A 72,089-nucleotide genomic window follows, 5' to 3' on the forward strand; every position below is an offset into this window, starting at 1 on the left:
TATCTACCCAGGTTACTTATACCTTCAGAAGCTAATAATTAATGTGCAACAAGAAAATGGTATTTACACACATATATTGTATCTAGGTTATATTGTAACACATGTCATCAGGGGGAGGGAATGGAGGGAGGGAGGGGATAATTTGGAAAAATGAATTAAAAAAAAAAAGAAATCAACCCATTCTCCAATTGATAAATGGTCAAATGATATGAACAGATGATTTTCAGATGATGAAATGAAACTATATCCACTCATATGAAAGAGTGTTCCAAATCACTACTGATCAGAGAAATGCAAATTAAGACAACTCTGAGATACCACTATACACCTGTCAGATTGGCTAAGATGACAGGAACAAATAATGATGAATGTTGGAGGGGATGTGAGAAAACTGGGACACTAATGCATTGTTGGTGGAGTTGTGAAAGAATCCAGCCATTCTGGAGAGCAATTTGGAACTATGCCCAAAAAGTTATCAAACTGTTTTGATCAAAACCTGTGATCCAGCAGTGCTACTACTGGGCTTATATCCCAAAGAAATACTAAAGTTGAGAAAGGGACCTGTATGTGCCAAAATGTTTGTGGCAGCCCTTTTTGTAGTGGCTAGAAACTGGAAAATGAATGGATGTCTATCAATTGGAGAATGGTTGGGTAAATTATGGTATATGAAGGTTATGGAATATTATTGCTCTGTAAGAAATGACCAGAAGGATGAATACAGAGAGGTTTGCAGAGACTTACATGAACTGATGCTGAGTGAAATGAATAGAACCAGAAGATCACTATACACTTCAACAACAATACTGTATGAAGATATATTCTGATGGAAGTGGATATCTTCAACATAAAGAAGATCCAACTCACTTCCAGTTGATCAATGATGGACAGAAATAACTACACTCAGAGAAGGAACACTGGGAATTGAATGTAAACTGTTAGCACTACTGTCTTTCTACCCAGGTTACAGTTTGATAACTTTTTGGGCATAGTTCCAAATTGCTCTCCAGAATGGTTGGATTCTTTCACAACTCCACCAACAATATATTAGTCTCCCAGTTTTCCCATATCCCCTCCAACATTCATCATTATTTGTTCCTGTCATCTTAGCCAATCTGATAGGTGTATAGTGGTATCTTAGAGTTGTCTTAATTTGCATTTCTCTGATCAGTAGTGATTTGGAACACTCTTTCATATGAGTGGATATAATTTCAATTTCATCATCTGAGAATTGTCTGTTCATATCCTTTGACCATTTATCAATTGGAGAATGGTTTGATTTCTTATAAATTAGGGTAAGTTCTCTATATATTTTGGAAATGAGACCTTTATCAGAACCTTTAACTAAAACTATTTTCCCAATTTGTTACTTCCCTTCTAATCTTGTTTGCATTAGTTTTGTTTGCACAGAAACATTTTGGTCTGATGTAATCAAAATCTTCTATTTTGTGATCGATAATGATCTCTAGTTCTCCTTTGGTCATAAATTCTTTCCTCCTCCACAGGTCTGAGAGGTAGACTATCCTCTGTTCCTCTAATCTATCTATGATCTCATTCTTTATGGCTAAATCATGGACCCATTTTGATCTTATCTTGGTATATGGTGTTAAGTGTGGATCCATATCTAATTTCTGCCATACTAATTTCCAGTTTTTCCAAGTTTTTTCAAATAATGAATTTTTATCCCAAATGTTGGTATCTTTGGTTATCAAACACTAGATTGCTATAGATGTACCCTTTTTTGTCCTTTGTACCTAATCTGTTCCACTGATCGACTGGTCTATTTCTTAGCCAAATACCAAATAGCAGTGACTGCTGCTATATAATATAGCTTTAAATCAGGTACACCTAGACCACCTTCATCTGACTTTTTTTTCATTAGTTCCCTTGAAATTCTCGACCTTTTATTCTTCCGTATGAATTTTGTTGTTATTTTTTCTAGGTCATTAAAATAGTTTCTTGGGAGTCTGATTGGTATAGCACTAAATAAATAGATTAGTTTAGAGAATATTGTCATCTTTATTATATTCACTTGGCCTATCCAAGAGCACTGAATGTCTTTCCAATTATTTAAATCTGACTTTATTTTTCTGGCAAGTGTTTCGGAATTTTGCTCATATAATTCCTGACTTTTCTTTGGTAGATGTGGGAATCTACATTTTTGTAGATATTCTTCCATTTCACTTAAATTATCAAATTTATTGACATATATTTGGGCAAAATAACTCCTAACAGTTGCTCTGATTTCCTCTTCATTGGTAGAAAGTTCTCCCTTTTCATTTTTGAAACTGACAATTTGATTTTCTTCTTTCCTTTTTCTAACCAAATTAACTAAAGATTTTTCTACTTTGTTGGTTTTTTCATAGAACCACCTCTTAATTTTATTTATTAATTTAATAGTTTTCATTAGTCTCCCATTTTATTTTCAGAATTTCAAATTTGGTATTTGATTGGGAGTTTTTAATTTGTCCTTTTTCTAGCTTTTTTAATTGTAAGCCTAATTCATTGATCTTCTTTTCTCTGTTTTATGCAAGTAATCATCTAGAGATATAAAATCTTTCCTAATAACTGATTTGGCTACTTACTCAATTTATATAAATCTTCCCATGCTTTTCTGAAATCAGCCTGCTCATAATTTCTTATAGAACAATAATATTCCATTATATTCATATTTTATGGGCATCCATTCAGTTTCCAGTTCCTTGCCACTGCAAAAAGGGCTGCTACAAACATTTTTGCAATGTGGGTTCTTTTCCATCTTTTATGATCTCTTTGGGATACAGACCTAGCAGAGACACTGCTGTATCAAAGTGTATGCTCAGCTTTATAGCCCTTTAGTCATAGCTCCAGACTCCTCTCCAAAAACTAAAACTTAAAAATAAACCAAACATTAAAAAAAGCTTGTTATTATTTTTTTAAAAAGTCTTTAATGTCATAGAAAGAGCACTGGGTATGGAGTAAAAAGAGAGGCTTAAAAGAGAGCTTTGTGACCTTGAACAGGTTTTTTCACCTGTAAAATGAGAAATTTTCAAGATTCCTTTTAGATCTTCACTCTGTTATCACTTTGATATAAAATCTTTGCCACCATGACAGATTCTCTGTACTACATATGAGAAGGAGCCACTGATTTCTTTTAGTGTTTTCTTTGTCCCTTCTTCATTCTAGTTTTGTATTTCTGCTTTATGTAGAGTCAACCTTCCCGGAATTATAGCATTTAGGCCCTCTCAGACTGCTTCAGGAGTTTTTTATTAGTTTTATCTGGTCAAGTAAGTTTAAGACCTAGCATTCTGCAGGAGGTTGGAACAACTGGGTGGTGTTTGTAACATATGGCAGTTCAGAAAATGGGTGACCTGTGACTCAGCTCTGATTTGTCACAATTACTGGCTGCCTTTGGTTGGATGTTTTTATCCTTTCATAGTGTTCATGATGTTTATTAAGGCCTAGCCCTTTTGGAGGAATTAAAGCTTATTAAAAATGCCTTATCTGTTCTTGAGAGGTTTTAGAGAAATCCTTAATAAGGGAAAAAAGAAAAAAAATTATAGCAACCTGTTTGCAACTCAAAATATCATCCACTTTTTCTACAAGACTCTAGATTTCTTATGCTTTCTTGGTGCTGACTATATTTAGGAGAATATCAGTATGGAGAACTAATCTATCTTTAAACCATACTCATATTTTAAGAAGAAAGATAGACTCAGGGCAATCTATAAGCAACATCAATTTTAACAAATACTCATAGTAAAACTAATTCCTTCATTGAATATGTGTGTGTGTGTGTGTGTTTTAAGTCTCATTCTGTAGCTTAAATCCAACACTTCTCTGTTAGAATGTGGACATCATGAATGGTCATTACATTGTTGATAATTCTTATAGCTTTCAAAGTTGTTTGTCTTTACAATACTTTTGTTATATAAATTTTATTACCCTACCCATTGCTAACTATAGCCAGCAATAGAAAAGGGTAGGTTCTAAAATAGCACCAGAAAGCAATCAGCTAATGAATCCATGTCAGAGAATAAAACCAAGTATTAAAATACAGAAATGTTGAACAAACCTAAGTATAGAACACTGGGCAAGGCACTAGAGAGCTGCAAAGTCCTAATGAAACATGGTTCATTCCTTCATGTAGATTATAATCTTAGGAATGAGAGACTAGCACCATTAAAGCACAATGTATAAAAGCAATCAAGATAAAATAAAACAACAAAAAAATTATCTGAAGTTTGAGAAGAAAGATAATTATTAACTAGGAGTTTCAGAAAAGGATTAAAGAGAGAAAGTTTAAAGGTAGATTGGGAATACAATAGGTATAATGAGGAAGGAAATTGCCCGAGAAAAAAGATGGGGGGGATGGGCAGTTAGATGGTGTAGTGGATAGAGCACTGGCCCTGAAGTCAGGAGGACCTGAGTTCAAATCCAGCCTCAGACACTTTACACTTTACATTTCCTAGCTGTGTGACCCTGGGCAAGTCACTTAACCCCAATTGCCTTAGGGGGAAAAAAAAGATGGAGGAATTGCATAGTCATTGTGAGGTTAGTGAAGTTATCAACATTAGCTGAAACATAAAGTATGTGGAGGGGAATGGTGTGAAATAAACCTGGAAAGGTGAGGTGGTACCAGCTTAGGGTAAGTTTTGAGCTCTAAACAAAGTTGTTTGAATTTTACTCAGACACCAAAATATAAACACCAAAGCTAATTTTTTAGTTTAATATTTTATTTTCCCTCAATTACATGTAAAATTATTTTTAAACATTTACAAAATTTTCTGAGTTCCAAATTCTCTTAATTCCTTTCTTCCTCCTTCCTACCCCACTTTGAGAAGTCAAAACAATTTGAAAAAAATTTATAGAAGTGCAATCATGCAAAATGTATTTCTATGTTATTCATGTTGTGAAAGAAAACACAGACAATTCCAGAAAAAATAAGGTAAAGAAAAAGTATGATTTGATCTATCATCAGACTCCATTAATTCTTTTTTTTTTTGCTGATGAATAGCATTTTTCATCATAAATCCTTGAGAATTGTCTAGATTATTGTATTATTGAGGATAACTAAATTATTCACAGCTGATCATCACTGGTTTTTACTGTATAAATATTCTCTTCCACTCATTTCATTCAGTATCAGTTCTTACCTTTTCAGGTTTTTCTGAGAGCAGGATCCTAGTTGTCTTTTCTTATAGCACAATAGTATTCCATAACAATCTTATAGAACAACTTACTTATTCAGCCATTCTCCAATTGAAAACCACCAAAATTTTTTGACCAAGAGTGCTGATCACATCTAAATGAGTGTTTTAATCGTGATTTAAGGATGATCATGAGCTAGAGAGGGATGACAAGAAGGAGGCTATTGCAAAAGCCCAATCAGGTAGTTCTGTTGGAAGTAGGAAAAGAAAAGAAGAGAATGGATATTAGGGTCAAATGGACTTCACAGCATGTGGTCAATTACTGGATCACAATTATAGGAAAATAAAGGAGGAGCTGACTTAGAAGATATAATGAGTTCAATTTTTGACATGTTGAGTTTGAGGTGATGTAGCACTTCCAGGAGGAATTATTCTGAAGCAGAATTATCCCAGAGATGCATGCCTGAAATTTTAAAAGGAGATTAGAGAAATAGATTTGGAAATCATCTGAGTAGGATTATCTTGGGATAATAGCAGTAGAGATCTCAGAATTCATCTAATTCAACTTCCCCCCACCCCCATAAGGTTAAGTGACTTGTCCAAGGTCACATAGATACTAAGGTTCAGAGATGGTATTTGAACTAGGTCCTTTGGCTTCAAAGCCTAATGAAAGTTTTTGAAAAGATAAAAGGAATGGGATAAAGAAGAGAAGAGGGAGAAGAGCAGATTCTTGGGGAGCATGAAAGGGTTCAGAAGAAGAGGAGGATCGAGAAAGAAGTGTTTAGAGAGATACGTGAAACATAACTATTTGATAATACTTATTATCAAAAATATTATTATTATTCATTATCGATATAAATTTATAAAATTTATAAAATAGGTCTTTTTATCAGCAGGGCTTCAGACAAGAAAATAAGGGACAAAATGATGACAGAAAGTATATTGTGATGTAGAGAATTCAGAGAGAGGTACAGTACAAGACAGAGAGGGATATTAAGACAGTCTGTCAAAGGCACACCATGGAGTCTATTTATTCTGCTCCTTTAGTGATGAATTAACTATGAAGAGAAACTTTCAAAGATTTTTTAACAAGGACATTTAGCAACCACAACTATCACCACCTTCACCACCACCACCACCACTACTGCTATTACTACTACCACTATTTATATAATTTTTAAGGTTTGCAAAGCACTCTAAATATATTGTGTGATTGGGTTCTCATAGTCTTATTAGATTTTTCTTTTATTATTCTTATTTTACAAATGAAGAAACTAAATCTGAGAGAAGTTGATTTGCTGAGATTCACATAGTTGCTCCTATGTTAAGAGTAACTTGTCATAGTAAAAAAATAAAGTAAATGTAAGGAGTTGAAGAAAATGTAGTTTCTGTAATATGAGAAAGGAGAGGATACATAATATAAGGAAGTTGTCAACAGTGTGAAGAGCTACAGAGAGGTTTAGAAGGATGGGAATTGAAAAAAATCATCATTTAATTTGGTGATTACGAAGTCAGAAAATTATAGACTTAGATGTAAAAGAGAATTTAGAGATCATCTAGTTCAAGGTGGCAAATAGCCTCAGCACTTCAGAATGCAGCAGAACCAGATTAAAATGTAATTGGGAAATTTTAAAGAAAAAAATAAAATAGAACACAGATAATAATGTATTACCATGTGTTTCTAAGTCAATATGCAGCCAATCTGCAGGGATCCTTTTGTATAGTTTATATTAGAGTTTTATGTCATTGATTTAACTCAATCTTCATTTTGAAGATAGGGAAACTAAGGCACTGAGAAGTGAACTGATCAACGTTACAAAAGTAGTAAGTGGCAGAATTAATTCAAACTCAGGTCTTCATTCTAAATCTAGCACTATTACAAATGTAGGTGAACGCAGTTATATAGAACTCTGAGAGGGAAATTTCAGAAGAAAAATGGGGTGAAAAACCAGATTACAAAGGGTTGGGGAGGCTAGGTAGTGATTATGTGGAGACATTAGGTATCAATGACTTTGAAGAAGTTCAGCAATAAAAGGGAGGGGAGAGGAAGTAAGTGTAGAAGAATAATGTGGAAGGATCAAATTTGTTTCTGAATTTTTTTCAGATTTTATTTATTTAGGATAAGAGAGAAACTAGAATATGTGGCTTAAAGAGAGATCAAGGACAACTGTGACTGAAGTGAATGGTTTGGGAAAGAATTGGATCGATTGTGAAAGATTAGCCTTATCTAGGAGTTAGGACATTTTTGTAATGAGAGAAAGAGACAATTCCTTGAGGAATCTTAAAGAATGGGGAAAAGGAGCTAAGGATATTTATGTTTCTTGTTTCTTTTATTTTACTTATGAGGAGGAACCAAGAGTTTTTATGATGTAAAGTTACATAAGGTAAATGGCAAAGCATGGATTCAGTTTCCCCATCTTGACCTAGTCCTGGGGCCATATTTTTACAGGAAAGCTGTAAAATATCATTTTATACTAATGCTACTTAGAATAGTAGAATGTTTGGTCTGGAAGGGACCTAAGAGATTAGCTACTATGCTTTTGCCTATGGGGAAATTGAATAGAGTCACCCTTCAGAGGTGGTTGTGCCAGGAGAAAGGGCTGTCCATCCTTCAGAAACTTTGTGGTTTTTTGAAAGACTAGGGATAGGATGGCAGCGGACTCTGAGTATGAAGAGGTTTGTCCCTTGTGGGAAGAAATATGTTGTTGGATGTTGGCAACCTGAAAAAAAACCTTGACTGGATAATTATAGACTAGATATTAGACTCTATGTGACCCATGTCAGAGAAAATAGATGAAATATTTCTGAAATAGAGATCCTCAGAATCCATCCACTTAGCTATGTAGGTGGTGCTGTGTAGAGAATATAGTGAAGCCTTGGAAGTCAGAAGACTGTTTAAATTCCATTTCTTGTATTTACTGCCTGTGTGAGCTATGATAAATCACAACCCCTTGGGTCTCCTCATCTATTTAATCTATAGATCCTCCATTTCTTATTCTCTTCATGAATTCATGTCTTCCTATTTAAAAGAAACTATTTTTGTCTTATTTTTATTGATATTTATGCTTCTATGCAACTTTAGTTCTGAATGTCATCTTGCTCCCTTAAATAATAAATTATGTCTTTTAACAAATATTTAAACAGAAAAAGAAATAAAATAAAACCATAAAATAAAGCAAAACAACATTTCATTGTCATGACTTGTTAACAATCCAGTAAAGGAGATAGTTATATAATTATATTTCTATATACTTGCCCTGAGCAAAATGTTTCTTTAAAAAAGTACAAAGCAAACTTGCCTTATTATCAGTTATTAATGTGATTTTTATTAAAATAAATTATCAATAAGGCAAGGGGCTACACCTATGATTTCATTGATATAGGGAATTTCTAGATGAAGATGCTCTCTACTAATATAGGGCGATTTCTTCTCTACAATTTAGAGTGTTAGAGATTACTCAGACCACTGACAATTTAAATGATTTCACCAGATCACTCAGCCAATACATATATATATATATATATATATATATATATATATATAATGTCAGAGAAAGTATTTGAAGTCAGGACTTTTCAGACAGTTCTCTTTATTCATTATAATATATGATAATATTTTTACAATAATAATAAGTCCTAAAATTTATTGAGTGTAAGATTTTTAAGGGTAGATAAATGGCATAGTGGATAGAATACCAGATGTGGAATCAGGAAGATTCCTATTCAAGAGTTCAAATCTGACCTCAGACAATCCCAAATAGGGTCACAAAGAGTGGAACACAAATAAAGAGCAAAAAAAAAAGCAATCTCCTAACAGGTAGCAGGAGCTGTTTTGTTTTTGTCTTTGTATGCACAGCACAGATTAGGCATTTAAAAATAAGTAATTGTGGTTGATGCAAGAACATGATCCTGATGTCAGCCAATCTGACTTCTAGTTCCAGTTCTAACATCAACAACCATGAACAAGTAACTAAACTAATGTGAGCCTTAGTTTCTTCATCTTTAAGATGAGAGAAGGAGACCAAGTAAACTTTAATATCCCTTTTGGCTAATGATGAATGATTATGAAAAAGACAGATATTCAAGCAGTATCTTCCTAGATGAAACACTGATTACAATAAGAGACAGGGAAATTGGTTGTAGAATTTTCCCATGGGTTTGACATAAAATAGAAATAATTTCTTTATGGTGATAAATAACTGGAAGTTTCAGGGATGCCCTTCAATTGAGGAATGGCTGAACAAGTTGTATATTTTATTGTGATGGACTACTACTGTGATATAAAAAATGATGAGTTCAATGATCTTTTAAAAAGTAATGAATAACAAAATTATCAGAATCAAGAGAATGCTGTATACAGTAGTAAAAATACTGTTTTAAGAACCATTTTGAGTGGCTAAATAATTTTGAATACTATAAATACCAAAATTAATTACAAAGGCATATGAAGGAAGGCACTAACTGCATCCAGAGAAAGAACTGATAAATAAAAGTATGTATAGAATGATTATATATATATATATAATATATATACATACATATATATTATATATATAATATATATACATACATATATATGCACATATATATATATGTGTGTGTATATGTATATATACATCTATGCATATTTGTGTCTAATGGTAACCTACTATGGATAGGGAGAGAGTGATATGTGTTCACTTTATTATATATTTAAAAGGAGTAGCAAATTGTACATAATAGATTTTCAGTTTCATGTATAATCATCTTTCTCACCATTTTACTGTGTTATAGAAATACTTATTTTATTTCATAAGCCTACCTGAGGATGTTTGAGATGGCAGATTAACCAAACCTCAAAGGCCTGGCTCTGTATTAATATGGTAAATATCCGATAAGAGCAAATATATGTTTTTTGAAATTAATAGTCAATTTTAGTTTGACTCTTATTCCCATAGCCCTTCCCTTCTATTTCCAATTCTATTTCCTCCTCTTGCATGAAGCCTTCCCTGGTTCCCCAGCTGGCAGTGAGATTATCTTGATCAAATTTCTCTAAACAAATACATTTTACTTTCTTCTCATTGATCATATATTATCTTGCATTAGAGCTATTTGGGAACATAACATGTCCTCTGCTATAAGGTAAGTTCATTGAGGGCAGTATCTTACTTCAGTTTTGCATTTCTACCATTTTACCCACTTTTTTGCATTTCAATCCAAAATTTATTATCTAAATACCTCTACTCTTTCTTAATAGAGTTGTTAGTCAGTTAGCTAAGATATTCATTATTAATTATGTTGTTAGGCAGAAATTGCCACTTAAAATATTTCAGCTATTAAATGCTTAAACTTACCTGGATAGCATGTATATTATGCAGTAAGAAAATACCATAAATGGACAATTATTAAATAGTTCTGAAAGACCATATTTGGCTTCATCTAAACATAATTCTTGGTCTTAAGGATTTTCTAATCTACTGGAAGAGGAAGACTAATATAGTTCTTCTCTCATAGACTTACTGTGAAGAAAGATTGAGTAAGCATTTTTATTTTTATGAAAAATCCAGAAAGTTCTCATAGTCCTTGTATGAAAGAAAGTGCTATACTTAAAGGGAGGAAAACTTGGATTTGGAGACTTACGAGCTCAGGGACCCCAACCACATAACTCTTGTTAATCTCTCAATCTTAGTTTCCTCATCTGTAAAATGGAGATACTTCCTAGGGCTGTAAAATGGGGAAACACATTCACAAAATTCTTATAGAGATCAAATGAGAAAATCATTCAAAGTGTTTTGCAAAGACTATATAAATGTCATATTTATATAGTCTTTATATATAAAAATATATAAATATATATATTTATATAAATGTTATATAAATATAACATATATAAATATGTTATATTTATATAACATTTATATAATATATAATATATAATATATTAAATAATATTTATATAAATGTTATCTATTTTAAATTCTCTTTTCTTAGTATTTTGCTATTTAATAGGCTTTGAAAGTCATCACATTTCCCATTTGATTATAAATTGCCCTCAGTTTTAATTTGCTCAATTAATTCACTGTAGATGACCATTCTGAAGGTGTAGCTTACAATGGGAGATCATTACTAATTAGCTTAATCCACTCCTGGACAGATCTATCACAGTCAACTTGACATTAATTATATCTAATATTTCTTGATCTTCAGGATGGTATAAAAGGAACTGAACTAAGTAGCAAATATTCCTGGGCCCAGGTTTGTTAAATTTATGCTCACAGAATGGAAGGAAAATACAGGACACATCCTGCAGATATTGAACGACCTGAAACCCACTCAGTGAGTAGAAGCAGCAATGATTCTATGTCTTACAATACTGATAATTGAGTTTTCAACTTTGATGCAAGATCTAAAATTCTAAATGGGAAATCTATCTTTATTGCAATTATTTATATAGTGTAATGAGAAGAGTATTGAACTGGGCATCAGAAAACCTGGAATCTAGTCCTAGTTTTACCACCAAACAGCTATCATGTATGGGATCAAGTTATTTAACTTCACATGGTCTCTAAAAATGAGTGAGTTAGGGCTAAAGAAACTCCTGTACAACTTTAACACTTTATGGGTCATAAAGGAAAAATTGCAAAAGGCATATTATTTCTGAGTTTAGCAACCAAATGACTTATCAAGTCTCTGTGTATCACTGATTGGCAAGATGCAGGTAGGTTTTTATAGGTCCAAGAAGGAAGCAATCTTTTAAACAATCAGATTATTTAGAGAAAATTCATTTAAGTTATTTATTGTTTAAGACTCTGCTAAAAGATATTTCTATATACATGGTATTTCCTACATGGACATTCTACCAGAATGGTAGAATAGATAGCCAGGAAGACCTCAGTTCTGGTCTTATTTCTGACCTACAGTGATTATGTAATCCTGGTTCCATAACTTTACCTTGTCAATGCTCTAGCAACTCCGTAAGATTCTAAATTGCAGAAAAGATGATGTCCTGCATTAGTAGAAACAATTTCCTTATCTGGTAGTTTCCCATCACATGGAAATCACAGATGCAATTCTCATTGCTATCATGGCTACATAACCAAGAATATCTGAACAAATGATGCTTGATTACAGTAATAGAGATGTATTCAACCATGCAGCAAGAACTACTAGTTAAATGACAAATTAAATAAATGTCTTTGGAAAATGTTTCCTACTTTGGTAGCAACAGTTTAGATCCATCACTGAAAATTCAACATTTGTCACAGAGGAGAAATGACAAAGAGACAAAGTCACCTTGGGGAACAGGCTGAATTCCAAAAAGACTCTAAGAGAGTTAATATAAAAAGAAAATAGACTTTATTGTAGGGTTTCCCCAGCGAGTTGCTGAATTTCTTCCAGTTCTCTTTCTGGCTCTGGGACTCTATGATTTGATCCCCCCTTAAAATGACCCAGTATCCAAAAGAGCAGAGAGGCTTTAGAAAACCAGTCTGACAAGTAATTGGGTTTGAATTTTTATAGCTGTGTAGCTGTTTTTCTAAAGTTTCTTCATCCTCAGGCAGGTTGAAAGAATTGAAGATTAGTAAGGAAATCAACACCTTAGGGAGGCCAGCCAAGAGCATCTGTTGAGGATAATGAATGGATTGAGAGTTTGGGCTGTTTAGTAACAGAACAAGGATAGTAACTGGCTCTAAATCCTCATCATGCTACTTAATTACTTGTGCAACCATAGTTGACAAATGCAACTTCTAAACCTGAGTTTCCACTTTTATGAAATGAGGGATCTGGACCAGGATGAAAAGTTTTTTTCTGGGCACCACAGATTTAAAAGGGAATAATAAAAACATGAATGTTATTATGTTTCTATTTTTCTGAGCATGTTTTGATTCTTTTCCATTGTTTATAATACTTCCTTTTTTTGTGAGGGAGAGGGGCAGAGATAAATCTTACAGTAACTGAAGCTTGTTGTTATTCAGTCCTTTCAGATGTGTATAATTCTTTGTGACCACATTTGGGGTTTTCTTAGCGAAGATAATTGAGTGTTTTGTCATTTTCTTCTCCAGCTCAAGGAAATTTGACTTTGTCCTTCAGAGAAGGAATTCGAGACAAATAGGGTTAAGTGACTTGCACAGTCACTCAGCTAGTAAGTGTCTAAAGACACGTTTGAATTCACATCTTTCAGACTTTAAGCCTGGCACTCTTTCCATTGCACCTCTTAATTACCTTCAGCTCTATCCATTACACCATGTCAAATGTATCCAGGATTACTGGATTTCTGTAAACCTGATATTGTTGTATTGTCTCTTTGCAGTCCTTCCCAAATCCCAGAGGTGCTACAGTTTGCCACCCAGTTGGTGGGTTTCACTTACATCATGGCCACAGTGATGTGCACCCAACTCTGTCAGTTATCTGCACCAACCCAGGAGTTCTTGGGCATTCATCATCCTCAGCTACAGAATTGCTCTGCCATCAGGTAAACTTGGACACCACTGTTTTATCAGGTAGTTGGGATGTTTCCCTAACTGTCCAAATATTCTTGATTAAAATACCTTGAGGCTACATCTATCTCAGCTTGATACAAGAAGTGAAAGTATTCATGAATTTATTTGCACTAAGATTTAATAGCTGGTGAGTGATCTACCTTCTTCTTAATGCAAATAGGATTCTTAAGCTTGATTCCTACTTTCAGGGGTGTACTGGAAATGGCTTGAACATCCATTGTTAAATTTTGATTGTGAGTCTTTATTCCTCAGAATTTAGCAAATGCTACAAAGCCGTCCTTGATTATTGACTTATTGACTGCCTACACTTTGAACTTAAGAAAGTGATGAAGGAAATGTTAATAATAAAGATTAGATTTTAAAATGGTTTTGGTATACTTCCCCCCCCCCAAACCCCAGCCAGCTGTTAAGCATTTAACTGTATATTCCTGCCTCCTTTCCCCAAGTTCCTCTCAGCAATAAGCTTTTGAGAAGTTTAACTTCTCAAAAACTTCCCTGCTTCATCCTGGTCTCAGTGTTTCATGATTCTTTTATGTATTTTCAAGCACCAAATCTAACCTTCATCAGAGCATTTCAATTTTTCCTTATCCTAGCTCTCAAACATCCTTTCCAAATCATTATTCTTAATCATTCCTCATCAGTCACATCTCTTGCCTTTGCATCTCTGTATAATATCCTTTGTCAGGAATGACTTTGAGTCTTTTCCAGCATAAACATCTTGAGGGTTTCTGTAGCTTCTTTTGTGGCATGGTGTAAATCTCCTCATTGTCTTAGACACCCTCCACTAGAAATGTTCTATACTTCTAGCATCTTCCCCATTTTCAGTCACAAATCTTCAGTGTAGGTACCACTACAATCAACAGATAGATATAGAAATTCTTCTATGGATTAATAGACAATCCTTGTAAATTGTCTTTGGAGAATAAAACATGCTCTGGTCATTCTGGTAATATGAATTTCTGAACTTTGCTATGATCATCCTCAGATCCAGCCTGGTAAATAAACTTTATTGCTGTTCAGTCATTTCAGTCATGTCTAACACTTTGTAACCTCATTTGGAGTTTTCTCGACAAAAATACTGGAATGGTTTTTGCCATTTCCTTCTCCAGTTCATTTTACAGATGAGGAAACTGTGGCAAATAGGTAAGTGACTTCCCCTGGGGATCACATAGCTTTTGGGTGTCTGAGGCCAACAGTTTCTGACTACAGACCTTGCCTTCTATCCACTGCACTACCAAGTTGCCCACTACCTTAGATGATGTTATGATTTTTTTAAAGCTGCCTTAGCACACTGTTGTTTCTTATTGTATTTGTAGTCCACTAAAAAATTCTAGACCTTTTTTCAAAGAACTTGTCTAGGCCTATCATTCCTAAGTTGTATAGTTGATTTTTTGAACTTAACAGATTTTTTTATTTCTCAGTCACATTTATTTTTCTTTTATTTATCCCTGACAGCCAAAAATTATTAAGGGGCTATTCTGTACAAACCATAAGCTAGGAGCTTGAGATAAAAAGTTGAAAAGTGATGCAACATCTGCCCTCAAAGAGCTTACACTATATCAGCAAGCAAAGATTTATACAAAATTACAATATAATTTTTTTAAAGTAGAATGAGATGAGAGTATCTTGCCTTGAATTATGAGCTGAGTGACCATGCACAAGACATTTGACTTTTTTCAACCTCAATCTTCTCATCTGTAAAATGGAAATAATAATAGAAGTTAAATCACATGGTTTTTGTAAGGAACAAATGGCCCAATATATAGAGAGGCCTTTGAAAACCTTAAAAAACTATATAAATACTACTATTACTGTTGATGTTACCATTATTACCATCACTACAACTGTCATCATCATCATCATCATCAATAACAGTAGCAGCACTAGTAGTAGTTAAAGTGAGTCCAGAAAAAGTGTCCAAGGAAAATTTGGAGTTCATGAGAAGAATTTTAGCAGGGTATTGAGTGGAGGTAAGGGATTAGAGTTCATCGAGGATGTAAAACTTGAAAAAAAACAATAAAAACTCATGGAGATTGAAGGTAATATGTTGATTTTGAAGGATGTGGGAGGTTATTTTGACAGAAATGAAGGGTATGATTAGGGGATCATTATGAAATATGACTGCATGGAATAACATTGTAGAAGGTACTAAATAAATAGCTGGAGAATTAATATTAAACCTTAGAGGTATGAATGGTTATAGGGTTGTTAATTGATTAGATTTCCCTTTCAAGTTGTGTTTTTCCAAATGCTTAATATAAATCAATGATATAAAAATCATTTCATAGAGCAGGACCTTGGTAATCTTCTTCAAGAGAATATAATGATCATAGGTTAATTAGGTTATTTTTATTTTTTTCAGGGCAAGGAAAATTGCTGGACATTACTGAAAATATTTTTGGCATGTCTTTTAGCCTGCATAATTACCACAACAATAGGTGTGCTGATACTGAGTTTGATGAACAGTATAAATGATAGAAAACCAGATAATAACATTCAGTTCCCAGAAAGCACGACAACTATCTCAACAACACTCAGAACTGCTAATACCATTGAACACACAAAAGATACAACAGTTACGGCTGAAAGCAAAACAACTACTCATGAAAATAGTCCACAGACAAAAACTTCATCCCCAGCTAAAACTGAGTCCACTACAGTTACCACAGCTACAACTGAATCCACCACGGCTACCACAGCCACAACAGAAGGCAGTGCAGCTACCCCTACAAGTGGTCCAGAGTCCACAGCCAGTTCCTCCACAGCTATATCTGAGTCCACCACAGCTACCACAGTTACAACAGAAGGCACTGCAGCCACCCCTACAACCAGTCCTGAGTCCACTGCCAGTTCCTCCACAGCCTCAACAGCAGGCAGCACAACGACCCCTACAACTAGTTGTGAGTCCACTGACAGTTCCTCCATAGCTACGACTGGGCCCACCACCACTACCACAGCCACAACAGAAGGCAGTGCAGCTACCCCTACAACTAGTCCTGAGTCCACGGCCAGTTCCTCCACAGCTACGACTGGGCCCACCACAGGTACCACGGCCACAACAGCAGGCAGCACAGCCACCCCTACAACTAGTCCTGAGTCCACGGCCAGTCCCTCCACAGCTACGACTGGGCCCACCACAGGTACCACGGCCACAACAGCAGGCAGCACAGCCACCCCTACAACTAGTCCTGAGTCCACGGCCAGTTCCTCCACAGCTACGACTGGGCCCACCACAGGTACCACGGCCACAACAGCAGGCAGCACAGCCACCCCTACAACTAGTCCTGAGTCCACGGCCAGTCCCTCCACAGCTACGACTGGGCCCACCACAGGTACCATGGCCACAACAGCAGGCAGCACAGCCACCCCTACAACTAGTCCTGAGTCCACGGCCAGTTCCTCCACAGCTACGACTGGGCCCACCACAGGTACCATGGCCACAACAGAAGGCAGTGCAGCAACCCCTACAACTAGTCCTGAGTCCACTGCCAGTCCCTCCACAGCTACGACTGGGCCCACCACAGGTACCACAGCCACAACAGAAGGCAGTGCAGCAACCCCTACAACTAGTCCTGAGTCCACGGCCAGTCCCTCCACAGCTACAACTGGGCTCACCACAGGTACGATGGCCACAACAGCAGGCAGCACAGCTACCCCTACAACTAGTCGTGAGTCCACTGACAGTTCCTCCATAGCTACGACTGGGCCCACCACCACTACCACAGCCACAACAGAAGGCAGTGCAGCTACCCCTACAACTAGTCCTGAGTCCACGGCCAGTCCCTCCACAGCTACGACTGGGCCCACCACAGGTACCATGGCCACAACAGCAGGCAGCACAGCCACCCCTACAACTAGTCCTGAGTCCACGGCCAGTTCCTCCACAGCTACGACTGGGCCCACCACAGGTACCACGGCCACAACAGCAGGCAGCACAGCCACCCCTACAACTAGTCCTGAGTCCACGACCAGTCCCTCCACAGCTACGACTGGGCCCACCACAGGTACCATGGCCACAACAGCAGGCAGCACAGCCACCCCTACAACTAGTCCTGAGTCCACGGCCAGTTCCTCCACAGCTACGACTGGGCCCACCACAGGTACCATGGCCACAACAGAAGGCAGTGCAGCAACCCCTACAACTAGTCCTGAGTCCACTGCCAATCCCTCCACAGCTACAACTGGGCCCACCACAGGTACCACAGCCACAACAGAAGGCAGCACAGCTACCCCTACAACTAGTCGTGAGTCCACTGACAGTTCCTCCATAGCTACGACTGGGTCCACCACCACTACCACAGCCACAACAGAAGGCAGTGCAGCAACCCCTACAACTAGTCCTGAGTCCACGGCCAGTTCCTCCACAGCTACGACTGGGCCCACCACAGGTACCACGGCCACAACAGCAGGCAGCACAGCCACCCCTACAACTAGTCCTGAGTCCACGGCCAGTCCCTCCACAGCTACGACTGGGCCCACCACAGGTACCATGGTCACAACAGCAGGCAGCACAGCCACCCCTACAACTAGTCCTGAGTCCACGGCCAGTTCCTCCACAGCTACGACTGGGCCCACCACAGGTACCATGGCCACAACAGAAGGCAGTGCAGCAACCCCTACAACTAGTCCTGAGTCCACTGCCAGTCCCTCCACAGCTACAACTGGGCCCACCACAGGTACCACAGCCACAACAGAAGGCAGTGCAGCAACCCCTACAACTAGTCCTGAGTCCACGGCCAGTCCCTCCACAGCTACAACTGGGCTCACCACAGGTACCATGGCCACAACAGCAGGCAGCACAGCTACCCCTACAACTAGTCGTGAGTCCACTGACAGTTCCTCCATAGCTACGACTGGGCCCACCACCACTACCACAGCCACAACAGAAGGCAGTGCAGCTACCCCTACAACTAGTCCTGAGTCCACGGCCAGTCCCTCCACAGCTACGACTGGGCCCACCACAGGTACCACGGCCACAACAGCAGGAAGCACAGCTACCCCTACAACTAGTCCTGAGTCCACGGCCAGTTCCTCCACAGCCTCAACAGCAGGCAGCACAGCGACCCCTACAACTAGTTCTGAGTCCACTGCCAGTCCCTCCACACCTACAACTGGGCCCACCACAAGTACCACGGCCACAACAGCAGGCAGCACAGCTACCCCTACAACTAGTCCTGAGTCCACTGCCAGTCCCTCCACAGCTACAACTGGGCCAACCACAAGTACCATGGCCACAACAGCAGGCAGCACAGCTACCCCTACAACTAGTCCTGAGTCCACAGCCAGTTCCTCCACAGCCTCAACAGCAGGCAGCACAACGACCCCTACAACTAGTCCTGAGTCCACTGACAGTTCCTCCACAGCTACGCCTGGGCCCACCACAGGTACCACGGCCACAACAGCAGGCAGCACAGCTACCCCTACAACTATTCCTGAGTCCACAGCCAGTTCCTCCACAGCCACAACAGCAGGCAGCACAGCTACCCCTACAACTAGTCCTGAGTCCACAGCCAGTTCCTCCACAGCCACAACAGCAGGCAGCACAACGACCCCTACAACTATTCCTGAGTCCACAGCCAGTTCCTCCACAGCCACAACAGCAGGCAGCACAACGACCCCTACAACTATTCCTGAGTCCACAGCCAGTTCCTCCACAGCCACAACAGCAGGCAGCACAGCTACCCCTACAACTAGTCCTGAGTCCACAGCCAGTTCCTCCACAGCCTCAACAGCAGGCAGCACAACGACCCCTACAACTAGTCCTGAGTCCACAGCCAGTTCCTCCACAGCCTCAACAGCAGGCAGCACAACGACCCCTACAACTAGTCCTGAGTCCACAGCCAGTTCCTCCACAGCCTCCATAGCAGGCAGCACAGCTACCCCTACAACTAGTCCTGAGTCCACGGCCAGTTCCTCCACAGCCTCAACAGCAGGCAGCACAACGACCCCTACAACTAGTCCTGAGTCCACGGCCAGTCCCTCCACAGCTACGCCTGGGCCCACCACAGGTACCACGGCCACAACAGCAGGCAGCACAGCTACCCCTACAACTAGTCCTGAGTCCACAGCCAGTTCCTCCACAGCCTCAACAGCAGGCAGCACAGCGACCCCTACAACTAGTCCTGAGTCCACGGCCAGTTCCTCCACAGCCTCAACAGCAGGCAGCACAGCTACCCCTACAACTAGTCCTGAGTCCACGGCCAGTCCTTCCACAGCTACAACAGAAAGCAGCACAGCGATTCCTACAACTAGTCCTGAGTCCACGGCCAGTTCCTCCACAGCTACGCCTGGGCCCACCACAGGTACCACGGCCACAACAGCAGGCAGCACAGCTACCCCTACAACTAGTCCTGAGTCCACAGCCAGTTCCTCCACAGCCTCAACAGCAGGCACTGCAGGGACCCCTACAACTAGTCCTGAGTCCACAGCCAGTTCCTCCACAGCCTCAACAGCAGGCAGCACAACGACCCCTACAACTATTCCTGAGTCCACAGCCAGTTCCTCCACAGCCACAACAGCAGGCAGCACAGCTACCCCTACAACTAGTCCTGAGTCCACAGCCAGTTCCTCCACAGCCACAACAGCAGGCAGCACAACGACCCCTACAACTATTCCTGAGTCCACAGCCAGTTCCTCCACAGCCACAACAGCAGGCAGCACAACGACCCCTACAACTATTCCTGAGTCCACAGCCAGTTCCTCCACAGCCACAACAGCAGGCAGCACAGCTACCCCTACAACTAGTCCTGAGTCCACAGCCAGTTCCTCCACAGCCTCAACAGCAGGCAGCACAACGACCCCTACAACTATTCCTGAGTCCACGGCCAGTTCCTCCACAGCTACGCCTGGGCCCACCACAGGTACCACGGCCACAACAGCAGGCAGCACAGCTACCCCTACAACTATTCCTGAGTCCACAGCCAGTTCCTCCACAGCCACAACAGCAGGCAGCACAGCTACCCCTACAACTAGTCCTGAGTCCACAGCCAGTTCCTCCACAGCCACAACAGCAGGCAGCACAACGACCCCTACAACTATTCCTGAGTCCACAGCCAGTTCCTCCACAGCCACAACAGCAGGCAGCACAACGACCCCTACAACTATTCCTGAGTCCACAGCCAGTTCCTCCACAGCCACAACAGCAGGCAGCACAGCTACCCCTACAACTAGTCCTGAGTCCACAGCCAGTTCCTCCACAGCCTCAACAGCAGGCAGCACAACGACCCCTACAACTAGTCCTGAGTCCACAGCCAGTTCCTCCACAGCCTCAACAGCAGGCAGCACAACGACCCCTACAACTAGTCCTGAGTCCACAGCCAGTTCCTCCACAGCCTCCATAGCAGGCAGCACAGCTACCCCTACAACTAGTCCTGAGTCCACGGCCAGTTCCTCCACAGCCTCAACAGCAGGCAGCACAACGACCCCTACAACTAGTCCTGAGTCCACGGCCAGTCCCTCCACAGCTACGCCTGGGCCCACCACAGGTACCACGGCCACAACAGCAGGCAGCACAGCTACCCCTACAACTAGTCCTGAGTCCACAGCCAGTTCCTCCACAGCCTCAACAGCAGGCAGCACAGCGACCCCTACAACTAGTCCTGAGTCCACGGCCAGTTCCTCCACAGCCTCAACAGCAGGCAGCACAGCTACCCCTACAACTAGTCCTGAGTCCACGGCCAGTCCTTCCACAGCTACAACAGAAAGCAGCACAGCGATTCCTACAACTAGTCCTGAGTCCACGGCCAGTTCCTCCACAGCTACGCCTGGGCCCACCACAGGTACCACGGCCACAACAGCAGGCAGCACAGCTACCCCTACAACTAGTCCTGAGTCCACAGCCAGTTCCTCCACAGCCTCAACAGCAGGCAGCACAACGACCCCTACAACTAGTCCTGAGTCCACGGCCAGTTCCTCCACAGCCTCAACAGCAGGCACTGCAGGGACCCCTACAACTAGTCCTGAGTCCACAGCCAGTTCCTCCACAGCCTCAACAGCAGGCAGCACAACGACCCCTACAACTATTCCTGAGTCCACAGCCAGTTCCTCCACAGCCACAACAGCAGGCAGCACAGCTACCCCTACAACTATTCCTGAGTCCACAGCCAGTTCCTCCACAGCCACAACAGCAGGCAGCACAACGACCCCTACAACTATTCCTGAGTCCACAGCCAGTTCCTCCACAGCCACAACAGCAGGCAGCACAGCTACCCCTACAACTAGTCCTGAGTCCACAGCCAGTTCCTCCACAGCCTCAACAGCAGGCAGCACAACGACCCCTACAACTAGTCCTGAGTCCACAGCCAGTTCCTCCACAGCCTCCATAGCAGGCAGCACAGCTACCCCTACAACTAGTCCTGAGTCCACAGCCAGTTCCTCCACAGCCTCAACAGCAGGCAGCACAACGACCCCTACAACTATTCCTGAGTCCACAGCCAGTTCCTCCACAGCCACAACAGCAGGCAGCACAGCTACCCCTACAACTAGTCCTGAGTCCACAGCCAGTTCCTCCACAGCCTCAACAGCAGGCAGCACAACGACCCCTACAACTAGTCCTGAGTCCACAGCCAGTTCCTCCACAGCCTCCATAGCAGGCAGCACAGCTACCCCTACAACTAGTCCTGAGTCCACAGCCAGTTCCTCCACAGCCTCAACAGCAGGCAGCACAACGACCCCTACAACTAGTCCTGAGTCCACGGCCAGTCCTTCCACAGCTACAACAGAAAGCAGCACAGCGATTCCTACAACTAGTCCTGAATCCACTGCCAGTTCCTCCACAGCCACAACAGAAGGCAGGGCAGCGATTCCTACAACTAGTCAGTCCTGAGTCCCTGACCAGTCCCTCCACAGCTACGACTAGGTCCACCACCATTGAATAACAGAAGTACTCGTTTAGCTATAATTGGCATCACCATAAGCACTGCAACATCTTAATAAATAACACCAAATGCTCATTGACTTAGAGCTGGAAAGATCCTGGAGGAAATTGACTTCAAACCCTTCATTTTATTGATGAAGAAGACATTCATTGAGGTGAAATGAGTTTCCCAGACCTTTAGCTTGTAAGTTTTGAGAGAGAGACAGAGATAGAGACAGAGAGAGAAAGATAGATAGAGAGAGAGAGAGAGACAGAGAGAGAGAGAGAGAGAGAGAGAGAGAGAGAGAGAGAGAGAGAGAGAGAGAGAGACAGAGAGAAAGAGAGAGACAGAGACAGACAGAGACAGAGACAGAGACAGAGACAGAGACAGAGAGAGAGAGAGAGAGAGAGAGAGAGAGAGAGAGAGAGAGAGAGAGAGAGAGAGAGAGAGGGAGAGAGAGAAAGAGAGAGAGAGAGAGATCAGAAAAGAGAAGGGACAGGGGTAGACCAAGCTCCAATTAGCATAGCACTAAACTAGGGAATGTTTGAGTTGGTTTGTGAATATTTTTAACTAAGTGAGAATCAGTGCAGGAATGTGGAACCATAGGACCAGAGTTCAAATATCAGTTTTGCCTCTTAGAAATTCATTTGACCTCGTATAGGTCTTTTTTTTTTTTTTAATCTCTCCAGGCTTCAGTTTTATTTTTTTTATTATTAAAATGAAGCAGTTATATAATATCTCAGATGCCCTAAAACTCTAATTCTATGATTCTATGATATAAAACAATAATTGGCCAGAAGGTTCATTTGGTTGAATGCCTGGAATGATGTAGGAGGCATGAGCCAGAAATATTTCCAAGAATTCCTTTCTGGAGAAATTGAAACCCGTAAGAGCTCTTAGCGATTCTTAATTTAAGCTGGAAGCTTAGATTAGGACAGTGTCCTAGTGTTAGTTGTCAGAGACTTTTAAGAGAAAAATGAAATTTAATTTCAAATGGCCTCATTTCTTGAAAAGTTTTTCATTTTGGGTGGAAGCAGGGCTAGCAATAAGGGCAGTGCCAGATTATCCTAACTCAATAATTACTATATGTGATCTACAGGGATGAGTGCTGGAAAGCCCTCTTCATTTTTTTTTCTCAATAATATTTTATTTTTTTTCAAATACATATAAGGATAGTTTTCACCATTCATTTGTGTAGCAATTTGTATTTCAAATTTTTTCTCCCTCTGTCTCTCCAAGATATTAAGCAATCTGATATAGGTTAAACATGTGCAGACCTTTTAAACATATTTCCATATTTGTCATATTGTGTAAGAAAAGTCAGACTAAAAGGTGAAAAAAATCACAAAAAAGAAAAAAAGCAATATCAAGCAAACAAACAAACAAAAAAGAGGTGAAAATATTATGCTCAGATTCACATTCAGTATAGCTCTCTCCAGGATACACATAACATTTTACATCCCAAGTCTACTGGAAATGTCCTAGATCGGGAGGATATCTTTAGTAAGAAGTGTCGCAGAGTACAACTGCAGGAAGGAGCTGTAGTAGAGAAGCTAGTGAGAAAACAGAAACCCTGACATGAAAGAAGAGCAACAGCAAGAAGATTGGTGCCAGTAATACATAATGGTATTTCCCTATAAGATATGGACTGGATGTCTACAGAATGCTGCAGTTTAAGTGGATGCTTGACTGTTACTGAATTTTCTAATGGTCTCTTCTTCCTCAAATTATTGTATTTACTTATCTTTTTACATACTATTTTTTTTTTTTTTGTTTTCATATAAGCCTGAAGTCAGGAAGATTCCTCTTCATGAGTTCAAATGTAGCCTCACACATTTTCTATCTTGGTAACCCTAGGCAAGTCACTTATTCCTGTTCATTCTGAGTTTCCTCATCTGTAAAATGAGTTGGAGAAGAAAATGACAAACCACTTCAGCACATTTGCCAAGAAAACTTCATGAAGAGTCAGACATGATTGAAATGACAACAACGTTTAGTGTAAACTTGAGCATTGAAGAGAGAATTTTTTGTAGCCTGAGCAACTAGTGCTTTGCATAATATAGGTGGTTAATAAATTCACATTTAATTGAAAAAATATTTAAAATAAAACCAGTGATATGCTGAATGGAAAACTTGATATACTCGATGGGAAACTGTCTTCTTACCATGTTCCCTTACACACCCCATGCTTATAAATTATTTCAAAATTACATTTGGGCTTGTCTGATCATTTTCAAGGTGACTTCAAGTTCACAAGATCATAGGATTCAGAGGTAGAAGGGACTTACTCATCATCTGATCCATCCCATTCCTTTGTTTAACAGATGAGGAAATGGAGGTCCAAAGGGACTGAAGGATTTATTGGAGGTCACAAATGCTCATATTTGCTGCCTCTGTGACTTAAGGAAAATATTTTGAGTTTCTTTTGGTTAATCTGTAAAATGAAGTTTTTTTAAATTCTAGTTTATTTGAAATTCTAAGGTGATTTCTAAGGTCCCTGCTAACTCTAAAATATTACAATCTCAGTTTGACTTCTCAATAAGAGAAAAAGGTGAATCAATCAGTTATATAGGATTTCTGGTTCAAACAAAATTCACTGTATCCATATACACAAAGTGACACTACTATATACAGGATGTGGAATTAGCTTCAATATAGAGAAATAGATGTTATATTATTATTTACTAAAATGGGAGCCTGCCTATATCTATCACTCCTGTCTTACATGAAGAAGTGGCCCTACTCTTTGCCAAGGCAAATCCATCTACCTACTCTACACAAGGAACACTATTCTACCTTCTCTTGTCCAGCAAATTTTTCCTTTTATCTTCCCTATCTCTTAAATATTTTCAATCTCTCCATACCTACTCTGTACTTCCCTACTGCCTATAAACATGTCCATGTTTCTTCCATTCTAAAATAAGCCTTCAATTGATTCTTCCATTTATACTATTGTCCTAGATCTCTTCTGTTTTTTTTTTTTATGTTTGTTTTTGTAGTTAACATCCTTAAGAAGACCATTTACAATAAATACTTCTAAATTCTCTACAACCTGGCTTCTGACCTCACTATGCAAATGATTCCAAACTCTCTCCAAAGTTATTAATAATTTCCTAACTGCCAAGTTTAATGACCTTTTCTCAATCTTCATTCTTCTCAACTTCTCTGCAGTCTTTGAAACTATCAATTAATTACCCTCTTCTCCTTGATCATCTCTTTCCTTTAGGTTTTTAGGACATCACTCTCCAGGTTCTCCAGTTTATATAACTATAACTATATAAGTTATATCACTTTCTATAATTCCTCAGTCTTCTTTGATGGATTTTTTATCCAGATCACACTCACTAACCATGGGTGTCTCAAAGGGCTCTGTCCTGAGACTTCTTCTCCCTCCATACTATTTCACTTAGTAATCTCATCAGATCTCATAAATTTAATTATCATTTTTGTGCTGATGATTTTCAAATCTATGTATCCTAATCTGCTAATCTCTAGTCTATCATCTCCAATAGTCTTTCAAGCATCTCAACTTGGGTATCCAGCAGACATTTTAACTCATTATTAAACTAAACTCATCTTTCCTCTTAAATCTTCCCCTTTTCCAAACTTCTCTTTTTTGTTAAGAGTATCACCTTCCTCCCAGTCTTTCCAGCTCAAAACTTATGTGACATTCTTGATTTTTCACTATCTCTCTTCTCCATAACCAAATCAATTGCAAGACCTCTTCATTTCATCTTTATAATATTTCTCAAATATACCCTTTTTTCTTCTCTGATTCTGCCTTCCAGGTGTAGGCCCCATATAACCTCATCCCTTTACCAATACAGCAGCCTTCTGATTGTTTTTTTTTCTACCATGTCTCTTTTCCATTCAGACATCAATGTAACTTTCATAAAGTGCCAGCATGACCGTATCACACCCATACCCAATAAACTCCAGTGGTTCCCTATTATTTCTACAATCAAATACAAAAATCCTCTAGTGTTTAAAATACTTCATAACCTAGCCTTGCCTCAATATTTCTGGATTTTTTAACTAACCCCCTTATCTCCCATGTATTCTTCAATCCAATGACATGGGTTTCCTGTCTATTCCATAAATAAGATGCTCTATCTCTTGGCTCTGACCTTTTTTCTGGCTTACCTCCTATCTAGAATATTCCCCCTTCTCATCTCTACTTCCTAGCTCCCCTGACTCCTACAAGTCTCAATTAAAATACAACCTTCTTCAGGAAGATTTTCCCAATCCCTTTTAATTCTACGCACCTTCTCTTTGTTAATTTTTTTTTCTAATTCTTCCACATACAGCTTGTTTATACATGGCTATTTGCATATTACTTCTCCATTAGACTATGAACTCCTTGAGGAGAGGGATTATATTTTGCCTTTCTTTGTATTTTCTGCACTTTGTATACTGTCTGGAATATAGTAGGTGCTTAATAAATGCTTATTGTTTGACTTACTACAGTGGGTAGAGGAGACATCCATATGAGCCTGTCTTTCACACAGTATGGTAACATCAACTTTTTTGTTTTGTTTTATTCTTTGACCCTTAATCATCCTTATTTTGCCTTGTTATTCTGAACATGGCTCTTTTTCCATAAATTAATGGAATTTGGGTCCTCCCAGGCTACTTTAAGAGTTCTTCAATAGAATAGTTGGATCAAATCTAGCACATAAATATTTGAAGAGTTTCAAACAAGTAGATGATGATTGTTCAGAAAATGGATGGTGTAAGACTCAGTTTTGATTTGCCACAATTACTGTTATTGATTTTATGGTTTTACTTTTACTCATCTTATTGATACTTGTTGGATCTAACCTTTTTAGGGAGCTAAAACTTATTAATGAACTCCTTCCTCATTCTTGGAGTTAGGTCTTAGAAAACTTGAGGTAGAGAAACCTGTGAATATTTGTTTGTAACACAAAATTCTGGTGGGCCCCTTGTTTAGTTTCTTTCACAAACTCTACACTTTTCAGTGGTCATTCATTTCTGCTGATTAGGTAAATCAGGTAGAAGTACAGTACTGGATACTAACCTATACTAGCTCATCTTCCTGAGGTGGTTTACAGCAGTCCCAATAGTAACTATAGCTAATAAATATGGGGGAAAGGGTGGGAGTGGGGTCTAAAGCAGCATCAACAACCCAAAGCATACTGAACCCATGTCAAAGTGTATAGGAAAAACTTTAAATGATAAATCCAGGACCCTACTATCACTACCATCGATATAAAACACCTACTGTATATATAGAATACTATGCACCAGGGGATACTAAAATAAATAATCTTATATACAAATGATCTTGTACAACTTACAGTCTAGAAGAATAATAAGGTAGAGTTCAATATAATAGACCATTACAGAATGACAAGAGAAAGCAAGAAAAAAAAAAGCTGGCAAGGTCTGCGGGGGAAGAATATCACCAACTGGGAGCATCCAAAAAGTCTTCATAGAGAGGTAGACTTTAAAAGATATTTGAGATTATAATGGACAAAGTGAAGGAAGGAGGGTATTCCAATCTTAGGAACAAGCAAAGAAATGTAGACAAGAGAGTGTATTGCATGCCTGATTTGGGGAATAGGTATAAACTGACACATAAAGTATATGGAAGGCAGAAATACAAGATAATCCTGGAAAGGTAAAGTGATCTCTCCTCTTTCTCCCTCCATTTCTTTCCACTTTATGAAGAAGTTTGAATGTGAAGCAAAGTTTGAAAGTTACTGAGAAGACAAAATGGTGTCATTGAAGTCTGGTTTTTGTTTTGTGTTATGTTGTTTTGAGCAAAGGAGTAAGAACCAGATCTGGGCATAAGAAAAACAATACAGATTGTAGTTTGAAGGATGGCTGGGAATTGGGTGTGGGAAGAGAAAAGTAAGAAAAGGTGAACAGCTAGAAACTCTTCATTATTATAGGCAGGTAGTAATGACATCCTTTAAAGGGCTGGTGGAGGTAAGACTGGAGATTTATAACTTTTGCATAAAGTTCATGACAAAGTCATAATCTGTATTCAAGGCTGTTCATCTGGAGTCTTCTACAGACCTTATCTGGTATAAAATTACTTTAGTGGTCTGTTTGTTTCATGATACCATTTAAGTCAGTCATCTTCAGAAAGATAGGATGTTCAACTGGGAGGGATCTTAAGATTCCCCAGTTCATTTATCTCATTATACAAATAGAAAAACTGAGCAGAACTTTAATAAGGAATATTTGTATCTCAGGCAACTTCATTTAGGGAAAAGAAGGCAAGTAAAACTACAGTCCTACTATCAGATGCAGCCTTATGAAGAAAGGGAATGATTTCTCCTGTTTCTCAGAAAATTCACTCTATACTTGGGATTTGGGGAGTTTGGCTCTCAAAGAGGGGCAACATGGTAGTAGGAACTTGGAGGGTGAGCTTACTAAGAGTGAGAGTAGAGAAAAGAATAACAAGATTTTGAGGAAGAAATATATTTCTCTCAGAATAAAATGTGACAATATTTGTAAACAATTTAGCATAATGCCCAGGATATAGTAAGTTCTTAATAAATGTATGTTTTCTTCCCCTTCTCTGCACAACTCAGAGGAAACCAATTTCACATAGATATCAGCACATTAGGATAAACCCTTTCTAAGTTGTAGCTTTGAAATTGAGTTCCAGAGAAGTTATATCTCTGGGCAGCAGTAGAAAGAACACTTTATTTGGAATGAGATAATTTGGTTTTGAGTTATGCTTCTACTGTTTTATTATCTTTGTGATCTTAGGAAAGTTACTTAATCTTTCTGATTTTCTAACTTCTCTCCTCTATAAAATGAAAGGATTGTACTAAATGGCCTCTAAAGTCCTGTTAAATACTAGATCAATGATCCCATGATCTTATGAGCTCAATAATCTCTAAAATTCCTTCTAGTTCTAAAACCTATGACATATAGGTTAATCAGGACAGTAAGGAATTGTTGCAAGCATGCTTTGTTGACACCAGCAAACAGTAGCAGTAACTTCGATGGGTGGCTGACATTCACTGCCAGAAACTGAGCAATGCCAGCTATGATAAAGACCACATTCCATAAAAATCTGTCTCATACAAAACAAGGAAGCCAGTTAAGTAGGGACATCAGGAAACTTAAATACTATGTTATCCAGTAAGGTATAGACTTTTCTCCTCTTCCCACTCCTTCTGCCCCCACCCTAGAAGCACTATTTCTAAGTAGTGCTACAACTGAAAAAAGTTGCCCTCTCTCAATTGCTAAACCTGTCTTCCCCCTCAAGATCCTGGGGCCATTCCATCCCTCTTTTGTCCAACTGGATTACTGATCATGTGCTCCAATACTTTCATCATTAAACATTTGTTACGCATCTACTTAGGGTATTGTGCTGAATGCTCTGGCCACAAAGAGAGGCAAACAAACTAACAAACAAAATCCCTGCCAATAGCTAATAAGTGAGAGTAGAGAAAAGAATAACAAGATTTTGAGGAAGAAATGTTTCTCTCAGAATAAAATGTGACAATATTTGTAAACCATTTATCATAATACCCAGGATAGAGTAGGTCCTTAATAAATGTATGTTTTCTTCCCCTTCTCTTCACAACTCAGAGGATTTCTCCAACATGCAAACATCTATGTACAAACAAGGTTTACAAGAGAAATAGGAAATTATCAATAGGAAAAAGACATGACATTAAGAAAAATTGGGAAAGACTTCTTACAGAATATGGGATTTTAGCAGGATCCTGAGAGAAGTCAGGTGAAAAAATTTTCTATTACTATTATTAAATTTATATTATATATTCTATAATTATTTATTATTTTCTAGTATATATATATGTATATGTATATATATATATATATATATATATATTTTTTTTTTTTTTTTTTTGAGGCTGGGGTTAAGTGACTTGCCCAGGGTCACACAGCTAGGAAGTGTCTGAGACCAGATATGAACTCGGGTTCTCCTGAATTCAAGGCTGGTGTTCTATCTACTGCGCCACCTAGCTGCCCCTTATTTTCTAGTATATTAATAACACATTATTAAATTGGGATCCTGGCTTTTCTTTTTTTATTTCCTCATTCAGGAACCTGTTCCTATATGCCCATCTGCCAGTCTGCAAGGCTGATATGGTAGAGGAGATTGTGCTTCAGTCAGAGATAAAGTAGAACAAATAGCTGTAGGCAGAAAAAAATAAACAACAGAATCAAATTGTATGTAGAGTGATTCACTTTGTGGGCACTGATGCCTTTTGATGTTTGCTCTTCTTTATCCTTAGGAATAATGGACTTTTTGGGTCTAGGATCTCAGAAACATGGACAGAGCTGCGGCTAGAGTATAATTCTAACTTATTCTCTTCCCCCTTCTTTTTGCTCTGAACACATTTTCACTGGTTTGGTGTCAAATTCAGTATCTTCATACAAGGAAATAAAGTATTGCTATACTTTAGCAAACCTATTAACCCGAATTAATGATTACTTCCCATTCAAGACCTTGAACTATTTCTAAGCCCTGTATTGATTTGGATGCCTCCCTATTTTTCATATTATCTAAGAATTCTCTTACATTTCATCTCATGTAAAACTCAAAACACGTCAACATCCTGTTTTTAAAAATATATTTTATATTGACATCACCTTCATTTTTAATTATACTCTGTTTCTTCCCTACCTAAGGAATCATTCCTTATAACAAAAATTATTTTTATAAAGCTTTTTATTTTCAAACACATACATAGATATTTTTCAACATGTACCCTTAAAAAACCTTGTGTTACAAAATTTCTCCCTCCCTTTACCCCCCCATCCTCCTGTATATGGCAAGTAATCCAATATATTATAACAAAGATTAAACAGAAGAGAAATAAAACCTTTCAGCAAAATCAACCAATCTATCAATCATATATTTGTTCCATTCCTATAGTACCTCACATGTACAAAAGAGTGAGGATAAAGCTTGATCATTATAGTTATACAGTATTCAGTTTTTTTTTTCTGTAGTGGTTTCTATTTATATTGTTGTACTCATTATATGTATTGTTTTCCTGACAATATTTCATATTGTATCAATTAATATGTTTTCTCAGGCTTTTCTATGTTGTTCATATGCAATAATATTACATTATATTAATATACTATAAATTGTTTAATTATTCTCTAAGTGGACAAATGATTTTTTTTTCTTAAAAAAAGGCTACTGGAATATTTTGATTTTTTTATCATTTTCATTTTCAGATATATTCTACCTCTTTCCTCTAATCAGAGAATCATCTTTTGTTACAAAGAACAAAAATGCAGAAAAAAGTTAAATAACCAAAATATTAATTGAGTCTAAAAGTAGTATGTAGGTTAATCTGATTTTTCTTATGCAGCATGACAAATGTGGAAATATGTTTAGAAGAACTGCACATGTTTAATCTACATTGGATTACTTGCTATCTAGGGGAAGGAGGAGGAGGGGGAAAAGTTTAGAACATAAGGTTTTCCAAGAGAGAATGTTGAAACTATCTTTGCATGTATTTTGAAAAATAAAAAGCTATTATTAAAAAAAAAAAAAAAGCATATGTAGGTTTCCACACCTAAGCATTCAATGTCACTTTTGTTCATTATAATTATATGGGTAAAAAATTTGTTTATATTATTGAAACTTCAATAAACTATGTGATCCAGTGAGTCAATCTAATTATGTTTCCATGTATAAATTGTTAGTTGAGATATAATGATATGTTAATACTTGAATAAGAATTATAAATGTATATAAATAATATGCATAGCTTTATATGTAAATATTTTCTGACTGCATTTATATATTATGTTCCCAAAATTGTATAAACAGTTATTGAGTTGTCATATTGTGTTTCCTTTGAATATGGTTCCTGCTCATTAGATTATTTCAAACTAATAGAGGAGACAGACACAAATTTGTCTATTTGATGGAGTTATCATAAGGAAAGTGTTTTCAAATATTAAAGCACCATATAATATAATAGCCATCGATGTTATTATAATAAAGTCTTTAAAATGTGTGCAAGTAGAATTTAGACTCCTCAAGGCAAAGGCTTTCATTTTTAAAATTTGCATTTCTGATGCATAGCACAATGCCTAGAACATAGTAGGTGTTTAATAATGAATGTCCCTTGTTTTTTATTATGGAAATAGCATGACCCTAGAGTCAAGTAACTTGGCTTCAAATTTTAGTTCTGATAGCAACCATGTGACTAACAAAAAGTAAATTACTTCCTTTCAGTCTCAATTTTCATATATGTAAAGTGAGGGAATCACACTAAGTGATCTCTAAGGTTCTTTGAAGCTCTCATATTGTTCTATGAAAAAGATTGCTGTTTTTTTTTTTCAATATGATTTTCCTAAGTGAAGAATTGAAGAAGGATATTAGTGACATATTGGTGGCAGGAATTTCCTGCAAACTTGACATAGGAAATGGCTACAGAAATAAATTTTAAAAATTGATCTGAGATATTTGGGATGGATGTGGTGCTTAAATAAAGAACTTTAGGGATTTTCATTAGTAATTCCTAGTAAATATTAATAATGGCAGGTAGTTCCTTGGAGTTGTGATTGAAGTTAAGGGATTTCATTTTTTCATTTCCTTTTTCAAGTCCCATCTACATTGTCATCTTTTCCATGAAATCTTCCCTGATTCTCCAATTGGTAGTGGAAATTTCCCATTGCAATTTTGGGCCCTCATTGATTACATTCTGCTTTGAATTAATGTTGATTATATATATATATATATATATATATATATATATATATATATATATATATGTATGTATGTATATGTATATGTTTCATTTCCTTTACTAGATGGTAAACTCCTAAATTAGGGAAATAAAAAGTGAAATAATATTCCACATCACCCACTGGTTTGCACACAACAAACCATTATACAAAATTGGTTTGATTGGACTTGATTGTTGAAATACCATCACACTTCCTTAATTGGGTTGTTATTCAAGCAGTCAAGGTATTCATCACTAATTATGTTGCTATAAAGAAATTATTACTTAGTGATGATGATAATAACTTACATTTTACATTTATAGATTTCTTTATGGTTTTTAATGTGCTTTATACAAATTATATAATTTGCCCCTCATAATAACCCTGACAGGGAGGTGCTATTATTATTTTCATTTGATAGATGAAGAAACTAAGGCTGAGAGCAGTTTTTCAGGGTCACATAGTGACTGTCAGAGCAGAATTTGAATCCTGAGGTCTTCACAAATTGAAGTCTACTATTTTATTTAGAATACTACTTATCTGTTAATATTTATTATAACTACATATTTTCTTCTTAATATTAATTGATATTTGAGATGATACACTAATGCACATGAAAAATAGTATAGATTCATAATTCATAAGTAGTCCTTGAAATATCACATTTGGCTTCCTCTAAATATGGTTCCAACCCTTGAGGATCTTCTAATTCAGTGGAAGAGATACATGAAAATAAATATATTTCTCACAGAATAACTATGAATAGAATGTAAGACAAAAGAGGTGTTTTTTTTTTAATGGAAGAGAAGTAACATGAATTCTCATAATAGATAAAATACATGGCAAAGAGTTAGGAAGACACAGACTTGAATCCCTTCTCAGGCACTTCCTAGCAGGGACCCTGATTGCAAAGTTTCTTTGCAGACTGATTTCCAAATCTGTCAAAAGGGATAGCACCTCCTGTAACAGGCTGTTGCAAAATTCAATTAGCTCAATTTTGCATGTACATTTCTTTGTGAACACTGAAATACTATATAAATATTTATTATAGCATTTTCATCTTCTTATTGGACTTAGCTAGAAATAATCCTAGGATAAAATCTTAACCTGCTATTATTCTTTTGTATTTCATGATCTCCTATGTCACAGGTAGGTAAAATAAGTGGTTTTATTTTATTTTTACAGTTTGTTTTTGTTGTTACTATTTTGCCATTAGGTAGGCTTGTGAAAAGTCAATTACATTGCCCATTACATATTTGATTGATATACATTTTAGCTTTGCATAATTAAATTGTTCAGAATGAAAGTATAGCCCACAATGGAGAAAGATTATTATTCAACTTGATCTGCACCTAGATAGATGCATCATAGCTAACTTAACAGCAGATATAACTATTATTTCCTTTTCTATGAGCAGATATAAGAGAAATGGACAAAATGGCAAATTATTTTGGGTCCAAGTTTTTGATAGTGGTAGCTCCAGAACGGAAGGGAAATGTAGGAAACATCTTGTGAACATTAAACAACATGAGAATATATATACCAAGAGGACAGGAATATTTCATTTATGTCTTTATATTTCTAGCACCCAGGGCTAGATATGTAGTAGATCCATACTAAATGTTTTCTGATTAAAAAAAAAAAGAATATTAAACAACATGAAATCCAGCTAGTGAGTAGCAGCTGCAATAATTCCATATTTTTCAAAATCTGATACTTAAGTTTCCAATCTTTGGTTCAAAAAAAAGCTAACATTCTAAATGGGAGAAATCTAAATTTATTACAGTTATTTATACTAAGTATATATATATATATATATATATATATACACATATATGTATATATATGTGTATATATATATATATAGTGTGTGTGTGTGGTGGAAAGTATTGAACTGGATATGAGGAAGCCTGGGTTCTAGTCTGACCATCCAGCTCTGTGAATTTGAACATGTTACTTAAGTTCTCTGGGATTCGTATCTAAGGCTATGCATATGCAATTATGTAACACATTTCCATAATAATCATTTTGTACAAGAATATGAATAAAATTAAAAAAAATAAGAGAGCAAAAATAGCATGTCTCAGCATGTATTCAATCAATATCAGTTCTTTCTTTGGAGGTAGATACTATACTTCATTCATTAAGCTTTGAGATTGCCTTACATCAGTGTATTGCTGAGAATAGCTAAGTCATTCAGAGTTTTTCATTGAGCAATATTGCTGTTATTGTGAAAAAATACTCTCCTGGTTCTGTTCACTTGATTATGTATCAGTTCATGTAAGTATTTCCATGTTTGTCTGAAATCATTTTCCTTGTCATTCCTTATACAACAATATTACATTACAATCATATACATGGTTTATTTAGCCATTCCCCAACTGATGAGCATTCCTTTGATTTCCTATTCTTAGCTACTACAGAAAGAGCTGCTATAGATATTTTTTGTAAAAAATAGGTCTTTTTCCCTTTTTTTTTTTTTTTTGATGTCTTTGAGATACACTCTTACCAATGGTATTGCTGGATCAAAGGGTATGCACATTTGTATAGTTCTTTGGGTATAGTGCCAAACTGTTCTCCAGAATGATTAGATAAGTTTATAACTCTACTAACAGTGCATTAATATCCCAGATATTCCACATCTCCTTCAACATCCAAACAAACATCCAATATTTTCCTTTTTTGTCATATTAACCACTGTGATAAACATACCTCAAAGTTGTTTTAGTTTGCATTTTCCTGATCAATAGTGCTTTAGAGCATGTTCTCATGTGACTATAGTTTTGACTTCTTTGTCTGAAAACTTCTTGTTCATTAACTTTGAACATTTGACTCAATTCTCTATATATTTGAGAAATGAGGCCTTTATCCCAGATACATCTTGCAACCCCCCTTCCAAATTTTGCCATTTCCTTATAATTTTGGTTGCATGGGCGGGGGGAGGTTATGCAAAAACTTTTAAATTTTACACAATCAAAATTACCTTTTTTATCTTTGGTAATGCTTTTTTATATTGTCTTTGACCTAAATTATTTTCTTATCCATAAACCTGATAGATAAACTATTCCAAGCTCTCTTGATTTGCTTATGGTATAATCTTTTATGTATAAATCATATACCCATTTTGACCTTATCTTGATATATGGTGTGAATGTTGATCCATACCTAGTTTCCACAATACTACACTGTTTTCTAGTTTTCTCAGTGGTTTTTGTCAAATAATGACTTATTTTTTTTCCAAAAACTTGCATCTTTGGGTATATCATATATTAGATTATATACTTAAACTATTTCATTGATCCACCACTCTATTTATTAGCCAATACAGGATTGCTTTGCTGATGGTTTTAGATAAATATTGCTTATTTTAGGGTAAGTTCCCTTTTTCCTATACTTTCTTTTATTTTTAATAAAACTGGGTGTCATATTTTGTTTGCATTTATTGAGATAATCAGATGATTTCTGTTGGTTTTGCTATTGATTTGGTCAATTATGCTGATAGTTTTCTTAACATTGACCCTGCATTCCTGGTATAAATATCACCTGGTCATGTGTATGATCCTGGCATAATCTGCTTGCTAGCATTTTATTTCTTTTTTTTTTTTGCACCAATATTAGGGAGATTGGTCTATATTTTCCCCCTCTGTTTTGACTCTTCATATTTTAGGTTATCAGCACCATACTTATATCATAAAAGAAATTTGACAGGATTCTTTTGCCTATTTTTTTCAAATAGTTTATATATATATATATATATATATATAGTATTGGAATAAATTGTTCTTTAAACATTTGGTAGAATTCATCTGTGAATCAATTTAATTCTGAGAATTTATTTATCTTGGTAAATGTTTATATATCTTTTCCTATGTTATTGACTCTTATTTCAAGATTCTCTTATGGTCCATTTCTTTTATCAATTTTTCTTCTATTTCTCTGATTTTCTTTTTAAATGTTCTTTAAATTTCTTTCAAGAATTCTTTTTAGAAGCATTTGATAAAATCAAACATCCATTCCTATTGAAAACACTAGAGAGTATAGGAATAAATGGAGTTTTTCCTTAAAATGATCATCATCTATTTAAAACCAACATCAAGCATCATATGTAATGAGGACAAACTAGAATCATTCCCAGTCAGATCAGGGGTGAAGCAAGGTTGCCCACTATCATCATTGCTATTCAATACCATATTAGAAATGTTAGCTTTGGCAATAAGAGAAAAAAGACATTAAAGGAATTAGAGAAGTTAATGAGGAAAACAAATTATCACTCTTTGCAGATGATATGATGGTATACTTAGAGAATCCTAGAGAATCAATTAAAAAACTACTACAAACAATTCACAGTTTTAGCAAAGTTGCAGGATACAAAATAAACCCACATAAATCATCAACATTTTTATATGTTACCAAATGAAGCCAGCAGCAAGAGATACAAAGAGAAATTCCATTTAACATAACTGTAGATAATATAAAATATTTGGGAGTCTAGCTGCCAAAGGCAAGTGGATTATATTGGATATATTGGATTACTTGCTATCTAGGGGAGAAGATGAAGAGAAGGGTTTTGCAAAGGTTAATGTAGAAAAATTAGAAATCTTTAATTAAAAAAAATAATTCTTTTGGGGCCTGAGACCAAATTGCCTTTTTCTTTGAGTCTTCACATATATCCATTTGGATACTATTGTCTTCTGCCTTGATCCCTCCTCTCATCATAGTAACCTTCAATGTAGTCAGGCTTTTTTCTTGTTTTTTGCTCCTTTTCTCCCCTTTCTTGCTGATTTGGTGTTTTCATGTGAGAGTTAGGTTCTCATCCTGGAACCCTAACTTTTTGTGCTTGGGTTCTGGGTCTTATTGGATTTCATTAGGCTTCAGAGCTAAGCTGCTTGTTTTCTCTGGAGAGTAGGCTTCTCTTCTGGATTATGCAAGGGTGGGACCTCCTTACTGGTTTGACCTGGGTATGGAGTTTAGCTGCTGGTTTGCCCCAAGTTTGGAATCTTGCCCTAGTTCCCCTTATGTGAAGCTTGTTGATGCTTCTGCTTTTGGATTTCTCTCTCCTCTGACACCCCCAATCCCATTCACTCCTCACTGCCCCCTTCTGTGAAAGACCTTTTCTGCCATGCTGATAAGCTTCTTCCTTACTCCTAGATAAATTCTGAGGAAGTTTTCTAGATGTTTAGGGGAATTTGAGAGAATTTCAGAGAATTCTTTCCTCAGACTATCATCTTGGCACTGGAAGACTTTGCTATATTATTATTATTATTATACAACTACTGAGCTTCAGTTCCCCTTCCTATGAAAGGACTAGGACTATCATCTATGACTAGATGATTTCTGAGATACCTTTCAGCTTAGAACTTATAGTCTAATGACCTTGATTTGTTCTAGTTACTTTGGATAAAAATCGATAAAGTTGTCATAGTTCTGTTTTCTATTTGCTTTGGAAAACCAGTCTTGTGAACATGTTTTTCTATATAGTCAACTGGTATAACAATTATTTAAATTTCATTAGTCTTAACCAGGTTAAAATAAATAAAGATCATAATAAAATTAGCACTTTAAGGAGGCCATCAAAGATATCTTTTAACAGTTTTCAGAAGAAGATATTAAAGCCATCTAAGTAACCTGAAAAAAATTCTCTAAATCACTGTTGAATAGAAAGATGCAAATTAAAACAACTCTGAGCTATCACCTCACACCTTTCAGATTGGCTATTGGGACAGAAAAAGAAAATGATAAATGCTGAAGAGAATATAGGAAAACTAGGACATTCATGCATTGTTTATAGAGTTGTGTACTGATCCAGTCATTCAATTTGGGACTGTGCCCAAAGGGCTATAAAGCTGTATCTGTCTTTTGATCCAGCAATACCTCTACTAGGTCTTTATTACAAAGAGGTCACAAAAAATGGACAAGGACCCATATGAACAAAACTGTTTATAGCAACTCTTTTTTATGATGGCAAAGCATGGGAAATTGAGGGGATGCCCATCAGTTGGGAAATGATTGAACAAATTGTAGTTTATGAATGTAACAGAATGCTATTGCTGTATAAGAAATGATGAGCAGGCAGATTTCAGAAAAACATGGAAAGACTTACATGAACTTATGCTGAGTAAAGTGAGCAGAATCTTGAGAATATTGTAATTGTGATAATAGCAACATTGTGCAGATGATCAATTTTGATAGATTTTGTTCTTCAAAACAATACAATGATTTAAGACAATTCTAAATGACTAATTTTGGAAAATGCTGTACACATCCAAAGAAGGAGCTATGGAATTAGTCTCTAAAGTGTATTACATTTATATATCCAGGGATATTTTCTTACTTTAATCTAAAGAGTAATTCCAAAATCTTAGTTTTAAGACTCAGTTTTATCACCACCACTACTACTATCATCTTAATAACAAATATTTATTAATTTGTTAAATGTTTTATTCCATAAATCAAAAACATAAGAAATCAATAAATAGAAATGAACAAAACCCCCAGATATTTGTACTGTGCTTTAAAGTTCTTAAAGACTTTACATATTTTTTGATCTTCAAAACAGGTTTATAAATAAGTACAACTGTTGTAGCATATTTTACACATCTCATTTTATAAATGAAGAGACTATAGCTGAAAAAGGGTGACAGTCTGCTCATAGATCACACAGAACTAGTAAATCTGTGGCAATATCTGAGTTCAGATTTTCCTGATTCCATGTCTATCCATGACATCATGATAATTATATCTAGAATCATTAGATTCCTGGAAATCTACTATAATATTTTCTCTTTGCAGACTTTTTCAAATTCCATTAGCCATGAAATTTGCCACCCACTCTGTGTGTTCCACTCACTACATTATGACTAAAGAAATGTAGATTCCAGACTATCATTTCTGTGTACCAACCTAGGAATGGGGAATTCAGCATCCTAAGCTATAGAACTGCTATGTCATCAGGTAAAGTCTTTAGGACATAAAACTATCTCCTAAAATGGTTGGGATGTATCCATAACTGTGCAAGTATTCTTGATTAAATAATTTAAGGCCATATCTATCTCATCTTGATACAAGAAGTGAGCTATGTATGAATTTGTATTAAGATTTAATAGATAAGAGTGACCTAGACTCTTCATAATGAGAGGAAGATTCCTAAATGTGACACCCCTTTCCTAACAAAGAGTTTTTGAGAAATATAACTTGCCACCTAGTTTGTCTATCCCTAAGAGAAGATGCAAAAGGGAAGAATGGCTCAAGAATTTTGCTAATCTTACTACTCTTTGCTACATTCTTTCACCTAAGTTTTCCATGTTTCCTTCCCATGCTTTTAGGATAAAATAGAAACTTTTCAGATACACAAAATGGTCTATGAGGGGGCTCCCATGTCCCTTTCCCTTTTGTTCTACATTATAACCCTTCACTCACTTTCTATTCCCATAAACTTGCTTTTTGACTGCTCTCTGTGATACTGTGTATCTTGCTTCTACCCTTTGAGGTGAATCATTTCCTTTCTCACTGATGCCTCATGGGCTCCTTAACTTCCTTCAAAGCACAATTGAGGGACTACCTAATGCTACTTACTATCTTTTCTAAACCTCACAAAGGTTAATGCTCATTCTTAAAATTGCTCTATGTTATTTTGTATATACTTTCTATTCCCATACATTGCATTCTCCCAGTAGATATAAGCTCCTAGAAGGCAGAACTGTTTCTCTGTATTACCAATGCCTAACTCATGAATTTGCATGTGGTCAATATTGAATATTTCTTGAGCTGCTGAACTTTATGGAATCATTCAACCAAAGTAATCTTTCTAGTGACGCCAACACCAAGATGACTTGTAAATTGTCCAAAGCTTGTTCTCATATTCTAATGTATATCTTGTGTTCCCATGATTTTCTTCGGTACTGTAAAAAGCTATTAATATGGAGAAGTCAGAAATCCTAGTAAAGAAGTCACATGTGGTTCTGTCTTTGATGATAATAAGTATGTAATCATTTTCATTTTTATTATTATTATTATTGTTATTATTTTTGCTGAGGCAATTGGGGTTAAGTGACTTGCTCAGGGTCACACAGCTAGGAAGTGTTAAGTATCTGAGGTCAAATTTGAGTTCAGGTCCTCCTGACTTCAGGGTGGGTTCTCTATCCACTGCACACCTAGCTGCCCCTATAATCATTTTTAAACATCAGAACTATGATTTCATTGACATAGTCAAACCACAGTTAGGAAATCCCCTCTATAATATAAAAACCCTTCATGATCTTGAAGGCAATTACATATTCCTTCTCAGTCTTCTCTTATCCAAACTAAGCAACTCAAACTATTATAGTATTTTTGCTAAGAAAGTCCCCAACAGGGTCATAAAGAGTTGGATATGATTGAAAGACCTCAACAACAAAGTCAGTATCATCAAGTTGTAGATAATGTGAAGGGAAATAAAAAATAAGATTAGATGGTAGGGAGGGGTCAGGGTGTAAAGAGCTTTAAAAGACAGAAGATTTTCTGTATTTGATCCTGAAGGCAATAGTTTGTTGAGTAACGGGAGTGAGGTGAAGGTGTGGGAGGGAGTGGAGATGGTCAGATGTGTATTTTTGGGACAACTACCTCAGCAGCTCATTAGAGGACAGACAGCAAATGGGGAGAAATTGGAGGCAGGAAGACCAACCAGTAGTCAATGTGTATGAATGCGTGATGAGGAACCTTAAAAAGCATGGGCACTTTGTTAGTAGAGATGGGGATATATGTAAGGGCTCTTGTGATGAGAGAAATGGCACCATGGCTATATTTTAATCTGGTTCAAGGCAAAGTCAGGAATGTTGTAGTCCATATTCAGTCTGTAGTTGTGTTTGACTTCTACTACATCAGGTTTGCTTGTATCCTCTAGATATTCAATTGAATTCAATTCAATATCCATTTGTTAAGTACCTATTCTGTGCCAGACATTAAATTAGGTAATGGTCATGCACCTGAGGGGTATCAGGGGTATTGTATTGATAGTAGTTATTATTATGGTAGTGTTTGAGGTGATACCAGGAGCATTTATGCTGATGGTGGTAGATGTAGTTACTTCTGAGCTGGTCTCAAGTGCAATGGTGGTGATAGTTGCATTGACCTCTGAGGTGTTCTTGGAAGAAGTGATTGTGATAGGGATGGCTGTTTTGGTGGCGTCTGAGGTCATATCTGTGGCAGTAATAATAACTCCCTGTGAATCTACCTCAGAGACCACAGCAACAACAGCAAGCAAAAGCATTTCTGTAGCCATCACAGAGGACACCACAACAATATCAGTAGCATTATAATTACTTCTTATAATATTACCACAAAGGATACCACAGCACCTACCAAAAGCATCACTTCTTCTGACCACTTCAGAGGGTCCTGCCACACCCTCCACCATCACAAGCACTGTTACTGAGACCACCACAGGGGTCACCATAACACCAGCCATCATCACAATTACTCTTACTGAGACTACCTCAGAGGACATTACAAAAGCAACCAACCTCAGCTCAGGCGCTCCTGAAACCCCCTCAGAGGATCCCAAAACACTCACTAGCTGCATCACAACCATTTCTTCTGGGACTACCTCAGAAATCAATAAAACAACCATATTTCTCACAACTACTGATCCTGAGACCACCTCAAATGTCTCAAAAACGATTACCACCACTGGTCCTGAGCCCTTCTCAGAAGCAACCACCAGAGTCACAACCATCCAAATCACTTCATCTGATAGTCCCTCAGAGTTCAGTACAACACCCGCCACAATCACCACAACCACTCTTACTGAGACTACCTACAAAACCACCACAGCCACAGCCATCACAACCTCTGCTCCTAAGACCACCTCAGATGCCATCAAAACTCTCACCACCACTTCTCCTGATCCCACCTCAAAGGCCACCACCACAGCCACCACCATTCCAACAATTCCTTTTGAGACTACCTCAAAGGACACCACAATCTCTACCACTATTACAGAGATCACCCCAAAAGCCACAACAGCCACCGCCATCACAGCCCCTACTCCTGAGACCACCTCAGATGGCACCACAACCATCACCACCATCACCACTCCTGATACCACCACAGAGGCCACCACAACAGCCATCACCCTCACAACCACTACTCCTGAGACTACCTCAGATGGCACCACAACCATCACCGCCATCACCACTCCTGATACCACCACAGAGACCACCACAGCAACCATCACCCTCACAGCCATTGCTTCTGAGACCACCTCAGATGGTAGCACAATCACCATCACATACACTCCTGATACCACCACAGAGGCCACCACAACAGCCATCACCCTCACAACCACTACTCCTGAGACCACCTCAGATGGCACCACAACTACCACCCTCACCACAACTATCGCCACCATCACTCCTGATACCACCAGAGAGATCGTCACAACAGTTACCACCATCACAACTACTGCTCCTGAAAGCACCTCTGAGGTCACCGCAACACCCACTCCCATCACAATTAGTGCTTCTGAGACCACCTCAGAGGCCACAATAATAGCTATTACCATTGTAAGTACTTTATCTGACACTACCTTAAAAGTCACCACAACAGCCATCACTCTGCCAACCACTGGATCTGTGGCAACCTCAGAAGCCACTACAACCACCAGCACCACTTCCTCTGAGACTACTTCAGAGGTCCCCACAACACCCACCCCCATCACTAGCACCTCTAAGAACATCTTAGATGCTACTGCTCCTGAGGAATCCTCACAACTATTCCTGAGAGCACTTCAGAAGCCACTGTAAGAGCTATAATCAGCCTAGCCTCTGCTCCTGATATCCCCTCAGATGCTATCCCTTCTCTCACTACCACTGCTCCTGAGGCCACTACGAAGGCCACCACAACAGCCACCATCACAACTACTAGTCCTGAGAGCATCTCTGAGGCAACCACACAACAGCTATCACCATCATATAGTTTCTGAGACTAGGTCAGAAGCTACCACAACTGTCATAACTGTCACAACCAGTTCAGAAGTTACCATAACAACCATCATCATGACTAATGCTCCTGAAAACACCTCTGAGGCAACCATGAGAGCTACCATCAGCACAACTACTGTTATCGATCAACTTAGAGGCTACCATAACCCTTCAGAAACACTGTTACAGAGATTGCCTCAGAAGCTACCACAAAGAAACCACCTTTAGCATCAGTGCTCCTGATCACAACTCAGCAGGCACCCCAACAATTACAAACATCACAGCCTCTGCTCCTGAGACCATGTCAGGTGTTACCACAACTACCACCACACTTTTCCTGAGATCAACTCAGAAGTCACCACAACAGCTATGACCATCATAACTACTACTCCTGGGAGCATCTCTGAAGCAAACACACATGACAACTACCGTTCCTGAGACCATCTTTGAGGCCATCATAACATCCATCACCATTATAACTAATGCATCTACCTTGAAAGCCACAACTACTGCCACAACTATCACAAGCTCTGCTCCTGAAACCATCCCAAATGCCATCACGATTATCACCAATACTGTTACACTAATACAACCAGAGGCCACCACAACAGCCACCACCATTATCACCACTGCTTTTGAAACTACTTGAGAAGCCACCACAATAGCAACCACCATCAAACACAACTCCCCCTGGGACCCCCTCAGAAGCTGCCACCATGGCAACAAATCATCACACCTCTGCTCCTGAGACTATAACAGATGCCATTACAACTATCACTACCTCTTCTCCCGAAACCACCACAGAAGCCATCACAACAGCCAAGACATCACAACTGCTGTTCCGGAGACTACACAACATCCACTGCCATTACAACCAATGCATTTGGCACTACCTTAGAAATCTCTATAACTGCCACAACCATCAGAACCTCTGCTCCTAAGACCACCTCGGATGTCACCACAATTATCACCATTATGACTACTGATACAACTAAAGAGGCCCCCCAAACAGCCATCACCATTACCACCACAGCTTTTGAAACTACCTCAGAAGCACCACAACACTCAGTACCATCACAAACACTATTACAGAGATTTTCTGAGAAGCCATCATCCTCAGCACAAGTGCTTTTGAGACCATCTTAGAGGCTACCACAACAGCCATTACCATTGTAATGGTAATCTTAGAGGCCTCTACATCTTCTACCACTACTAAAGTCATTATTCTTGACCCTACCTCAGGGGCCACCACAATAGCCACCCCTCACCAACACTCCCTCTGAAACTACTTCAGAGGCCATTACAACACCCAGCCCATCACAACTAGTACCACTGAGAGCACTTCAGATGCCATCACAACTGTCACCACCATTGCTCCAGATACCACTGCAGAGTCTATTACAAAAGCTACCATCATCAGAACTACTGCTTCTGAGAGCACCTCTGAAGCAACCACGATAGCTACCACCATCCCATCTATTGTTTCTGACACTACCTTAGAAACTACGACAACTGCTGTAACCATCACAATCTCTTTTCCTGTGACCACCTCAGATATCACCACCTCACTACTCCTGAGACTACCTCAGAAGCCACCACAACAGCTACCACCATCACATTGACTGCACCTGAGACCAACTCAGAGGCCACCCCAGTAGCCACTACCATATTACCACTCACTCTGACTACTTTAAAGGTCACCACATCTACTACAACCACAATTACAGAACTCACTTCAGAAAGAGCCACTATAGCAACCATCATCAGCACAAGTATCCCTGAAACCACCTTGGAAGCCACCACAGTAGCCACAACCATTGCAATTTTTGTTCCTGAGACCATCTTAAATGTCACTACAACTATCACCATCACTACGTGAGCACAATAGCCACTTCCATTACCACTACTGCTTTGGAAACTACCTCAGAAGCCACTACAACACCCATTACCATAACAACCTCTGCTCCTGAGACTACCTCAGCTGACACAAAATTATCACAGCTACTGTTCCTGAAAACTACCACAGAGACCACCACAATGACTGCTCCTAGAACACTTCTGAGGCAACTACAACTACCACTAGCACAACTACTACTATTCCTGAGACTACCTCTGAAGCCACCATAATATCCATCTCCATCACATCCCCTGTATCTGAGATTACTTCAGAGGCCTCCATATCTCATCACAATTGTTATGGAGATCACTTCAGCAGCCACCACAATAGCAACTACCATTAGCGCGAGCACTCCTGACCCTACTTCAAATTCCATCATACCTGCTACCCTCACTATTCCTGATACTACTAGAGGCCACCATAGGAGCTGCTATTGTTACCACCATTGTTTTTGCTACCTGAGAAGCCATTGCAAGCTACTCTACCATCACTACAGCTGCATCTGAGACTACCTCAGAGGCTACCACAGCAGTCAATCCTGTCACATCCATGCTCCTGAGTCCACCTCAGAAACTACCATAATAGACACCAGAATCACTAGAAACCATTTCTTCTGAGATCACATCTGAAGCCACCACAACAGCCATCACCACCTCAATCACTGCTCCTTATACTTCCTCAGGGGCCATCACTTTACCTCCCACCATTGCTACCCTCACACCCACTCTTCCTTAGTTCACCTGTGAGGTCACTATAGCTATCATCACCATAATAATCACTGCTCTTCTCTCTACTTTAGAAAATCACAAAACAGGAATCACCACCATTACAATTGATATTAATTCTCTCACAGAAGCTCCCATAGCTGCCATAGTGACAAGCTAACATTTTAAAATCATAATATCCCTAATACAATGAGTTTTTCCATTATTACTATTATTTCCATTACTAATAATGGAAAATGAGTATTTTCCAATATTATTCCAAAATTACTAAATTATTACAACCTTTCCATTACCTCTTCACTAATGGCCAATATACAAAACTATTTCTTTAGCTTTATGGTCATCAATATCTCTGCCACTATTACTATTCTCATAGATATCATGGAAGCTAGCCTGACTAGAAAATAATCTATTTATGGCTACTACAAACTGTCACAACAGTAAAATATGTCATCATGTAAATATTAATTACTGAAGCTGTGTTTGCTTATATCCATTAATATCAATAATAAAAAGCCTATTTTCAACTATCACTGAAATCCCCATTTACAGCAGGAACTGTCATAACTAGAATCATCAAATTTACTGGCAGCATGAAAATCACTTTGTGTTTTCAAAAGCAGCACCAACAGAACAAAATCTTTGACAGGTCTTACCAAGCTAAAAAGGCTTCAAGTGATGGTGAGAAGTCCTTTGCCTGCTATTTGAAACCAGCCTAAAAGTCCAGAGATCTTCATCCTTGGATTGACTTGAAAGCACTGTAAGGCTTCAGCAGCTCTCCAAGACCATCTACTAAGTCATAGCCAATACAATCTGCATTGTGGATAGAATATCAAAACTAATGAAATTACTGATTTCTGAAATATTGATGTATTTGTATAATTCTAAAAAGAATTCTATTGAGAAACTCTACTGAAGGTTTTTTTTTACCCTTTTTATGTTAAATCAAGTAAAATAAACAAGCATTTATTCAATATTTATTATTTTTGGGTACTGTGATGAGTGCTGGAAATAAAAACAAAAAACAAAAAACAAAATCCTAGACCATACTTTTAAGGAGCTCATAATAATGGGGAAGCAAAGCAGTCTGGGCAACTATTTTAAACTCCTTGTCAAAATAATGCTTTTAAATGCATAAAATGAAACAGGTTTACAAAGTAAATTAATTATGTTGAAATACAATAATCAACATATTAAGAAATCAAGTTCAGCAGGTTAAGAATTCCAGCTCTTCTATGTGCTTAACACAGTAATTCTAGACTTATTATAGGACAAGAAATAGTGATTTTTAATCAGGATAATTTGAACATCATGACTTGCCCTGGGTCACCCAGCCAGTCAGTGTTTGTGGCTGCAAATGAGGTCAAGTCATCATGATTCCAGGTCTAGCATTTTATAAACCATACCTCCCAGATGGAAATGTAAAGTATTTCTGGAGGGAGGAGAGGAATGATCATCCTACAAACATACATGAACAAAATATAAAAGATAAAATGGATGAAATGAACAAGTATTAAAAAATTTAGAAAGACAACAAATAAATGAACAAAATAAGCATAAAAATGAAATCATAAAAACTAGAGGAGAAATAAATGAACTATAACCAACCCCCCTCAAAAAAAAGCTAAAATTTTTAAATAAAGTTAAAAGCTGGTTCTTTTAAATGACTAATAAAATTGAAACTTTTAATCCAAATCTAATTAAAGAGGACAGAAAATAAAATAAAATAAATAGCAAGTGAATAAATGAAATGAAAACAAAATGAGAAGAAATAAAAATTATTAGAAGTTATGTGTTAACACATCTGACAACACAAAAAATAAAGGAATACCTTCAAAAACATAAAACATTCACGCTAACAGAAGACCAAAGAGAAAACTTAAACCAATTTTAGAAAAAGAAGTAGAACTAGTTGTCAAGGGAGTTGGAGGAGGGGACCCTTCTAGTTCTAGTGAATTTATAAAAGAATTCTATTCAACTTTTAAAGAACAATTAACACTAATATTGCACAAATTATTCTCAAAAATTGAGAAACAATGTACCTTACCATATTTCATTTGATGTGATATAGCCCTTGGGTATGATATGAACTCTAACAGAACTTTGTTAGAAATAATGTGTCTTCTAACCGATTGTACTCAGTTTTCATTATCAACCTTATCTGACACAAAGGGAGGCTACCTTCCTGGGACTGTTATCTTGTCAGAATGACCAAGGCTTGCTCAACCCATCAAACCAGTAAGGACATTGAAGATAATGGACCTTTCTTTCCCCTGAGCAGGTGTACTAGATCATACTCTTGTCCTCAAGATCTTAGCTTAAAAATTCCAAGGTCTCCCATTGCATCTCCCATTGTTGACCTAATTTATATCTGGCCACTGGACCTAGAGAGCTCTGAAGGGGAAAATGAGGCAGGTGACCTTGCCCAGCTCTCCATCACTTAAATCTGATTCACTTGCATTTCATGACATCACCTCCCTGATGTTGTGGTCCTCTTAGAGAAGGAAGAACAAACAAGAAGCAACTTTTTTAAGGAAAATACCTTCATTATCTTGTATTACCATATCCCTCTCCCTGTATTCACATCATGCAATTGCTGACATTCTTGACTAGGACTCTCCTTAATTTCTCCTGAACTTTCCACACCTGTCCTCACTTCCCCTTTCCTTCTGACCTTTAAGCAATTTCCCTTGACTCACAACCCCAGCTAGATCACCTTGATCTGGCCATGTGTCCTTTGATGAAATAAAGGACTCTTTGTGGCTATAAGAATGCCATTGTAAGTTTTTCACATTATGAACTGTTCTTTCACTATTTTGTGCTTCCTCATTTTCATCTGACAAATATATTCTTAAGATCTAAACCAAGGAAGGTTTAAGCACAGAAAGGAAACTCTAGTCTAGACCAATATCATTAATGAATATTGATTTTAAAATTTTAATTAGATTCTGTCAAACAGACTAAAGTAATACATCCATTAAAATATCATGATTTTTTACCAAGGATATAAAAATGGTTCAACATTAGGAAAAAATAAATATAATTAATCATATTAAAAACAATAATAGCAAAAAAATTTTCAAGTCACATGATCCTCTCAATAGAGATAATTAGGTGATATAGTGGTTAAGATGACTGGTTTTAGAGTTAGGAAGATAAGAGTTCAAATTCTCTCTCAATCACATATTAGCATCCTAGGTTCTCTTCTTCTCAGTTCCCTCATTTATAAATTAAGGATAATAACACCTCCTTCACAGAGTTGTTTTAGGAATCAAATACTATAACTTAAATAAAACTCTCTGCAGCCTAAATTCTAAAGTTCTGTGTAAATTCTAGCTAGATAACAAATATAAGAACGTTTTTGATCCTACAAAATATAGGCAGAGAGGCATATCTCTTTGTATCATATGTCTAAAACCAAAAGGAAGCATCATATGCAATGGGCATATTTCTCATCAGGGAGATTGTTTCAGCTTTGGGACTCACACTTTATCATTACTTTCAGTTGCCTCTGATTGGAAAGATGAGAAAAGGAACAAAAATTCCTTCCATAGTTTGTTTTTATAGAGGGCTCAAAATCCCAGCTCTCTCTTCATTTGCCAGTAGCTGCTCTGCTTGATTTTGACATCAACATCATCAGCATGCCTCTTGCAAGGCACTTTCTGGTGACTCCATTCTTTTCAAATATATTTTGTATGTTGTCCTTTCCCATTAAATTATAAATTATTTGTGGGCAGGGAGACAAAATCTTCTCCTGGCCCTCCTTCTCTCTTGCCATATGTGGTCCCCTTCTCCCTTTGGGGCATTATATCCTTATATGTGTGGGCTCTGTCTATAGAAAAAATGGGGAGCCTTTCACCTGCCAAGGTGCCATTTGGATATTTATGACATTATTTACAAGCTATAAAAAATCATCAATTTACAGAACTGAGGCAATGGGAAATGTTGTACTTAGCTTTCAGCTCATTATTGCCTATAGTTGTCTTACCAAATGATTTTGCATAGGTCTATAGAAATATAATTTTTGGTTACATATTTTATAGGATATTTTATGGTTCAGGGGCAAATTTAAATACATACATACATATATATATATATAATTATTGTTAACAGTAAGACTCCTTGGAACCCAGAAGGATTGAGTAAGCCTGGAATGAGCTGCTGTTGCCCACTGCTTCCTCAATTGTAAACTACTCCAGGAGTTGTGTTATAACCAATGCTCTTCTAGATTAAGAGAAGACTCCTTTTGGTGATTCTCATGAGAAGAAAGCTTTATATTGTTATTTGGGTTCTTTACTCCTCCCTTAAAGGCTTGGATTAGTACAGGTCCAATTCACAACATGAGTAACAATTGATTGGATTTACAATCTTCTTTATTTGCCCTTTTCATATATCAAAAGGCTTGTATCCTATTATTGATCCTGATTAGTTTGAGCCCCTTCAGGACTGGGACCCTTTATCAGGAACTTTGTTGTTTAGTCAGTTTCTTGGATGATATGTTGGAAATATTTTAATAAGAAATTTTATCTTTCCTTTTATCCTTTTTTGACAATATCTGAGGAAACCTAACTTTTCATACTCCTCATATTTTTCCAAAAAGCTGTGACAATTTAATTTTTTTCTGTGCAGTTTTCATTTCTGCTTCCTTAAAATATAGCTCTGAAAAAAAATAGGCATTAAAAAATCCATTGTGTTTCAAACTTGACTATACCTTTAAGTCCAAACATATGGCTTTTATCAAATGACCAATAATAATCTCCCCTCCCCTCCCCCCCTCCATTGTTAACTAAGCATTGATAGCTTAGAATAGAAATTGCTTTTTTGTTGCTGTTCTGACCAGAAACTCCCAGTCTTCCCCTCTCAAACTGATTTTTTTGTGATGGTAAATTAGGCTGTCTTTTGTCTCAATTCTTACTTAGCCCTTGGAAATGATAACATCACCTTGACTCTCTTCAAGAATGAAGGACAAATAAGTTAACAGTTATTTAAGGATCATTGTCTCAGACAAAATGAAACCTGGGAAAGTCAGCAACTTAGAAAGGCCAAAATGACCCATTGCATCCTGGTCAAGGTCACCTCCTGTCATCTTATCTTTTGTTTTCCCACTGGACTTCCAGGAATCAGGAGGAGGCAGTGAAACTGAGGACTTTGCACAGCTCTTTCTCACTTAAATCCAATTCACTTGCAAGTCAAAATATTATCTTTGAGCTGTCATTGGTCTTCTTTGAGAATAGAGAAAGAAGAACTTGAACTAGAGGGCAGAGACTATATTTCTTTAAATTAACTTATTTAACTTAATTAAATGAGTTTGTGCACATTCCCAGTATATGACATAGAACCTGTCAATAAAAGGCATTTAATAAATGCTTTTTGCATAATATTATTCAATAGAACCTTTACCAATAAATATTGGAGCAAAGCAAAGATGTTTACTCTCCCCATTAATATTTGATGAAGTTCTAGAAATACTAAGCACTGGGTGAGAGGAAATTCCAGGAAGGACCATTACTTTTTAATTCTGACAGACTGGGGGTCAAGAAGATGGTCAAGCAGAAAACAGGAGTCTGATACAGTAGATAATCAGGCATTTGAGAAAAAGCATCTAGACTTTAATGACTCTTTGGAATGTGAGAGTAACCAGAGCTTTGAGGCCCCAATTTTCTCAGTCCCAATGGCCAGGAAGGGGGTGAGGAGTGGGGTTGGATATAGCATACTAACTCAGGGAAACTGAGATATTATAATTCAGGGAAACTAATGAAGAAAAACTGAGGTAGGGAAACTGAGTTATTATAATTCAGGAAAAATGAGGTATTACAATAAGACAAGCAAAAGAAACAAATAAAAATATATAATCCCAATTATCAACTGCTTTTTAAAGAAAGGGGCTATGCCCTTTTTGTAGTCAAGGAACTGGAAATTGAGAGAATACTCATAGTTGGGGAATGGCTAAATAAGTTATGGTATATGAATATTATGGAATATCATTGTTCTATAACAAATGATCAGCTGGATGAGTTCAGAAAGTTCTGAAGTGAAGTGAGTAGAACCAGGAGATAATCGTATATAGCAACAACAAGATTATATGATGATCAATTCTGATGGACATGGAATTCACAATTTATCAGAAGAAAGATGTCATTAAAGGGAATGTATCATGAGGTAGGAGTATGTTATTGACTGGAAGGCTAAATACGTAGAATAGTTTAGCACCCTAAAAGAATTAAATTATAACAAGGAGATAGACACCATTAGGAAATGGGGAGATAGAAGAGAAAAAGGGGAGAAGAAAGGTACCCTGAGGCAGGATGCCATTAGTATTTAGTGAAGATTGAGAGTAGATCTTTTAGTGGGGAAATATAACCTCAGAGATCCAACTTTATAATTTAGCTTTCTGATTGGATACACTGAGATAGCCTTTTTAAATACCTCTACCTGAAGTGGGACTATAATTGGAAGTCCACTTGAACAACAGATCTACTTAAGAATAAAAGGCTCATTTAATCATCAAGTGATAGATGATTGATGATTGCCTCATGGAGCATTATGATTCTATCATTGCTTTAGGCTTTCTCTGCTAATCCTACCTTGATACCCAGGACCTTATCAATTGGATTATAAAAGTATTAATAGGAAGTAGACCAGGAATCTCTCATAGATATGAATTGGACATGTAGTCTTAAACAAACAAGAGTTTTGGGACAGTGTCATCTCTACCCTAGAAATAGAGCTCAATTTCTAAAGTCACTCAACAGGTGGATAATGAACAAAAACAAACAAACAAACACAAACAAAACCCTGACCATAGAAAGCTACTATAAAAAGATTATATAGATAGCTTTGATAACATGAAATTGAAAAGTTTTGCACAAATGAAATTAATACATCTAGGATTATAATGCTGGAGAAACTAAGGCATGACAGAGACTAGAGAAATTTTAATATTTTATTTGGATTTCTGAGAGGGAGATAGTCTGGAGACAGAACAGAATCCATTCTGCCTCTTTCATCTCAAAGAATTTAGCATTGAATGTGAGATTCCAATGATTTTTTAACATGTGGCTTCAAGATCAGGAGAGACAAAGGCAATGGTGGAGTAAGAGCTTTGGTGAGTACAGGACTTTCCAGAAATAGACCATCAATCCGAATCTGACAGGGTTGGGGGTGAAGACCATAAATTCTATAAACTGGGAGTGGTTAATTAGAGACAAAAAAAATCTGGAACTTAGAGAGGATGCCAATTAGGTATCTGAGATTGAACATCTGGAGTTTTGTCTTTTGAAATGCCAGAGTGGCCAGATCTCTACAACCCTAATTATTTCAGTCCTAATGGTCAGGAAAGGGAAATTGCAACAAGGGGGATTGAGGCAGAACAATTCAAGGAACTGAATCAGAACAGTTCAGGGAAACTGAGGCAGGGCAATAAAAGGAAACTGTGACACAACAGGATAAGAAAGGAAGTGATTAAATAAGAACATTTTCTTGATGAGGGTTTAGTAACCAAGATATGTAAACAATATATGAATATAAATAAATAGCTCTCCAAAGAAGAAGCACAAATTGTTAGGATACACAAGAAAGAGTACTCCAAATCATTCAAAAGAAAAATATAAATTGGAAAAGATGGCAAAAATGAGAATAACTTGTTAAAGGGGTTGTAGGGAGATGGCTACACTAATGAATTACTGGTGGAGTTATGAATCTGGATAATCACTTTGTAAAGTGATTTATAATTATGCAAATAAAACTGACTTACTCTTTGAACCAGATATTCCATACTCCAAGAAGGACACCGATTTAAAAGAAAAAAAAAAAATTTCCCCACATCAGTCAAAAACAAAGCAGCACTTTTGTTATGGGGGAAAAATTGGAAATAGAGTAAATGCTCATCAATTGGGGGAAGGCTAAACAAATTGTGGCTATAGGACCCCAATTGGAGAAGGCCATACTATTGAGGTAAAAACCATTCCGTAGTGAGAGGCGGGAGGTAGGAGAGAAGACTTTTACAAATACTCTGTATCTAGCAAAAAACTTTGTATGAATCTGGGAACATAATCAAACTGTCAAGGACATGCCTTTGTGGGAAACCTATTGGGATGACAGCTATAACAAGGATATTATAACCTGGTGAAAGCTACAGCAAGACATACCAAGGATCCCATAACCAGAACACAAGTTCAAGAGCCTTGCTCTGTATCCCAGAAGCAGAGTTCAACTTTACAAGGTGCTAGACTTGGATAATAGCCTGGATAATAACAAAAAACAAACAAGAAAATCCTTGACTACAGAAAGCTACTGTAGTAACAGAGAAGATCAAAAATACAAATTCAGATCAGGATAACAGTGTCAAAACACTGACAGCTGAAATCTCAAAGAGAAATATGAATTGGTCTGGCCTAAAAAGTCCTCTTAGAAAAGTTCAAAGATAAATTAAAAATTCAAATAAGAAAAGTAAAAGAAAAATTGAGGGAAAAGCAGAAATATGCAAGAGAAGCATTTTTAAAAAACTTAATAGTTTAGAAAAGAAAGTAAAATATTGACCAAAGAAAATGTGTTAAAAAGTAGCATTGACCAAATGGAAAATGTGGTCAAAAGAAAGCTTGAAGAAATAATTATTTCAAAATTAGAAAAAGTAGAAGTTAATAATTATGGGATCAAGAATCAGTCAAATAAAATTTTTAAAAAGTAAAAATAGTAAGGATTACAAAGAATTTAATGGCTTCTACATTAAAGTATCAGAGGGCTTAAGTATGGTATTCCAGAAGGCAAAGAAACTTGGATTATAAGCAAAAATCAACTCACCCAGAAAAACTGAGTGTAATCTTTCAGGGAGAAAAGTAAAAACATTCAATTTTCAAAAATAAGATTCAAGAGAAGCATAAAAAAGATAAACAGAAAAGAAAAAAAAAAGTTATTTAATAAGGTTAAATTATTTACAACTCTACATGGAAAGGTGATTCCCAACCCCCATGAATTCCAATGGGAGATATCCGGGTTCTCCCAGACCCCATGGGATCTGAGCCAACTTAGGCTGTCCTTGCCCCATCTACTCAGGTTTCCCAACCCCCACCTCAAGCATAAACAATTTCCTTATCTAAAAAAACCATTGAATTCTATTCAAATTCTAGCCCTGGCTGAAACTCAGCCAGGAGCCAACCTGGGACTTCACAAATTAGCCCCTTCAGATTACCAAAGGCCCCTATTATAAAAGGGGCAAAACTGGAGTCTACTCTTTGCAGAAGTCCCAAACATAGCATTCTTACACCGGTCATGTCAAGGGTTTCTGCCCATCGGTCCTGTAGCTCCAGTGCCCTCTTATCTCTACCCTCAACTTTACTAACTAAGCTTTATTTCCAAACCCCACAATAAACCTTTTTATCAATCTAGGTTTTCGGGTCTGTAAATTCTTTTACAGAGAACTCTTGCGCCACTACTAGACCTCATTTAATTCTGTATCTTTACACCAAATCCAAAGGGGCTGCAGGGGAACTCTATTTGACTCCCTGTACCCCGAACCTGCTACTAGACCTCAATTAAATCTAATTTCATTTAGATACTCTTTATCTAATTCTCATCAATATGTGTAACTCTTAAGAATTGTCTCTATCAGAGCAATTAGATAGAGTATATACAGAAAGAACATGTACACATATTTGTTCTTTATATATCTGGAGAGAACATATGTAGTATATATAGACAGACAAAAAATATATGTAGATATAACATTGACTTTGATAGGATAATATAAAAAATTAAGAGATGAAAAAGAGGATTGCTTTGGGAGACAAGAGAAGGAAGAGACCAAATGGGGTAAATTATATCATATGAAGAAGTATGGAAGACTAATTACAGTGGAAGGAAAGAAGTGAGAGGGTTTGAGCATTGTTTGAACCTTACTCTGATTGGAATTGACTTAAAGAGAAAATAATGCACACACTTGATTAGATTTAGAAATCTGTCTTACCCTATAAGAAAGCAGGAGAGGAGGGGAACAAGAAAAAAAGAGGAAGATGGAAAAGGGCACAGATTGAGAAAGGCAGTGTGCAGAAGCAAAACACTGGTGAGGAGGTACAGAATGAAAGGAGAAAGAAAAAGTATAAATAGGGAAAAATAATATGGTGGGAAATACACAGTAAACATAATTGTGAAAGCAAATGAGATGAACTCTCCCATAAAACAAAACAAAAATATATCCATATCAAGAGTGGATAGTAGAGTGCATTAAAAATCAGAATCCTACAATATGTTATTTAAAAGAAACATATTTATTTAGAAGAACTGCACATGTTTAACCTATATCAGTTAGCTTGCTATCTTGGGGAAGAGGTAAAAGGGGAAGAAAGGGAGAAGAATTTGGAACAACACAAAGGTGAATATTGAAAACTATCTTTACAGTGGATAGAGCACCAGCCCTGAAGTCAGGAGGACCCTAGTTCAAATCTGGTCTCAGACACTTAACACTTCCCAGCTGTGTGACCCTGAGCATACTTAACCCCAATTGCCTCAGCAAAAACAAAACAAAACAAAACAAAACAAAAACTATTTTTACATGTATTTGGAAAAACAAAATACTATTACAAGTTAAAAAAAATATTTGAAGCAGAGAGACACAGAGAATAAAGGTAAAAAGATGGAGAATCTATTATGTTTCACCTGAAGTTTAAAAAAAAAAGAGAGAGCAATCATGATCTCAGATAAAGCAAAAGCAAAATTAGCGCCAATTAAAAGAATAAAAGAAACTACATCTTAAAAGATATTACAAACAACTGATGAGGTACAAGAATGGAGGGTAAGAGATCCCCTCTGGTCAATTTTGATGTTGTAGATTCCTTGCAAAAGAATTCACAAATTCGTAATTTTTGGTAAAAGGGGGATTTATTTGCACTAAGAAGACAGCTTGCTAAGAAGACAGTTTTCTTAGTGGGCAAAGAATCTTATTAGGCTGATTTTGCAAAGATAGGTTGATAAACCCCTGGTTATATCCTGGAGCTGGGGAGCAATTTGAGCTACTCAAAAAGATGTTGACTATGCCCCAGGCAGAGATTTCCAGTTGAATCCAGAATTGTCTGGGAAAGGTGTACCCCTCCCAGAATTCCCCCCAAAGGGGACACAGTTTATATCTGGTTCCTCCCCAAAAGTTAAAGGGGACACAATTTCCATCACAATGAAGCAATATTTATACTAAACATGTATGAACCAAATAGTATAGCATCCAAATTTCCAAAGGAAATGTTAAATGAGTTACAGGAGGAAATATAAAGTAAAACTATACTTTCTCTTCTCAGAACCAGATAAATCTAATGACAAAATAAAAAAAGATGTAAGTTAAGGAGATAAATAGAATTTTAGAAAAATTGGACATAATCAAATGTAGTAAGGCAGAAATATTAAGTATATCCTTTTGAGATCATGATGCAATAAAAATTACATTAAATAAAGGATTGTGGAAAGATAGATTAAAATTAATTGGAAACTTAACTAAATCCTAAAGAAAGAATAGATTAAAGAACAAATCAAAGAAATAACCTATAGTTTCATTAAACACGATAACAATAATAAAACAACATACCAGGATTTATAGTTTGCAGTCAAATAGTAATTAGAGGAAAATTTGTGTCTCTAAAAGCTTACATCAATAAAGTAGAGAAAACATTAATTGAGTATGTACCCCCCCAAAAAAAAAAAAAAACTAAAAAAAGAACAAATTAAAAATCTCCAATAAACACCAAATTGGGAATCCTGAAAATCAAAGGAGAGATTAATAAAATAATAACTAGGATAATTGAAAGAATAACTAAGAGATGATTTTATGAAAAAAAAAGCTAACTACTGGTTAATTTGATTTTTAAAAAAGAAAGAAGAAAACGAATTTGCTAGTATTAAAAATGAAAAGGGAGAATTTACCACCAATGAAGAGGAAATTAAAGCAATAATCAGAAGCTATTTTAACCAATTGTATGCCAAGAAATCTGACAGTTTAAGAAAAATGAATGAATATCTACAAAAGCATAAATTGCCCAAATTAACAGAAGAGGAAATAGAATACTTAAGTAAACCTATTTTAGAAAAAAGAAATTGAACAAGAAATAATGAACTCCCTAGAAAAATCCCTAGGGCCAGATGGATTTACAAATAAATTCTTCCAAATATTTAAAGAATAATTAATTCTACTATTATCCAAAACTATTTGGGAAAATAGGCAAAGAAGGAGTACTACCAAATTCTTTTTATAACACAAATATCTAACAATACCTAAAGGAGGAGAAAGAAAATTGTAGCCCATTTTCCCTAGTAAATATTGATACAAAAAAAAATTAAATCAAATGCTAGCAAGGAGATTATAGCAATATATCACTAAGATGATACTCTATGACCAGGTGAGATTTATAACAGGAATGCAGGGTTGGTTCAATGTTAGGAAAACTATTAACATAATTGACCATATCAAAACCAAAACCAACAGAAATCATCTGATTAACTCAATAGAGGCAGAAAAAAACCCAAAAAACCCAAAAAACTTTGACAAAAATAAAACATCCAATCCTATTTAAAAAAAGAGAGAGCATAAAAATAAATGAAACTTACCTTAAAATAAGTGAAATTTATCTAAAACCATCAGTAAGGATTATCTGTAAAGAGGATGAGCAAGAAGTTTTCCCAAGTAAGATTAGGGATGAAACAAAGATGCCCATTATCACTATTATTATTCAATATTGTGCTAGAAATGTTAGCTTTAGTGATCAGAGAAGAAAAGAAATAGAAAGAATGAGAATAGACAATGATGAACCAAAACTATCAGTCTTTGTAAATAATAACATTATACTTTGAAAATCCTAGAGAATTAACTAAAAAAAAAAAAAAAGTTGAATTTATTAACAACCTTAGTAAGTTTGAAGGATACAAAATTCTAGATAAATCATTAACATTTCTATATATTACTAACAAAGCCCAGCAGCAAAAGATAGAAAGAAAAATTACATTCAAAATAACTGTAGGCAATATAAGATACCAGGGATAATATAAGAGACTACCTGAAAAGACAAATCCAGGAATTATGGAAACACAATTACAAAGCAATTTTCACACAAATAAAGGCAGATCAAAATGACTGGAAAATATCAATTGTTCACTGGTAAGCTGAGCCAATACAATAAAAATGACAATCCTACCTAAATTAATTTACTTTTTCAGTGTCAAATCAAATTACCAAAAAGTTATTTAGAAAAAATAATAAAATTCAGAAAAAAAAAAAAAAGTTCAGGAATATCAAGGGAATTAATGGGAAAATGCAAAGGAAGGTACACTATCTCTACCAAATGTTTAAAGTATAATACAAACAGTAATCATCAAAAGTGTTTGGTACTGGTTAAGAAAAAGAGAGGTGGACAACATCTAACACCCTATATCAAGATAAGGTTGAAATGGGTTAATGATTTAGATATAAAGAATGTTGCTGTAAGCAAATTAGAAGAACAGAGGATAGTCTCTATCTCATGTCTGTGGAGAAGGAAGGAATTTATGGTCAATGAAGAATTAGAATACAATATGAAATTCAAAATGGATAATTTAGATTACATTAAGTTTAAAAGGTTACAAAACCAATGCAGACAAGATTAGAAGGAAAACACAAAATAGGGGAAATTTTTATATCTAAGGGTCCTGATAAAGGCCTCATTTTGAAAAAAAATATAGAGAATTGACTCAAATTCTCCAATTGATAAATGGTCAAAGGATATGAATAAAATTTTCAAAGAAATTAAAACCATTTCTAGTCATATGAAAAAATGCTCTAAATCACTATTGATTAGAGAACTGCAAATTAAGACAACTCTGAGGTAATACTACATACCTCTCAGATTGGCTAAATGACAGGAAAAAATAATGATGAATGATGGCAGGGATGTGGGTAAACTGGGATACTAATACATTGATGGTGGAGTTGTGAACTGATCTAATCATTCTGGAAAGCAATTTGTTTATTTAGAAATTTTTTTTTCCACAGTATATATGCATGAGCAATTTTTTTATAATATTATCCCTTGTATTCATTTTTTCCAAATTATCCCTCCCTCCCTCCACTCCCTCCCCCCGGTGACAGGCAATCCCATACATTTTACATGTATTACAATATAACCTAGATACAATATATGTGTGTAAATTCCATTTTCTTGTTGCACATTAAGTATTAGATTCCAAAGGTATAAGTAACCTGGGTAGATAGACAGTAGTGCTAACAATTTACATTCACTTCCCAGTGTTCCTTCTCTGGGTATAGTTATTTCTGTCCATCATTGATCAACTGGAAGTGAGTTGGATCTTCTTTATGTTGAAGATTTCCACTTCCATCAGAATACATCCTCATACAGTATTGTTGTTGAAGTGTATAGTGATCTTCTGGTTCTATTCATTTCACTCAGCATCAGTTGATGTAAGTCTCTCCAAGCCTCTCTGTATTCCTCCTGCTGGTCATTTCTTACAGAGCAATAATATTCCATAGCTTTCATATACCATAATTTACCCAACCATTCTCCAATTGATGGACATCCATTCATCTTCCAGTTTCTAGCTACAACAAAAAGAGCTGCCACAAACATTTTGGCACATACAGGTTCCTTTCCCCTCCTCAGTATTTCTTTGGGATATAAGCCCAATAACAGCAATGCTGGGTCAAAGGGTATGCACAGTTTGACAACTTTTTGGGCATAGTTTCAAATTGCTCCCCATAATGGCTGGATTCTTTCACAACTCCACCAACAATGTATCAATGTCCCAGTTTTCCCACATCCCCTCCAACATTCATCATTATTTGTTCCTGTCATTGAAGCCAATCTGACAGGTGTGTAGTGGTATCTCAGAGTTGTCTTAATTTGCATTTCTCTGATCAGTAGTGATTTGGAACACTCTTTCATATGAGTGGATATAGTTTCAATTTCATCGAGAATTATCTGTTCATATCCTTTGACCATTTATCAATTGGAGAATGGTTTGATTTCTTATAAATTAGGGTCAGTTGTCTATATATTTTGGAAATGAGACCTTTGTCAGAACCTTTAACTTTAAAAATATTTTCCCAATTTGTTACTTCCCTTCTAATCTTGTTTGCATTAGTATTGTTTGTACAGAAACTTTTTAGTTTGATGTAATCAAAATCTTCTATTTTGTGATCAATAATGATCTCTAGTTCTCCTCTGGTCATAAATTCCTTCCTCCTCCACAGGTCTGAAAGGTAGACTATTTTCTGTTTCTCTAATCTATTTATTATCTCATTCTTTATGCCTAAATCATGGACCCATTTTGATCTTATCTGGGTATATGGTGTTAAGTGTGGATCCATATCTAATTTCTGCCATACTAATTTCCAGTTTTCCCAACAGTTTTTTTTTTCTGGAAAGCAATTTGGAACAATGCCCAAAGAGCTATCAAACTGTCCATATCCTTTGATCCAGCAATGTTTCTATTAGGCTTATATCCCAAAGAGATCTTAAAGGAGGGAAAGGGACCCACATGAGCAAAAATGTTTGTAGCAGCTCTTTTTGTAATGGCAAGGAACTGGAAACTGAGTGGATTCCCATTAGTTGGGAATAGATGAACAAGTTATGGTTTATGAATGCTATGGAATATTATTGGTTCTGTAAGAAATTATCTACAAGATGATTTCAGAGAGGTCTAGAGAGACGCAAACTGATGCTAAGTGAAATGAGCAGAACCAGGAGATCACTATACATGGCAACAACAAGATTATGGGATGATCAATTCTGATGGACATGGGTCTTTTAAACAATGAGATGATTCAGGCCAATTGCAATAGAGTTTTGATGGAGAGAGCCAGCTGCATCCAGAGAGAGGACCATGGGGACTAAATGTGGATCATAACATAGTATTTTCACCTTTTTTGGTATTGTTTGCTTGTTTTTGTTTTCTTTTTCTTTTTTCCATCTTTTAATCTGATTTTTCTTGTATAGCATGATAAATGTAGAAATATGTATAGAAGAATTGTACATGTTTAGCATATATTAGATTACTTACTGTCTAGGGAAAAGGGTAGAAAGAAAGAAGGGAGAAAAATTTGGAACACAAAATTTTGCAAGAGTGAATGTTGAAAACTATCTTTGCATGTATTTTGAAAATAAAAAAGCTATTATTTAAACAAAAACAAAATAAAGATAAAGAAAGTTATATCAGTGGAATAGATTAGGTATATAACACACAGTATATGGCCATAACAATGCAATTTTTGTTAAACCCAGAGACCTCCACTAGTGGGACAAAAACTTACTATTGTACAAAAACTTCTGGGAAAACTAGAACAGAGTATGATAGGAAGTATGAATAGATAAATATCTTACACCATATTCCAAAATAAGGTCAAAATGATTACATGATGTAGATGCCATAAGCAAATTAAGAATCCTAAAATGGTCAGTGGTCATAAGTACTCCTACTAGTACTAATCTACTAGATGAGTGAGTGGTCTGGAGGTACAAAAATATTTTGAGAAATTGTTCATATAGTTGTGATCTCTACCATCATGGGTTTGGTCATTAAAAGGCAAAACAAGGGAGGAAGGCCTTTAGCTAACTTCCTATAGCTAATCAAGTGAAATTAGAATTTGTAGCTCATGGCTCTGGGGTCTTATATACAGAACTTTGATTTGATTCTATCAAATTGATTAATACTGATTGGAATAAAGTAGGGGTCCAAATGAATTACTTTTCATACTCACCTGTCAGATCTATGGAGAAGGGAAGAATTTATCATCAAATAAGATCTAGAAAGCATTGTGATTTATAAAATGGATAATTTTGATTATATTAACTTTAAAAGTTTTTGCTCAAACAAAATCAATCAAACAAAATTAGAAGGAAAGCAGAAAGGTGGGAAACAATCTTTATAACTAATGTCTTTGATAAAGGCCTCATTTCTCAAATATATAGGAAACAGAGTCAAATTTATAACAGTATAAGTTATTTCCTAACTAATAAATGTTCAAAGAAAATGAACAGGCAGTTTTCAAAGAAGTCAAAGCTATCCATAATCATACTGAAAAATAATCTAATTCACTATTGCTTATAGAAAGGCAAATTAAAATAACTCTGAAGTACCAACTCACATCAATCAGATTGACTAATATGACAGAAAAAGGCAAATGAGGAGTGCTGCAGAAGATGTGGAAAAACTGAGATATTAATTCATTTTGGAGTTGTGAATTGATCTAACCATTCCAGAGAATAATTTGGAATTATGCCCAAAGGGCAATGAAACTGTATATAACCCTTGGTCTAGCAATACCATTGCGCTCTATATATATCCCAAAGTAATCATAAAAAAAGGAAAAAAGACCTCCATGTACAAAAACATTTATAGCAGCTTTTTGGGGTCACAAAGAATTGGAAATTGAAGATTCTTCCATCAATTGGGGAATGACTAAACAAGTTGTGGTAATAAATGTAATGGGATATGATTTTGCTATAAGAACCGATGAACAGGTGGATTTCAGAAAAAAAAGAAAAAAAAAAAAAAACTAACCTTTCTTACATGCCCTGATAATAAGTGAAGTGAGTAGAACCAGGATAATTTTGTATACAGTATACAGTAACAGCAGCATTGCATGATAATCAACTATGATTGACTTAGCTCTTTTCAGCAACACAATGATTCAAGACAAGTCCAAAAATCTCATGATGGAAAATTCTATCCATACACAGAGAAAGAATGGATAGAACCTAAAAACATGTTGAAGCATACTATTTTACCTTTATTATTTTCATGTTGTCTTTCCCTTTTGTTCTATTTCTTATTTTACAGCATAACTAATATAGATATATGTGGTCCATGATTACACATACGTAACATATATCAAATTGTTTATTTCCTTAAGAAGTAAGCAGGGGGAAGAAGGAGAAAATTTGGAATTAAAATTTTCATATAAAAATATTAAGAATTGCTTTTACATGTAATTGGAAAAAATAAAATAGTATCTACTGGAAAAAAAAGAAAAAAGTAAAATATCATGTTTAAGATATATTTGTTGAATAGTATAGTTCTCTGGGAAAAGCAGAGCTGTTGAGGGAAATCATGGTGGTGTAAAAAAAAGGCATCAATGACAACAATTAAAACAAAAAGGATATATGAAAGGATTCATGTGATCCTTTTAATTGCTAATAATAATGACAATAACTAACATTTATATAGTGCTTTATATATGTTATAATATGTTCTTCAAACCATATCAGGGGAAGTGCTGTTATCTCTATTTTACTGTGAGGAGGTCAAGAATGGGAGAGATTAAGTGGTCATCAAGCACCATGAAAAGCAACTACTGAATTTGAATTAAAGCTCACCTATGGAATCCTGGGAAGTCTCTTCATCTCCTTAAATATTTCCTTTATTTATAAAATACAAGGATTGGTTTTGATGTCATCTGATATCCCTTCCAGATCTCTAACAAATGTCAGAAACTGTAATTCAAACCCAAGTGTAGTGTATTTTCCCCCATTGTGCTTTTCTGTTTGCCAGGATTAACAAATAGTTTGTCCTAGTTCTAGAAAATTATTGAGACCACTTTTCTTCCTTTTCTTTTATTCTACAAGAGCACATTGATATCTTTGGCAAACATAAGAAAGGGCCTCTGATCCACTCAGTAAAGGGCAGAAGGCAATGAAGCAGGAATTGTGTGTAGCCCCTATTCCCTTTGCCTAAATAGAGTTTCACAAATAGTTTAATGTGTGAGATTCCATCCCTGTTTATGCCCTAGGCTCAGAAATTCTTGTTGTTTTTTTAATCCCATGGCTTGGGTCCGATTTTTTTTTCCTTCTCTGTTCATTTTAAGTGAACTTTAGAAGATTTTCCCTTTCCCTACAAAGACTCAAGAAGTGTCCCATCTTGATATCCTTGTCCCAGTTTATGGCCACTCCAGAGTAGGTCATCATCATAAAAGTGATGAAGACAAATTCCTGAGCATAGTAATCACTGAGGCTGGAATAATTCAAAGTAAATTATCAGTCCTGAATCATTTATGTCAGCTCTCCTTCCAAACTTCAGATTCCAGAATCTATAGTCCATTTTTCTGTCAGATCAAGACAGAAAGGTCCTGAGATAATCCTCATCTCTAAATCAAACAAACTTTTTTTTTTTTTTTTTTTTTTTTTTAAAAGAACTCTAGTTCCTCTTGTTTATTGCTTAAATTTTGGGCATTTATGCATTGGTATTTGTGGCTGTGGGTTTTTATTACTGTCTCTTTTCTTGAATTTTATTTTCTGTGCATTATGCATGTTACAATTTCTATTCTTCTTTCTTTTTAAAAATCACTTTAAATACACATTGGTTTAGGAATCATATTGAAAGAGAAAAATTAGAACAAAAGGAAAAATTCATGGGAAAGAAAGAAAAACAGAAAAAAAAAAAGTGAACATAGCAAGTTCTGATTTACATTAAATCTCCATAATTATTTTTCTGGATATAGAAGTTAAACACAATTTACAGATTACAAGATGTATATATGATGATCTATCTTTTGATGTTCTCAGTCTTGGTGGTATTTGCTCAGATGAAGTATTCTTAATTTTAGGGGGGGTCTTTAGACTCTTTTAGCAATCTGGTGGAACTTGTGACCCTTTTTCAAGATATTATTTTTAAATGCAAAAGATAAAGTATGTAGGATGAAAACAATTATATTGAAATAAAAATGTGTGTTTTTATTTTCCCTGTCTAAGGTCACAGAAATCCTGAAACCCATACATAAATTTCTTGGGGGTTCCTGGGCCCCAGGTTAGTCATCTCTGCCTTAGATTTTCAAAGGGCTCTAACCTGTTTCACTTGTTGCTTCTTGTTGTTATACCATAATTAATAGAACCCATGTAACAAAAGTGTATAATCAATAAAAGCTGTTGAACACCATTCTTTCATTGCTGGGTTATGTAGTAAGTCAGGGAAGGATGATTCCTATTCCCACTTAATGTCAGCTTAGTATTTTCTAGTTTGATTAATTGAAGTTTGAAAAGCTTTCCAAAGGAGGAGCCCAGAATAGTAAATGATTATGCAGCCTGTGAAGGTGCCTTATTATTATGATTATGATTATTATTATTATTAATTTTTGGCAAGTTCCTAGTCCTTCCTAAATATTTCTTAAACCTCCCAAATTTCAGATTCAAAATTCTTGAGTCATTTTTAAAGATCCTCCAAAATTAATAGGGAAAAAAAAATTCAGAACACTATTTACATACCTGAGCATTGAAAACATTAGTGGGACCTAATCTTAATAAGATATCACAAAAAGAAAAAAGAAAAGAAAAAGAAACGTCCCATGTTTTTTCTAGGCCAATCAATTAATCAAGAATTCCCATCAACAAGTTTGATCAACTTTATGAATTAGCACATCACAAACTTGGTTCAAACATGGGACTTCAGAGAGAAATCTACATATTACTCTATAGTTTCTTTATTGGAGCACTTGTAAGCAGAATGTGGGTCTTTTAGATACTTTCCCACCTTAAGAAGATCTGAGATTGCATGGGAAACCTTATTTTACATAGATAAGTTACAATTACACTACATAAGGTACAGCCTTTGCAGTGATGATTATATAGTCTTGAGGGAGAGTCAGGACCCTTTTTGGATTGTGTGATCCTGTCTACAACTAGGAAGTGTTTTAACCCAAGGACAGGGTCAAAGTGTTCTTTGATAAAGATAAGTAAGTAGATTTGCCATGTTCAGGCCAGTTGCTTGTTATTATAATAATGTCAAGGTATTGTCTCAATTGTTTTTATAGTCATTTCTCTTTTTAGTCTTTCATCTCCACAAGATTATAGACAATTGACCATCATGCATGCAAACTAGTGAATGGAAATATTGATTAGATTTATCCTTCTCAAAGTATGTAAATAATGCCCTTTTCTAAGAACAAACCACTCATCTCATTCTTAGAGGTTATGACAAACTTTATTTATGTTGGACTCAAGACAAAATCCTTTCTCTGCTTGGACAGAAGTCATGTGTCTACTTAAGTGGTCAGTCATGTGGCAATGAGCTGCTTGAGTCTCGAGTTTGGGGAATGCATGAGACAGTCCTAGCCATGATTCTGGAAAAGGCTTCAAATTCAAAGTGGATATGTAACCTAGATATTAAAAATCATAATTTAAAAAATTAGAAGAATCATAACACTTACATGGTAGTTGATAGGGGATGATTTCTTAACCATAGATAGAAACAACTATAAAACATAAAACATAATTTCCACTAAGTGAAATTGTTCTGCATAAATAAGATTAATTCATCTAGGATAAGAAGGAAGGCAAGAAATTGCCACAAAAAAACCCCAATTCTTTGGATCAATTATTTCTGATTAGAATTTGATATCCAGGATATATAGATAACTAATGTGTGAGAACAAAATATGTGAGAACAAAAGAAATTCTCCAATAGATAAGTGGTCAAAGAATATGAATAAATATTTTTCAAAAGAAAAATTGCAAACTAATAACATTCATATAAGAGCATTCTCCAAATCTCTAATAATAAGAGAAATGCTAATCAAAGCCACTATGAAGTTTTGCTTTACACCCTGAAAATTTTGGTAAAGATGGCAAAAGATGGGAATGGTCAATGCTGGTAGGGTTGTAGGAAGGTAGGCATACTAATCTGTTGTTGGTGGAGCTATGAATTGGTACAATAATTCTCAAAAATATTTTTGAAACCATGTAAAGTGACTAAAAGATCTATGCTCTTTTAACTCTGAGATTCCAAAGCTAGGTATATATTTCAAGGATATCACTGACAGACAGACTCCATATACATCAAAATATTTATGAAGCACTTTTTGTGGTAGTAAAGAGCTAAAAACAAACAAAAACCCATTGTCCTTTGATTGGAGAAATGGCTAAGAAAATTATGGTGAATGTAATGGAATATTCCTATTATGTGAGAATATTACTATTATGTGAGAAATGCTGAATGTGATGAATCCCAAGAAGCATGAAAAGTCTTACTTGAATTGATGAAAGTGAAATAAAATGAATGAGAAAAACTATGTGAAATGATAGCAATATAAATAGAAAGAACAACCACAAAGTAATCAAAATTGAATGTTACAAAATTATAAATCATAAACTTAGTCCAATGAAGGACATCATCCAGTTACATCGCTAATCATGAATTTCTCATAGATCTCAGGAATTGGTACTCTTTTCCCTCTCCTATATACTATTTCACTTCTGATCTCATAAGGTCTCATGAATTAAATTATCATCTTTATTGATGATTCTCAAATCAACTTATCCAGCTCTAATTTCTCAACTGACCTCTCCACATCTCCAAATGCTTATTGGACATCTTAAATTAGATGCCCACAGACATCTTAAATTCATATCCAAAATCGAACTCATTATTTATTATTCTTCCCCCTATCTTTTTTCTTTTCCTAACTTAACTATTATTCTTGAGTGTATCTTCCAGTCACCTAAGCTCATATCCTACATGTCATCCTATAATTTAGATTTTTTTTCTTATACCCTGAGTCAAATCTGTTGCCAAGACCTATCAATTTTACCTTTTGAATTTTTAATATATCTCCTCTGATACTGTCACCACCATGCCATTATCTCAAACCTAGACTATTGCAATAGCCTGCTGGTTGGTCTTTCTTCCTCAAGATTCTCCCCATGTCAATCCATCCTCCACTTGATTGACAAATTGCTCTTCCAAAAGTGAATGTCTTTCTATATTTGTCCCCTATATTAATTATCTCTAAGGGTTTTTGTCTTTAGGATCAAATATAAAATCTTCTGGTTAAGAAAGGTCTTCATAACTTTGAGCCCCTTACCTCCTTCCAAATTTCCAGTCTTCTTAAATCTTATTCCTTATCATACAAATGATTCAGTGACATTGATCTCCTTGGTATTTCTCAACAGGAATCTCTATAGCTCCTGATTTAGGGCATTGTTCTTCTTGCTTGTAATATTCTCCCTCCTTATCTCTAACCTCCTGTTTTCCCTGGCTTTCTGCAAGTCCCAGCTAATATTCTACCTTCTACTGAATAACTTTTTTCATCTCCCTTAATTTATACTGCATATAATTTGTTTAAATATAGTCATTTTCATGTTATTTCCCCTATTAGATTATGATCTCCTTGAAAGCAAAACTGGCTTTTCCCTGTCTTTGTATCTCCAGTGCTTAGCACCCCATGTCTGGAACATAATAGACACTTAATAAATGCTAGTGGATTGAGTGACCCATGAAGATATATATGTGAAGAGAATTTCCTGGATTTTTGTGACTTTTGTCAATGTGTTTTATTGATATTTTTATTTTTAATTTACTAATATTTTTTAAATGTTGAGTTCCAAATTGTTATCCTATCTTCTACTTCTCTTCCACCCATTGAGAAGGCTAGCAATATGTTATTAATTAGTCATTGAAGTTATGCAAAATATATTTCCATATTAACCATGTTGCAGAAAAGAAAGAAAATGAAAGCAAAATAAAAAAAAAAAAGTATGCTTCAATTTACACTTAAGAGTTCATAGATTTTTTGTATGGAAGTAGATAGCATTAAAGTAAAGTCTTTCACAATTGATTATCACAATATTATTGCTACTGTGTACAATGTTCTCCTGATTCTGTTCACTTATTTTGCACCAATTCATATGTATTAAGAGGTTTTTCTGAAACCATACTGCTTAGTATTTCTTAGACCACAATAGCACTCCGTCAAAATTATGTATCACCACTTATTACACCATTCTCCTATTAGTGGACACCCCTCAATTTCCAATTCTTTGCTACCACAAAAAGAACTGCTAGAAATATTTTTTTGTATATAGATCTTTCCCCCATTTTTGACTTCTTTGAGATACAATCTTAGTAATAGTGATGAGAAATAGATAAGGAGTATCTAAATGAAATTAGGTCCAATTGAGGTCTAGTGGCAAATTTGGGGTACAGGGAGTCAAATAGAGCTCTCCTGCAACCCCTTTGGATTCAGTGCAAAAATATAGAGTTAAATAAGGTCTAGTAGTGGTGCAAGAGTCCTCTGTAAAGGAATTTACAGACCTGAAAACCTAGATTGATAAAAGAGGTTTATTGTGGGGTTTGGAAGTTAGTAAAGTTGAGGGTAGAAATAAAAGGGCACCAGGTCCAGTGGGTAGAAATCCTTGACATGACTGGCGCAAGGATGCCATGTTTGGTATCTCTGCAAAGAGTAGACTTCAGTTTAGCCCTTTTTATAATAGGGGGGCTTTTGATAATCTGAAGGGGCTCATGGGTGGAGTCCCAGATTGGCTTCTGGCTTGAGCTTCAGCCAGGGTTAGAATTTGAATAGAATTCAATGGCTTTTTAGATAAGGAGGAAATTGTTTGTGATTGGCGGGGGCAAAGTCCCTGAGGCAGAATTCAAGGAGAAGAGTTTTGGGGTTTCCTCATCAATAGTATTTCAAGGTCAAATGGTTCACACAGTTTTATATCCTTTTGGATATAGCTCCAAATTATTTTTCAGAATAATTGGGCCAGTTCACAACTCTATCAAAAATGCATCAGTATCCCTATTTTCCCACCATACTCCCTAAAATTTATCATTTTTTTTCTATCATGTCCACTAATGCAGTAGGTATAAGGTGGTTTGGTTATCAGTTTTGATGACTTCCTTTATTCCTAATTTTTTTTTTTAATGTTATAAGAAATGACACTATGGAAAGAAAATAGGGAAAAGTGTTGGTGACATTAAAAGATAACAAAGTTCCATTGTTAATGCTTGGTCTTTTCTTTTTTTTATTCTAACAATGTTTAACTACTTACAAGTGTTGATTCATTGATTGATTGACTGTTTGTGGGGGATATTAAAACTATCTAATCCCCTCATTTTAGAGAGGAAGAAACTAAGATCCCATTAAGCCAAATTACTTGATTAATGTCCCCAAGTTATTAACTATTAGAAGTAACATTTGAACCCAGGTTCTTTGACTCCAAAACCAGAGCTCTTTTTGTTGTACCAAATCCTCCATAACAAAAATAGGTTCAAGAAAAAAAAAAAAAAAGAATGGGTTCAAGAATAAAACTATGAATCTTAATTTTTCTCCTCTGGTGACTATTTTTGTTTATATCTTAAATGAATTCCTCCAAAGCTCCTGCCATTTCTATGATTCATGGATCACAGTTAACCCAATAATTGTGAGTGGGTGTATAGTTAATTAACATGAAATCATCAGTATGATCATAACTTGGGGCTAGTCTTTCAGTTTCAGGGATACTCATAGTCAAACCTAATAAAACACACCCTCAGTTATTCGTGATAATTGTGCTAAGTAACTCCCTTTTTTGAAAGGAGAAAATCAAACTATAACAATGGAGTTTTTTTTTTTTC

At 36.4% G+C, this 72,089-nt stretch overlaps 1 protein-coding gene across 1 annotated transcript; it reads left to right on the forward strand.

The window, feature by feature from the left end:
• Positions 1–15,858: 15,858 nt before the first annotated feature.
• On the forward strand, positions 15,859–24,668 carry LOC141552220 (uncharacterized). Its single transcript, XM_074284648.1, has one exon. The coding sequence runs from the start codon at positions 16,062–16,064 to the stop codon at positions 22,425–22,427; it is 6,366 nt and encodes a 2,121-aa protein (XP_074140749.1). The 5' UTR covers positions 15,859–16,061; the 3' UTR covers positions 22,428–24,668.
• The last annotated feature ends 47,421 nt before the right edge of the window (positions 24,669–72,089 follow it).

Source organism: Sminthopsis crassicaudata, chromosome 1 (genome assembly GCF_048593235.1).
Source record: "Sminthopsis crassicaudata isolate SCR6 chromosome 1, ASM4859323v1, whole genome shotgun sequence".
NCBI classification, from domain to species: Eukaryota; Metazoa; Chordata; class Mammalia; order Dasyuromorphia; family Dasyuridae; genus Sminthopsis; species Sminthopsis crassicaudata.

Excerpts from the sequence above, each read along its gene's own strand:
- LOC141552220 (XM_074284648.1), top strand. The coding sequence starts at position 16,062 with ATGAACAGTATAAATGATAGAAAACCAGATAATAACATTCAGTTCCCA.